This window comes from Aedes albopictus, chromosome 3 (assembly GCF_035046485.1).
Source record: "Aedes albopictus strain Foshan chromosome 3, AalbF5, whole genome shotgun sequence".
In the NCBI taxonomy this organism is placed as follows: Eukaryota; Metazoa; Arthropoda; class Insecta; order Diptera; family Culicidae; genus Aedes; species Aedes albopictus.
The window spans coordinates 338,366,375-338,420,482 of record NC_085138.1 but is presented as its reverse complement, the minus strand read 5'-3'; the positions used below and the strand labels follow the sequence as shown (position 1 = coordinate 338,420,482).

The following is a 54,108-nucleotide window of genomic DNA, read 5'->3' as shown; positions in this document are numbered from 1 at the left end:
AGTAAAATTAAAAAAATAACATCAAGTCAGATTGTCCCGTAGTTAAAAGTAATCGCTAGTTAGTCCCATCACCGATTTTTGATCAATATTTTTGCCAATTTAACATTTTTTACAGTTATGTGCTTCTTAACGTATGAAACAATTTGTGAAAGTTTCATGTAGAATGCAGAAATTTTAAAGTCATGGCAATTTTTGAAGTTTTATGCGAGGTATGCTGGTATGCACTTCAAACGGAATGGCTCAAGTAATTTTCGTTCGGTGCATTATTTTTCCGTCACTGGAATGGTCCAGAAATTTAACACAGCAAGCCCCATTTGATTTGACGTTTCGTTTCAGCTCCGTACTAGTAACCGGAATATAGTTTTTATATCCTTCAAAAGAAGAATATTTAAGATGTTGACAAGTCCAAGGATTGTGCAGTGTGGTCAATTGAAACACCCGCACACTGCTGTGTGGTCCAATGACCACCCGTATTTATACTACCTTAGGTAGACATAATGAATCATACCTAGACTTTTAGGTACTGTAATGAATAGTATTTCATGTAGGTAGACATCCTATGGACACAACCATTAGGTAGACACTACAATAGTGACGCTTTATTATTTCTTGAGCGATTCCTTGCCTGATTTTTCCACGCATCGAGATAGGCAAAGAAATTTCTTGCCATCTGCGTACTACCAATTACATATAAAACGATTTTCAGGGTCCATTTTCTCAATGCCTACTTTTTACAGATGAGACTGACTTGCGATTCACGGCACTGACACTGACTCACTAGTACAACGATGACGACCCACGCCTGAATTATGACGCTAATTACGGAGAACAACGAGAGTATCACAACAACCCGATAAAAAACACCCGCAACACTTACTGAAACTGTAAAGGAATATGCTTGGGAACCACACGCTTTTGTATATTCTTTTTTTTATCTGTATTAACGAGATTTTTAGCCCTGGGCTAGTTCATCTCGGGACCCACGCTTTACTTCCCTTCCGAAGGAAGAACTCACATTTTGTGAGTTTATCGGGAGTGGGATTCGATCCCAGGTCATCGGCGTGATAGTCACGTGTCTTAACCATCACACCAGATCCGCTCCCACATTGTATTTCTTGTATTTAATGTAATTTAACTTCTCTGTGATTTAACTGCCTAGGGAAGTCATTATAAACTCTCTTTTCTCAAAGAGATGAATCAGCCCAAGGCAGAAAGTCTCGAAAGCGAATTGAATTGAATTAAAAGACTTACTTACGTAGCGGCAAAATCGATGCACATCTCCACCGGCTCGGGGCGTTTCGGTAGGAAAACTGAAATACATATTCTTCCAAAATTAATTTCAAGACGAAATCCAACGCTTCATGCTAGTTCATGACCAGTTTGCATAACTGCAATGATCCAATCAATTGCAAAGTATCCTTTGGCTGCCGGATTGTGCTGTTGGTGAGAAGCCATCTGGTGTCGGCGGTTGTGTTGAAGTTAGAATTCCTAGTTATGGCGAACTTGTCGGGAATTGTACATAAAGCATAGGTGGTATTCGTGATCTTGAGCATGTAGCTTTGCTGGAAGCGATCAGATCTATTCCCGTGGATTCAGTTACGACTGGGTATCCACTTTTATCGGTGCACGATTTGAGAACATCTAATGGATGGATGGAGGAACGGTGATTACCGTGGCATTTTTCAGTGCTTGCTGGATAGCGATGACGAAGTTTTTCTGCAGTCGCTCCTCCTTGTAGGTCACCTGAAAAAGATCATCCAATTAGTTCAGTTCAATGATCACAGTTATAACACCTACCAATCCGTAGTTCTTCATTACCCCAGCAGAAAAATCTGGCACGGCTACCTGGTAGACCTCCGGTAGGATATAGTCCGTCTTTAGGTAGGACTCCAGCAGCCTGAAATTCGGATGGATACGCTCTGTCGGGAATATTGTGCGTAACCAGCGATGGGCCTGTGCAGTTGTAGATGTGGTTGCTTGGCATGTTTGACGTTCAAATAGATCGAGTAGATAACAGAGAAAATTCGGTTATAACCTGATACCTCAGGCGACATATGATCATATCGGCGGATTTGGATTTCCAGGGCCCAATTTCACATGTCTTTTGGCTGGGTGTAACGCACCCACTGAGGTAAAGCGTTTGTTCCAGTTTAATGTTATATTATGTATGAGCACTTCCATAGCTCTCAAAATCGAGCTTTCTTTGCCTATTGACAATTTTACATTCCGGTTCGATCATTGACAGCGTATCTAGTTTTTTTTCCCTTATGACCGTTTCCGTCGGCGGACTCACGGCATACCCCTGCACAATAATTGTCCTCCAGTGATTACCCCGCACAATGGCCAGATATTAAATGCACAATGCACAGATTTTAATGCTTCATTGCAACCGCTCGACCCGCTCACAAGTAGCTCGTTCGCCGCTGCTGCCATTCTTGCAACTGCAGCACCGGTGGAAAACAAATTGCCCCAGCAGGAAACACTTAATATTTTATTCGCGCTGCTGCTCTCCCGGCGACGTCGTAATTCGCATTGCCGCACCACACTCGTCGTGCGAACTATCGAATTTTCCGATGGATTTAGATCGTAAGAATCGGAATCCCGACGGAATTCACTTCCGAATCAACAAAAAAATCGTTCTTCACCGGACCGTGAACCGCGTGAAGCCAACAAAATACGTAAACAAAACAAGTTTTGGTGCGACGTCGCGACGCTGACTTTCGGAGATGAAACTGTCAGAAAATTGCGGGTAGGGGTAAGTCAATGTATAAAAATGACGAAAAAAATGGTAATCACTAGTCCCCTCGGTGAACTAGTAAAGAAGTAAAAAGAAGAAAACATGGTACCGAAAATTTTTAGTGGTTTGTACCGGACTCTTACGTCTGTATAAATTCGTCTGTGCTATCACCACAAACGAAGATACAGACGGAGCAGTAATCGTTTTTTTCGGTCGCACCTACTTTCGCAAGCCCCTCTTGTATTGTGTAATTGCGCTTTGGTGAACCCCTTGAACGGGCGAAAACTGAGCGAACTGTCATGCGACTTGTCAAAAACTTGTTTGTTGACTTTGCTCGCGTTTTGCTACCTCCCACCAGCAACACTTGATAGCAGACGATGGAAGAGGACCCAGATTTTTTCAACTTTTTCGCGATTCCAAGTGAGAACTTGACCTAAAGGGCTTGATCGACAAATCGACAACGTTCGAGGAAGCTTCGTTCATCAATCGGAAAACCGGACTGGATCAGGAATTGCTGTGGCGTCAGCGGAAGTTCGACCACAAATGCGTCTCGCGGATGGATTTACAAAATATGCACCGCTGAAAGCAAGACCAGCATCTAAATGTTTGGAACGACCGGAACGGCGCTACGTGTCAAGCAACCGCTAAATGAGTCGTTCTTGATTAAAAACGTTTGGTTCCTCTTGCTGGTGGATTTAATGGCCCATCAGGGTGAAAGTGTTTTCGGGCACGATCGGGACAAATTCGGTTGGACGCAAACTTCTAGGTGGTGCTATCGCCGCGAACAATTCCATTCGGAGAAATTGTTGAGGAAATATCAGCCAAGGTAAGTCATCGTTTCAGGGCAAGTTTTAATATCTTGTTTCTCCGTATCTTCCTAAACGAATTTCACATTAAATATTTCCCTAAAATTTCTCTGTTTCCGCATCCAGAATGAAAACAGTAAATCTTCCACGCGCTGCCACGAAACATCCTCTGCAGCAAGTCCGCCAAAGCTATTAATCGACCGCTGGTCCATCAAAATGCATTCGCTGTTCGGCTCCAGTGCAAGACTTTACTTCCGATGGAACTAGATGGCTTCTTCAGCATGTCTCGACCCACGATCTGATCCACGGCGCTAAAGTGCTCGGAAGCGACTTGGAGCGTTCCGACAAGATTGAAACTAAGCGGTTCTACATTTTCCAAGGGTCGTTCTCTGTGCTGAATGTGCAGACCGGTTCCAAGGGTTGCCGAGAAGCAACCTGAAGCAGGATTTTGGCAAGGGTCTCGGCAGCCGGCTTCTGTGGGCCTGGAGCAAGATCTACTCATCGTCGCAGTGGTTCGAGGTGTCCAAATTACCGAAAACTGGTCTTCCGGCAGAATTTCGTTGAGTTTACATATTGGGAAATACGCCGATAAGAAGTGAAGTGGCGCTAGTTGTATGAGATTGTAAGGTAGTTTCGGACGCAAACGCACTTCTTGAATTTCAATGTGTGTTATGAGTGTGCTATTCGATAAGTGTTCTCGATAATTTTGCTTTTAAATAAAGGCTTTGTGCTGTATGAGTGGAGCGACGTGACGCAGCTCGTTTTGAATATCAACTGTTTTAAAAGTAAGTTGCTTGCATCACCATGCAATTCTGGAGGACCTGGTGAACCTTATTAAATCAAATCTTCTAGAACCTCTGGAACAGCTTCAGAGGTGAACTGTTTTAAAAGTAAGTTTTTTGCATCACCATGCAATTCGGGAAGACTGATAGAACCTAGATAGAACTAATCTTTTTGGACCTTTGGTGCAGCTCCAGAAGTGAACTGTTTTAAAAGTAAGTTTCTTGCATCACCATGCAATTCGGGTGGACCTGGTGAACCTAGATAGAATCAATCTTCTGGGACCTTTAAAACAGCATCAGAAGCGAACTGTTTCAAAATTAAATTTCTTGCATCACCATGCAATTCGGGAGGACCTGGTGAACCTTAATAAATCAAATCTTCTGGGACCTCTGAAACAGCACCAGAAGCGAACTGTTTCAAAAGTAAGTTTCTTGCATCACCATGCAATTCGGGTGGACCTGGTGAACCTAGATAGAATCAATCTTCTGGGACCTTTAGAACAGTATCAGAAGCGAACTGTTTCAAAATTAAATTTCTTGCATAACCATGCAGTTCGGGTGGACCTGGTGAACCTCAATAAATCAAATCTTCTGGGACCTCTGGAACATGTAAGTAAAGTAGATTGAGAGGTTTGTGTTCAAAATTTCAGTCATTTTCTTTATCAAATTCAAAAGTTACAGCGCTGACAAGCTAAACCAGGGGCTGTACAAAATTCAATTGCTCGCATTATACTGTTTCATTGCTACAACAAAAGGTACTTCACTGATTCACATAAAATTTTGCAGGTGAAATGAATACATCTTAAGATATTATCAGACGAAATTTGAGCAATTTTAATGCATCTATTGCAGAGTTACAGCCATATTTCTGTGTCCCGATTATTGCGGATACAGGCTTTATCTGTGAAAACGAATTTTACATTCTTTTCCCATAAAATTGCTCTATTTCCACATCCAGGTGAAAAGCAGAAAATCGTCCACGCGTTGCACATCATCGATGCAATGCTCCTGGGTGATCTGGAAGTTTTTTCTCGATCCAGGAGCTGATCGACGGCGCCTGTGCTCGAAAACGACTTCGAGCGTTTTAATTAGGCGCAAACTTAGCGGTTTATTCCACAAGGATCGCTCTTCATGCGGAGTGTGCAGATCGATCTGAAGAGAGCCGAGAAGCAGCTGGATTTTTGGGAAGACTTTCGGCAGCCGGATCCGGTGGCTGGTGCAAAATCAGCAAGATCTACTCGTCGGCGCAGCGGTTCAATGCGCCCAAAGAACTGAACCTGGTGGGGGTGGTTTTGTAGGCCAAATTGCCTTTTTTTTTTTTTCTATCTGTATTAACGAGATTTTTAGCCCTAGGCTAGTTCATCTCGGGACCCACGCTTTACTTCCCTTCCGAAGGAAGAACTCACATTTTGCGAGTTTGTCGGGAGTGGGATTCGATCCCAGGTCCTCGGCGTGATAGTCAAGTGTTCTAACCATCACACCAGGTCCGCTCCCCCTGCCAAATTGCCTGAAATTTGGTCATATAACTCAGCTTGATTGGGTTTGAGGCCAACTCGGAGTTCAACAAATTAAAAAAAAACGAAGAGATCAAAACTGCCGAAAATACGTAAAGTTCCCCTAATTATGATATTATTTATTTGATTCGTGTTTTTGATTAATGTTGTAAACTTTACTTGGCTTGAAATAAAGGCTACTGTACCCAATGAATAAGTATGATCTACTCAGCGGTTGTCCATATACCACGTGGAATAAATTCTGACTTTTGATCCCTTTCCTTACCAAGTGAACAAGCGTGGGCTTTACTTTTGCAACAGCGTGAAATAAGAGAACACATCCTTCTGAACTTCTTGAACTGCAGTTTCTTGCATCATCATGCAATGCAATTCGGGACATCTCCAGAGGTGAACTGTTTCAAAAGCATACTTCTTGGACCTGGTGAACCTTGATTGATAAAAACTTCTGGGACATCTGAAACATCTCCGGAAGTGAACTGTTTCCAACGTAAGTTGCATGCATCACCATGCAAATCTGGAGGACCTGGTGAACCTTATTAGATTGATTAAATTTTCGGGGACATCTGGAACAGCCCCAGAAGTGAACTGTTTAAAAGTTAGTTGCTTGCTTCACCATGCAATTCGGGATGACCTGGTGAACCTAGATAAAATCAATCTTCTTGGACCATTGGAACAACTCTGGAATTGAACTGTTTGAAAACTAAGGTTCTTGCATCACCATGCGATTCTGGAGGACCTGATGAAGCTTCAGAAGTAAACTGTTTCCAACGTGGATGTCTTGCATCACCATGCATTTCAGGAGGACTTGGTGAACCAAATTAGAACAAAGCTTCTTTAAGTGGATCATGATATCTTGCATCACCATGCATTTTAGGGGGACTTGGTGAACCTAGCCAGGGATGGGAACACTCGCTTTCAACGAGTTACACTCACTTGTTATTTTCTCAGCTCAGAAGCGTGCAATCAAGAAACGATGTATGGACGACTTTTGCATTGTGGTTTTGTCTAAAAGTTTGCCGAATAGAGTAGGGGTCGCACACGAATACCAAAGTCGTGACAGCGCTGTGAAAGCGACTCTCCACGAGGTGAGTGTAATTTACATTCAGCTCGTGGAGAGTTGCCTTCGCAGCTCCCTCACGACTTCGGTATGCGTGTGCGACCCCTATTCTATTCGGAAAAGTTTTAAACAAAACCACAACGCAAAAGTCGTCCATACATCGTTTCTTGATTGCACGCTTCTGAGCTGAGAAAACAGCAAGTGAGTGTAACTCTTTGCAAGTGAGTGTTCCCATCCTTGAACCTAACTAGAACAAAGCTTCATTGAGTGGATCATGATGTCTTGCATCACCATGCATTTTAGGAGGACTTGGTGAACCAAATGAGAGCAAAGCTTCTTTGACTTAATCATGATGTCTTGCATCACCATGCATTTTAGGAGGACTTGGTGAACCTAGCTAGAACAAAGCTTCTTTGAGTGGAGCATGATGTCTTGCACCACCATGCATTTTAGGAGGACTTGGTGAACCTAGCTAGAACAAAGCTTCATTGAGTGGAGCATGATGTCTTGCATCACCATGCATTTTAGGAGGACTTGGTGGACCAAATTAGAACAAAGCTTCTTTGAGTGGAGCATGATGTCTTTCATCACCATGCATTTTAGGAGGACTTGGTGAACCTAGCTAGAACAAAGCTTCATTGAGTGGAGCATGATGTCTTGCATCACCATGCATTTTAGGAGGACTTGGTAAACCTAGCTAGAACAAAGCTTCATTGAGTGGAGCATGATGTCTTGCATCACCATGCATTTTAGGAGGACTTGGTGAACCAAATGAGAGCAAAGCTTCTTTGACTTAATCATGATGTCTTGCATCACCATGCATTTTAGGAGGACTTGGTGAACCAAATTAGAACAAAGCTTCTTTGAGTGGAGCATGATGTCTTGCATCACCATGCATTTTAGGAGGACTTGGTGAACCAAATGAGAGCAAAGCTTCTTTGACTTAATCATGATGTCTTGCATCACCATGCATTTTAGGAGGACTTGGTGAACCTAGCTAGAACAAAGCTTCATTGAGTGGATCATGATGTCTTGCATCACCATGCATTTTAGGAGGACTTGGTGAACCAAATTAGAACAAAGCTTCTTTGAGTGGAGCATGATGTCTTGCATCACCATGCATTTTAGGAGGACTTGGTGAACCAAATGAGAGCAAAGCTTCTTTGACTTAATCATGATGTCTTGCATCACCATGCATTTTAGGAGGACTTGGTGAACCAAATTAGAACAAAGCTTCTTTGAGTGGAGCATGATGTCTTGCATCACCATGCATTTTAGGAGGACTTGGTGAACCAAATGAGAGCAAAGCTTCTTTGACTTAATCATGATGTCTTGCATCACCATGCATTTTAGGAGGACTTGGTGAACCAAATTAGAACAAAGCTTCTTTGAGTGGAGCATGATGTCTTGCATCACCATGCATTTTAGGAGGACTTGGTGAACCAAATGAGAGCAAAGCTTCTTTGACTTAATCATGATGTCTTGCATCACCATGCATTTTAGGAGGACTTGGTGAACCTAGCTAGAACAAAGCTTCATTGAGTGGATCATGATGTCTTGCATCACCATGCATTTTAGGAGGACTTGGTGAACCAAATGAGAGCAAAGCTTCTTTGACTTAATCATGATGTCTTGCATCACCATGCATTTTAGGAGGACTTGGTGAACCAAATTAGAACAAAGCTTCTTTGAGTGGAGCATGATGTCTTGCATCACCATGCATTTTAGGAGGACTTGGTGGACCAAATTAGAACAAAGCTTCTTTGAGTGGAGCATGATGTCTTGCATCACCATGCATTTTAGGAGGACTTGGTGAACCTAGCTAGAACAAAGCTTCATTGAGTGGAGCATGATGTCTTGCATCACCATGCATTTTAGGAGGACTTGGTGAACCAAATGAGAGCAAAGCTTCTTTGACTTAATCATGATGTCTTGCATCACCATGCATTTTAGGAGGACTTGGTGAACCAAATTAGAACAAAGCTTCTTTGAGTGGAGCATGATGTCTTGCATCACCATGCATTTTAGGAGGACTTGGTGGACCAAATTAGAACAAAGCTTCTTTGAGTGGAGCATGATGTCTTGCATCACCATGCATTTTAGGAGGACTTGGTGAACCTAGCTAGAACAAAGCTTCATTGAGTGGAGCATGATGTCTTGCATCACCATGCATTTTAGGAGGACTTGGTGGACCAAATTAGAACAAAGCTTCTTTGAGTGGAGCATGATGTATTGCATCACCATGCATTTTAGGAGGACTTGGTGAACCTAGCTAGAACAAAGCTTCATTGAGTGGAGCATGATGTCTTGCATCACCATGCATTTTAGGAGGACTTGGTGAACCAAATGAGAGCAAAGCTTCTTTGACTTAATCATGATGTCTTGCATCACCATGCATTTTAGGAGGACTTGGTGAACCAAATTAGAACAAAGCTTCTTTGAGTGGAGCATGATGTCTTGCATCACCATGCATTTTAGGAGGACTTGGTGAACCAAATGAGAGCAAAGCTTCTTTGACTTAATCATGATGTCTTGCATCACCATGCATTTTAGGAGGACTTGGTGAACCAAATTAGAACAAAGCTTCTTTGAGTGGAGCATGATGTCTTGCATCACCATGCATTTTAGGAGGACTTGGTGAACCAAATGAGAGCAAAGCTTCTTTGACTTAATCATGATGTCTTGCATCACCATGCATTTTAGGAGGACTTGGTGAACCAAATTAGAACAAAGCTTCTTTGAGTGGAGCATGATGTCTTGCATCACCATGCATTTTAGGAGGACTTGGTGAACCAAATGAGAGCAAAGCTTCTTTGACTTAATCATGATGTCTTGCATCACCATGCATTTTAGGAGGACTTGGTGAACCTAGCTAGAACAAAGCTTCATTGAGTGGATCATGATGTCTTGCATCACCATGCATTTTAGGAGGACTTGGTGAACCAAATGAGAGCAAAGCTTCTTTGACTTAATCATGATGTCTTGCATCACCATGCATTTTAGGAGGACTTGGTGAACCAAATTAGAACAAAGCTTCTTTGAGTGGAGCATGATGTCTTGCATCACCATGCATTTTAGGAGGACTTGGTGGACCAAATTAGAACAAAGCTTCTTTGAGTGGAGCATGATGTCTTGCATCACCATGCATTTTAGGAGGACTTGGTGAACCTAGCTAGAACAAAGCTTCATTGAGTGGAGCATGATGTCTTGCATCACCATGCATTTTAGGAGGACTTGGTGAACCAAATGAGAGCAAAGCTTCTTTGACTTAATCATGATGTCTTGCATCACCATGCATTTTAGGAGGACTTGGTGAACCAAATTAGAACAAAGCTTCTTTGAGTGGAGCATGATGTCTTGCATCACCATGCATTTTAGGAGGACTTGGTGGACCAAATTAGAACAAAGCTTCTTTGAGTGGAGCATGATGTCTTGCATCACCATGCATTTTAGGAGGACTTGGTGAACCTAGCTAGAACAAAGCTTCATTGAGTGGAGCATGATGTCTTGCATCACCATGCATTTTAGGAGGACTTGGTGGACCAAATTAGAACAAAGCTTCTTTGAGTGGAGCATGATGTATTGCATCACCATGCATTTTAGGAGGACTTGGTGAACCTAGCTAGAACAAAGCTTCATTGAGTGGAGCATGATGTCTTGCATCACCATGCATTTTAGGAGGACTTGGTGAACCAAATGAGAGCAAAGCTTCTTTGACTTAATCATGATGTCTTGCATCACCATGCATTTTAGGAGGACTTGGTGAACCAAATTAGAACAAAGCTTCTTTGAGTGGAGCATGATGTCTTGCATCACCATGCATTTTAGGAGGACTTGGTGAACCAAATGAGAGCAAAGCTTCTTTGACTTAATCATGATGTCTTGCATCACCATGCATTTTAGGAGGACTTGGTGAACCTAGCTAGAACAAAGCTTCATTGAGTGGATCATGATGTCTTGCATCACCATGCATTTTAGGAGGACTTGGTGAACCAAATGAGAGCAAAGCTTCTTTGACTTAATCATGATGTCTTGCATCACCATGCATTTTAGGAGGACTTGGTGAACCTAGCTAGAACAAAGCTTCATTGAGTGGAGCATGATGTCTTGCATCACCATGCATTTTAGGAGGACTTGGTGGACCAAATTAGAACAAAGCTTCTTTGAGTGGAGCATGATGTCTTGCATCACCATGCATTTTAGGAGGACTTGGTGAACCAAATTAGAACAAAGCTTCTTTGAGTGGAGCATGATGTCTTGCATCACCATGCATTTTAGGAGGACTTGGTGAACCAAATGAGAGCAAAGCTTCTTTGACTTAATCATGATGTCTTGCATCACCATGCATTTTAGGAGGACTTGGTGAACCAAATTAGAACAAAGCTTCTTTGAGTGGAGCATGATGTCTTGCATCACCATGCATTTTAGGAGGACTTGGTGAACCAAATGAGAGCAAAGCTTCTTTGACTTAATCATGATGTCTTGCATCACCATGCATTTTAGGAGGACTTGGTGAACCAAATTAGAACAAAGCTTCTTTGAGTGGAGCATGATGTCTTGCATCACCATGCATTTTAGGAGGACTTGGTGAACCTAGCTAGAACAAAGCTTCATTGAGTGGAGCATGATGTCTTGCATCACCATGCATTTCAGGAGTACTTGGTGAACCTAGCTGAAACAAAGCTTCTTTGAGTGGAGCATGATGTCTTGCATCACCATGCATTTTAGGAGGACTTGGTGAACCAAATGAGAACAAAGCTTCTTTAAGTGGATCATGATGTCTTGCATCACCATGCATTTTAGGAGGACTTGGTAAACCAAATGAGAACAAAGCTTCTTTGAGTGGAGCATGATGTCTTGCATCACCATGCATTTTAGGAGGACTTGGTGAACCAAATGAGAACACAGCTTCTTTGAGTGGGGCATGATGTCTTGCATCACCATGCAATTTGGGAGGAAGTGGTGAACCTTCTGAGTCAAATAAAAATCTAGTGGAAGGCTGATTCAAGGACCACTGGAGTAACTCCATAAGTTTCAAGCGTTCTGCGTCGCATTCTGAGAGAACATGGTGACACTTATTAGCAACAAATTCAGATCACTATTGTAGAACCCTTAGATGTTTCGGTTGTATTGTTCAGAATCCTGGAGACTTTTCGGATGGATTATAGAGACCACAGAAACGCCCCACCCACCTAAGTATTTTTATTTAGATATATGTATTTACTATCACAAGGCATTGACATCGAATCGGCAAGGATCCTCTAGATAGGGCTGCTGGCAAACGATGGTCGACGGAAGTACCTAGAACGGGTTTAAAAATTAATTAACGGATAAACATGACGTCTTCTATAAGAGAAAACTTTGTGATAAACTCGAGGATAAACTAGTCCTTTTTTCCTTTGAACCATGGGCGGATCTCCTCAACGGACACCCGGATAGAAGTGTGGGATTAAGGACCGTCTTCTACCAAAAAAATAAAAAAGTAGGGTAATTTTCCAATTGTTGCACGGCTAAAAATTCGCCAATTGTTGCACACCTCATAAGAATAACATGGAGTGTGCAACAATAGGCGAGTTTTTAGCCGTGCAACAATTGGAAAATTACCCTAGTGTATGTGATGTGCATACACTACAGAAGCCAGGACTACTCTTTGGACCCACTAAACAACATTCCCATGGTCGCCAAACCCTTCGTCTCTCCGGAACCACCAAGAAGGCATTGCTTCAGAGAAAAGGCTAAACTAGGCCTTGGATAGGAAAGAACGTAATCCTTCTGAAGCAATTTAATAGACGTGCACGGATGAGGTGGCATCCAAGAAGATAGGGTAGGACGGGGCAAGATGGCCACCCGGGGCAAGATGAGCACCCCTCCGTTTCACTACTTTTATGATGAATTTTGTCCAAACAACATCATAATCCGTTAGAATAAAGTTCATCCTGTTTGTAAACCTGAAAAAAGGTTCTTCATAATGAACGAATTGAAAAATATCGTCAAATAAGTCAATAGCATGGATTTTTTGCATTTTCTTATAAGAAATCATCAAAATAAAATAAGGTTTTTACATCAGAATCAAATTTTTACCATAATTCTGGTTATCAGCCAACATTACTAGCATACAACAAAGCATTTTATGTTATATTAGAAAATATTTTCTAACAACAAACATTAAAATTTATTCATGTTTAGGTATTTCTCTATATTGGGGCAATATGAGCACCCCTGATGGGAGTATAGAAAATATTTTGAAATTATTGTAATCCACTCAATAGTGCCAAACATAGGTTTCCGTATCCTCTGTAACTATTTGGTTGCGAAAATTTCTAAAAATAAGCCACTTAATAATCGTTCATTGTTTTTCGAATCATTTCGTATAAAGTATTATAAAACCGCATTTTTTTAATAATCTAAAAAGAAACTGATAATTTTGGAACGTGATACCATAGCTATAAACAAGATTTGCTATATCAATCACTGTTTGGCCAATTTATAGTTAAAATATTAGGTTTTTAATGAAGTGCTCTTCTTACCCCGTAGGGGTGCTCGTCTTGCCCCGCAGCATGTTCGAACTGACCATAAAACATCTTTTTTGTTTAGTCAAATAAATCATTCTTATTGTGAATTTTGAACCCTGCCATGTTTATGGGTGGTAGAAAACATGATATAGATAAGAACTACTGAGAGGTACCTTGAAAAAATGTGTTCACTTTCAATAAACTCAACGTGATCCTTAGGGTGCTCATCTTGCCCCACCCTACCCTACTGCAAATTGACCCGGAAGGATACGGTAGAAAACGTTAAGATTTGAGTTTGTAGCAGGGTCTTGTCAAGTCTTGTTTTTGTAGTAAGGTGACCTAACTGACTAAGTTCTCGTCAATTTGTTAGTTACTTGCCGTAGTTTCCAAACTTAGATTGCTTTAGTGCTTTGCGATTTGTCTTGTCAAACGAATTATTGTAGTCTCTACTTTATTAAAGTGATATGTCAAAATGTTATTTTCATTATGTTGGGAATTGCTGATCAATATGCTTATGCGCCATTTATTGTTGACCGACTCATTTACTTCAACTGATAATACACTAACTTCAAAACTGATGAACTATTACATTAAACACGTTTTGCTCCCAGCGAGGCTCCCAGATCCTGGTAATGCACCGCAATATCATCAATTTGTCCTATCAATCCTACCTGTACAAAACATGTCATACTCTCTCGCTCTTCATATAAATACTAACTATAAATACTAACAATACTAACGTAAAAATATCTGTTCAGTTAGTAAAAGAAGTAATCGTCCAAAATGGCCAAATCGTCCTAAATTGGGCACTTGCTACTATAATTCATTCAATTTCAATTCGATTGACTTGAATTTTTGATCATGGCTAGATACTGTACCTTGTACGCATCTGACCGTGTCCCAAAAATCAAGTCAATCGGTTGAAAATCGACTGAGTTATGGCAGCAAGTGTGAAAAATAGGTTCCTCTGCCCAAATGGTCCTAGACCCTATTATTATTTTCAAATGAGTACAATAAAAAAAATCTGCATAATTTTTACATACCTTCGCCGTCACTGTTGTAGCCTTGGTTGTAGCTCATCTGATAGCTTGGTCGGCTATGCTGTGGTTTGGGTGAGCTCTGTCTTCCCCCACTGGTTGGATCACTATTGTCCCGGATCGGTGCTGTTGGTTTTGCATCCGCTGTGGCATATATCCCTGACTCATGCTGCTGCTGTGGTGATTTTTGCTGTTGGACACAATCTTACTTGCCACCAAGCCCACCACCAGTAGAAGATACGGTATTGATGGATCCGCCGCTGTTGGAACTGGAGCTTTGCAGCGAAGACGACGGCGAAGGGGACATCATGAAAGGACGCCCGGCTGTCACGTTGCTGTATCCTTGCGACTAGTGGTGGGATTGGGTGGTGATGATAGGATGAAACGAAAGCGAAGCTGAACTGTGCGGTATTATCGCAAAAACCTCCGGATTTGACCAGGTTGGCGTACGTTTTCGGTTAGATAGCGGTTGCTGCTAAGGCCTTTCGTTCATGGAAATCGCTAGCTTCCGCTGGAGTAGGATCGTTCATGGAGACAGTTCAGTTCGTCACAGAAGAGCTTGGAATAGGTTCCTGTTCAGCGATTGGTGTTGTATGAGGTTGCTGGAAAACAGTCTGTTGCGGAATGGTGGAGGGTTGTTGCATTTGCTGGGACCGCTGAACAGTTTGTTGAGGGGCTAACTGCTGAGGTTGGAGCACTTGTTGTTGCTAGGTGGTATGTAGGACCGGAACAGTTGTTGGCATACCGGTAGCGATGTTTAGAACCTGCTTAATAACGGTGATCAGATTTTGCGGAGGAACCGAGAGCTGAGGAGTCGTTTGAGTCGGAACGGTTTCCAGCAGATAATCATGAACTCCATTTAGTTGTTGTTGCTCTGGTTGCTGCGATTGTTCAGCCTGCTGGGGTTGGCCGTAGCTGGGGATGATTCTGGTCGGAGCAGCACTCAAAACTTCCGCGGGATAGTACAGCACAGCTGCTACGAGGTTGTTGGTCTGTCCCACATCCGGAGCTGCGCCATTAGAATTAGAAGCAACAGCGTTCGCCTGCACCGACTGCAGAACGATCATTCTTATTAAGCTCGTCGTCGCAGTAAATGTCCTGATAGAGGAAGATATCATCATGGACGTGATACTTTTTCGGCGATTGGGCGGCGAACACGAATGTTTGCGTGATACGGTGCATCGCCATCGTTGGACAGCTCGCCTGGGAAACCACGTCGTTACCGATGGCAGCCTGCGAATTCATCTGGCTAATCTTGAAATGACAAACGCGAAAGTTGCTGGATCTTGTTGGGGATCTACTTCTGGCCGATCACCTTCGTGTCCAAACCACCATAACGAAGCTCGACAAGTTTAAGAATCTGTTGGGATACAAAGAGGGTATATTAATTTTGTTTTTGTAGTTACTAAATGTACTTACTTTATTTGCTTATTTTGTATTCCTCCCCAAGGCTCACGTGCAGCTTGCCATCTTCTCAACTGCAGCATACTCCTTGGTGGCATTCAGCTGCAGGTCGGACCACTAGAATGTCGAAAGTAATCGCAGAGCACTCCAGTCGCCATCCTAGGCACCCCTTTCCCCATGTGCTGATCCATCATGGTTCACCTGGTTTACCCGCTTTGCTGTTTTTCCTCACGGCAAAATCGTTTCGCTTTTTGCAGACGATCCTAGGTGCGGCTCTTCCGTCGCCTAGGCATCTCCGTAAGCTTCCTAAATAAAATCAAAATCAAATCAACTTCACCATGCTTGGCAATTGACATACCTGTGATTTATGAATTTTTAACGTGTTCTCTCTTGTTTCCTCCACCCCAACGTCGGCCTTTTCGAAGTTCCCGACGATATTTCCGAAGTGCCTCTCCAGACCTCATAGCGACCGCATCCTCACGGATCTCGTAGAATTTGCCTTCCCTGGCAGAATGTTCTTGCTGTGGTGTGGCTCACACATGTCAGGTGTTGCGGTTACCCGGGAGAGCAACAACGATCAAGGATTTGATCCAATCTACGGCAGGGATGTGGAGATGATGTGGCATGCCGCACGGTTTCGGCTGGAACTTACTGACGCTGCGACGTCTGCTGTGAATACGCGAGCTATTGGCACTCCAGAACCGCTTAACCTGGCGCTTTTGTACGCTAGCATTACCTGAATTATAAAAACAACAATTAATAGTAGAAATAATGATGATAAGTATAAAATACTTACGAAAACAAGAGCAATAATACCAAAAAACTCCAGCAATCGAATCTTACGAAAAGCTAAAATGGGAGCACAACAACAACAAACTTTTGACGCGGCGGTGGTGACGGAGTCGGCGGAGCCAAACAGGCGAAACGGGCGAAACTGTCAAAATTTTGTCAGGAGGGGTAAACCGATGCGTAAAAAACAACCGAAAAATGGTAATAACTAGCCCCCTCGTTAAACTTCTGCCCAACAAAGAAGAAGAAAACATGGTACCGAAAATTTTTAGTGGTTTGTACCGCACTCTTACGTCTGTATAAATTCGTCTGTGCTATCACCACTAGGTGGATTAATCTGGGTTTTTTTAATTTCTTTTTATTTGTGAATTTTAACTTAGAGTCTGTGTCAATTGGCGAATTAAAATTAATTTTTACTTAAATTTGACAGTTCCACACTTAAACTTGACAGTTTTCTTAAGGAAATAATTATCGAACTGTCAAGTTTAAGTGAAAATTAATTTTAATTCGCCAATTGACACAGACCCTTAAGCTAATTCTTCACACCATAACAAAACACCCTTGGTGGCGTCCATAAATGACGTAGCTTTTTAAGGTGTCATGATGCATCACTAAACTTTCAAACGAATCATTGACTTTTTCCTTTTCAATGATTGTTTGCCTCACGTTTTTGAAGTAATAAAAAACTGTCAATTCTGCAACCACGCAGCAGAAAAAGTATCATCGTAATCACTGCGAGTGAGCATATAGGATGATACATTTTCATACGAATATTCGTTTTGGCGGCAGAGAATTATCACTTTGAAATTTTGAGCCACATATCCAACATGGCTACCGATGCTGATGATGCCGTAAAAAGCCTTAAGGCGATTTTTAATACCCCCTCCCCCCTGATGATGATTATGATGATGATGATGATGATGATGATGATGATGATGATGATGATGATGATGATGATAATGATGATAATGATGATGATGATGATGATGATGATGATGATGATGATGATGATGATGATGATTGCAATTGCGCACTTTTATTTACGTTTTCGCACTCTTGAAAGCTTGTGCTATAGTCAGGCCCCTGGCATGAATGAAATATATCGTAGCCAACATCTAACTGCCTTATACTCATATTCGTGCAAATTGAAACGAGCGTGTAATCAACAAACGCAGCTTTTGTTTGATGTTGTGACCCGAATAAAAAATACAGCAGAAAAACCGAATGTTGTATTGTTACAGTACTATTTAGAACCATATTGTTACAATAAACACCACTGTAAAAATAAAAAATACAAAAACAATAAGATGTAATGTAGACACCCATACAGTGAATTGTAAATAAGATTTTTACAATATACTATACGGGTTGTTAAGTATCGTAACAATATAAAAAAATATTTTTCTCCATATATATTTTTTCACAAAACCATATATTTTATTGTAAATGAATTGTTCGAAATACTGATACGTGGGCTTTAATATACCGTACATTGTATGGTACACGTATGGTTTCAAACAATAAAATGTACCGTAAATATATTGTTATTAATTGTAATTTCACTACTGGTTATAAATTTAATCATGGTTTTGGAATGGTTCTCTTTTGTTATGTTGTATTGTTTTACATTAGATAAACCATATAATGTTATATTATCTCGTCATGTTCCTTCGATAATGGCAGTTCTAGCCAAACTAACCTAAACTCGTCTAAGTCTGAGTAGTCTCTGATTGCATTAACAGTTGAAGCAAATATACTATATTAACAATATAGGTCACTCTTACGATTTTTTGGCGACACCTTTCTAGTGAATGTGGCGCCACCAAGCGTCAGAAGAGGTACTACTACACACTAAATGCACGCGCTATCCGAATGACGTTTATTCTGTCGAACTGTCATTGCAAGGTGGGGATGTCCATTTCTTCTGAAATAATCGATTAATCGATTTTTTTTCAACTACTCCAAATTTGAGTACAAATTTAATTAGAACAAATTTAATTCTTTCTTCTTATTGCTTGCTGCGGAGAAGAGATTCGCGCAGGAGTCTAAACAGGTGGATTCTCCAAAATAAACAATTTTTGGCGTATATTATCGTCGCAGCACCAAATCGAAGTCGCGACACGCGTGACATGCGAGGTAAATTTGAACTGATAAACGTTCATAACAGACTAAAACACAGACGATTCCGTTAGCGAGTTATGAACGGTATTTTCTCCGGAAATTACACAAGAATTTCCTTGTGGGATCCGTTTCAGAATTGCACCCTGGATTTTTTTTTTCTTCAAGATTCCTTCACAAGCTCTTGGGGGATTCCTCCTAGAAATAATTCTGGAATTATTTTAGGAACTCCTTTCGGGATTGTTTAGGGAAAGCGTTCCTCCTCCATTCTCCAACATTTTTTTATCAAATTTTTCCAGCAGTTTTGTAAAAATTCCTCCAGATGTTCGTTCTGTTTTTTTTTCAAAAGTTTCTTCTGGGATTACATATCTCCATGAATAAAACGCAATCTGTGAAGTACTAGTTTTGTAGTAATAAGCTGATTTTTTGTATAATGAGAAAGTAAATAATATCTTATTAATAATAATTAATGATAATTATTGCAATAAAATGATAACTGCAATAATGGTAACAACAAAGCAAGAGTTTTATGACTGCTTGTCTGATTTGATGCTGTTTGAGCGAAACTTTGGCTAACTGTGTTGTTGTATTCTCATTTATTGCAACTTCAACAACATAGTTCCCAAAGTTTTGCTCAAGCAGCATCAACTAGGCTAGGAATCATAAAACTTATGATTTGCACCCAGGGCCGGATTTAAGGGGGGGGCAGGGGGGCCATGGCCCCGGGCCCCCACATTTTAGGGGCCCCCACAAAATCTAACTTCAAATGGGAATCGAAAAAAAGTAGTGCTAGAAACATCTTGATTTAATTTTTATCACAAGTACTTCTACTCTCAAGATGTGTAAAATATTGTTCTTCAAATGAAAAAGAAGCAGATATCTGTCTTTTTATAAAATTTCAAACTTCCTCTGAAAGTTGTTAAGATTTTTATGATTCGGAATGATCATCTTCACCTGAATTCTGGATGAAATCTTAAACTCTATGGAATAGAGAGTCAAAATTTTCTGCTGAAAATTCGTGTTTATTTCTGTCGAAAACTATTGGTATGAGTTCTTTGAAGATTTGCAAGTGTTTCTATCAGAGTAAAGATTTTTTTTAAGTTGTAGAGTTTGATTCCGCTTACCAAACTAATAAATTATTCAAATCGAATCCCAGAATTATTGAAAGAACTAGCAAGAATTTCACGCGGATTTTTTTGCAAAGATCTGGTCCGGTTTTCTTCAATATGATTAAATTCATGACGAATTTTTCTTACTGGCTTAAATGTGTAATTCAGGTCCAACTCTTAACAAATTCATAGGCTCCTTATTTTCCAATTTTCCAATTTTTGTTTAAATTAACTAAAAATTCGTCCGCAAAAGATTTTTACGAAATTTTACTTTTAATTATATTCAAAAAAAAACAGAAATTCCATCAGGAACTCATTATCTATTTCCGATGAAATTTCTTCAACAGCTTTTATAGAATTTCCGCTAAAAACACCACTATGAGTTTTTTGCCTCTTGAAGTTTCACAAAGAGTTCTCAACAATTATTTTGCGCGATCATCAGAAACCCCTCTTAAAGTCGCGTTAGAAATGTTTATGCTTAAGATCCACAAAAAAAGAAACCTAGTAATCGGTTAGCAACACTATAGATTTCATCAATGATTCCGCAAGAAATTCCATTTGAAGCTTTTGCAATACCGACCCCAAAGATAGCGCTATAAATTTTATTTGAAATTTATCGAAAATGTCTCCTATGAAATTTGTTTTTAAATTTCTTAAAGGACTTTCTCATGAATTCCGACTTGATCAATGGAATCTAGTACTATGAACACTCTCGCTTTCGGATAAAGCGTTATTTATTTGATATGTTTTTTACAATCTTCTTCAGGCTAGATTTTCATATCTGGATCTCTGTTATGTTTGGATTGCCCTTTTTATAGTTACGCTAATTTAGCTACATTAATTTCTCCAATAACAACCCTAATTTTTGGAAGAATTTTTCATATTTTCAGGACTTTTCTACAATGAAAGAAATATCCTCTAAAAAGAGGGCCCCCACAACACTGTGGCCCCAGGCCCCCACATTTGTTAATCCGGCCCTGTTTGCACCGTTTCAATGCAGAAACGGAGAGTTTAGCATCTCACCACACAAAAAACCAACTCATTATTACAAATCTAGTATTCACTTATTCCTTCTAGGAATCCCGGAAAAAGTACTTCTGAAGACATTCCAAATTTATAGAAATCTTGGGAGGAATCACAAAAATAATTCCTGGAGGATTTTTGATACTTAAAGGATGGAGTGAATCCCAGAAGGAACTTTTGGAGGAATACTGGTATAAATCCCTGTTGAAATTCCCAGAAGGAGGAGTTTTTGAACTCTTGGATAAATTTATGAAACAACTCCTGGTCGTTGATTTTGGAGGAATTCCAGGAGGAACTCCGGGAGGTATTCGTTAAAAAAAACTCCTGAGGGAATCGTTGAAGGAGCTTCTGCAGGAATCCAAGAAAGACTCCAAGAAACTCCTATAAAGAAATCCTATAAGGAACTTCTTGACGAATCCTAAAAGAGAATTCTTGAGGATTCCTAGAATTAATTCTTGAAGGAACATCAGAAGAAATTGCTGGAGTAATTTTAGTAGGAACTCCTGGGGGTCCCTCGAAGGAACCTCTGGAGAAATTTTAGAAAAAAAAAACTTTTAATCAATCTCTGAAGGCACTCCTGGATGAATTTAAAAAAGAGCTTCTGCATAAATCTCTAAAAACTCTAGGAGGAAACCAAGGGGAATGACATATCCTTTTCTAATCGGAAAATCCGCATTTATTCGTTCCTAACCGTCGCTAACCGCTGTTAGCGCCACAGGCGCAGTTAAACGCGGTTGACGACGGTTAGCAACGGATATATGCGGATTTTCCCGGTTAGTAAAGGAAATGAAATTCCCCCTGGAGGAAACTGAGAAGGAACTTTAAAGAGATGAACCAGCCTAGGACTGGAAATCTCTATAATAAAGTAATAATAATAATAATAATAATAATAATGAGAAAGAACTTCCGTTCGAGAATCAGAAGGAATTCAGAAGGAACATCTGAAGGAATGCCTGACTAAATTTATGGAGGATTATCACTCTGCAGCAGGCGAATTTACTAGAATATTTTTACTAACTGAAGTTCACCCAGAAGCCTATGACTGTATATTTATAAAATATTGAGCTTTGTAAGGATTTCGCTACGATCGTGTAAATATGCAATCTTTGACAGCACAATGTTCACACATCCAACAACAAAGGAAACCGATTAGTCCGGAATAAAACAATCAGTATTCGAATAAACTCACAGTTCACTTCGGAAGAACAACGAAATTAATCGAAATTAAATTTGACGGGTTCCATTCTCAGGTCCGGTCCCAGAGCTCATTTTTTGTAAGAACGGGACGCTCAAACGTTAAAATTATTAAGTTCGTGCATCGATCCAATAGCTTGTACACCCTTGGATGCAATGTCTTGCACCCTGCCACAAGAAATTTGACGTGCACTTGGTTGGTGATCTTCCGGATTTTTTGTAAGCTATCCAATCCGATGTATGTACAGTATGACCCATAAAAAAATGCGACAGTTTTCAAAGCCATCGTTCCCCTACTTCGAACCGATTAACCTTGCATGTATTTATTGGATAGTATAGTAGAGCCACTAATCTGATAATGGCATAGGAACATAGACCGATTTCATTCACATACCTTTGGAAATATAACGTTAAACATATGGATGTCGAAATCGTCCACGCGCCAGAGGCCGTTTTTTAAGAATATAATTTTCTTTCAATTGCTTTCCGTCACATTCAGTCAAATTTTATTTTCAAAATAGTACTATCATGGCTGGACAAGGTCTTCAGGAGTTCGTCGGTTCGTCGGACAAGGACGAAAAAAATATTGTATTATAAATTATGAGATATTTGCTGAAAATAGAATTACTTGACAAATGATAATTTTTGGAAAATATTATGTTTTAAGCATGAAATTGTTTTTAAGTACTTAGTATTTGTACCTATTATAAAGGTAGGTTTATTAGCCTTCATCGACAAAAAATTGTTTTGAAAAATGTTCAAACAGTGTTAAGTTTTTAATTAATTTATCTTAAATACGGGTTTAATATATAGCACCTTTTTTTTAGTTTTGGGTTCCTAAACATTCGAAATTTGTTTAAAAATATTTTTCAAACGCGGGCGTATTTAAGAGTACATATTTCTTCATGGTTTACATGTGTTTAAAAGTTTTTATCTTAATTCATTTTGCTCTAAAAATTAGAGGAAAACTTGATTTTTTTTAGAAATTGTTAACAATTATAAGGTACCCCATATACGTAACCAATGAATATTTTGACAAAAAATTTAGGGATCCTGTATGACAATGACCTCCTTATTGTATCCTTATCCAAAAAGTTGAATTCATTAGAATTATTCCATTAAAAATCAGCAAAGATCGCAAAAAAATGAAGTGTCGCATTTTTTTATGGGTCATACTGTATGTCAGCGTGAACATTAACCTTCCAGGACGCGCGCCATCAAGCAACCGAAACTGCACCGCGCTCGCGCTGTATACGAAAAGCGAGGTTTTTTGGTAGTGTTGTACTTTTTACAACAGCGCGCGCGCAGAAGGGTTAAGAAAGATCATATAAAAAGCCATTGTCAAAGGAAAATAGCAATCGCCAGGGCAAAGTATAAGTAAATTTTGAGGGTGAAAATTTTAAAATTCGAAGTTAAACGATTTCGGTGACGTTATTCTCAATCTAGTTGAAAATCGGAGTTTTCGACTAGCGAAGTTGGGGTTTTCTCCAAATCCGTGCGTCGGACCTAGCTTCGGAAGTGGTGCTCTGTCTATAAACCTGGGTCGCTATACAGCGCATCACTTCCGAAGTTAGGTCCGATGCACGGATTTGGAGAAAAATCCAACTTCGCTAGTCGAAAATTCCGGGTTTCAACTGCACGGAGAATGCAATGAGGGAGCATGGATGTTATCTTATGAAATATTATTTTGTTTGTGTACCTATATGGTAAATCGTTTATTTATTAATCGATTATTTGGGAACAAAAAACTTCGACACCCCTAACATCTTTTTCCGAGGAATGTCACCTTGCACGGTTAACTAAAATTGATCAAAAAACAATTATTGACTTTTTTTGACAACAGGGTGTGCTGTAATCATTCGTAAACGGCGTCTCCATGCCGTTGTATGTGAAAACATGAAGTGACTTATATTGTTAATATAGTATATTTGGTTGAAGCTTAGGCTCCCATGTTCCACCAGCCAGATAACTGGGTTTTGCAAACTAAGCATTATTTGTAGCAACACTTTGAGCGGCATGATGGAACTATGCCTAGCGCGCTAAGTGTTATTAGACCACTAATGTAGTTGCATGAAGTGGGTGACGAGGTACATAAGTATCATTGCAGCGTGCTTAACCGTTATTGCAATATTGAGGCTCCAGTTTGACTGAACTATGAAACATGTACATAACAACTCATGAGAAAACTGTCAAGTTCGATTCAACTATAAGTTAGGTTGAAAAGCGAAGACGAACTTATATCAGAAGTCGTTTCACCTGGATGTCATAATTCAATGTCAAACTGAAAATGACAACCAATGTGTAATTCCGAGGGGCGACCAAATGAGTTTTTTGGTTTCTTAAACATTACTGATAATCGAGAAGAATTTCTCATTCATTTTTCTTGGATGAAGATAATTAATTCTCGTATTGGTCATATATGTATCTTCCATAACGTATCAGTTTGGCTCTAAATGTGAAAATAATTGAAAAATTTACAAAATTTTACGTTTTACTTCCAACCTAAACATGATAAAAAAAAACAATGCGCACGCCCCTTGTGCTGCCGTCACTTCACCCAACTAACGAATCGAATTCGTTGGTTGGGTGGAGCTTGTGGCTCAACGAACGAATTCCGACTGAGAGAATGGTTCAAACGTAAGAGAAACAGTATAATATATTGTTACATAAGATCGGATGTAAATGTATAGTAGCTACCAACGAGGGGCGAATCACTAGCGCATTTTCGATTCAGTCTTGCGTATTGACATACGCATTGGCGCATTTTGTTACGCATTGGTGTATTAAGGTACGCATTTCTAAAATTGAACAACACCTGTCAAAATTTTACAGCATGCACTTTTCAACGCATTGATAAAATTGTTCGTATTTTTATACGCATTGACAAAAAAAACTTGCATTTTTCTACGCATTGATAGAAAACACGCATTTTTCAACGCATTGATAGAAAACACGCATTTTTATGCGCATTGGTGGAATGCTCGCATATTTATACGCATTGATAAATAACACGCATTTTCCTACGCATTAGCGTATTTTTCAACAAATTATGTATTAAAACTCCAAAAAATATTTTGGCGCATTTTTCAACGCATTACATTTTCAAATGCATTTTTCAACGCATTGGAGCATTTTGTAACGCATTTTCATTAAAACGCATTTTCGATTCAGTTGTTTTGGAAGTGATCCGCCCCTCGGCTACCAATGTGCAAAGCTTTTAGCGAACCATTCCATTACAATACACTATATTGTAGCTGGTACACTGTATGGTACAGGAATGGTTTTCACCAAATACCCTATGGTTAGTTTTTATCCGGGGAGCCATACACGAAATCACATTCACAATTGCATTAATGCATGTTTGTTGGGTTGCTTTATTCAACTAATCACATGCTCCTCTTACCGTACATTGATATTAAAGCGAGTTTGAATTGTTTTGTGATCATAACAGGTGGAAAAAATGATACCAAAAACTGATCAACAAACCAAAATAAACGTTAAACAAAAAATTGTTGATGTTTTTGCATTTGACAGTGGGCGCTATTTATTAGCGCCCAGGACATCCTGTCTACCATGATTCCAATGCATTGATAAAGGCCGTGTCAGGGGCCTGGCTATAGTCCAGTGGTGAATTAAATAAAATGCTCTATAATGTTGACGAGTTTCAACCCCACCAAAAAAACTACTTATTGCTGTGTGCGTTCAAGATGCAAACAGTGCCCAAATGCGCTTCAAACGCGGTAACACATGTTACCAAAGGCAACGTAGCAAGCATAGCCAATATCACCGCCACCCTAGGATTCGAAAGCTCCTACTGACAGAAAATCTTACCGCATTTGGTGCTCCCGCATTTGATATTTGCATTTTGAATGCACACATCAATACTCAATCAATATTCAATCAATTGGCTTCTTAAACGGTGTTGAGATATTTGCATTTTCTAAATCTGCATTCCAAACTGAGCCGAAATCAAAATTTTCATGATTTTCGGCACCCGGGAACCTTTAAAAATCAATTTGAAGTTTGTATGGGAGCTTTTTATCGAATCACCCCTTGTCGCATTTTGTATTCTCGGATACTTATTCAAAACGTCATATCAACATAGGATTTGCGTGTATTATACGTCGTTTTGAAAAAGTATCCGAGAGTCTATGCGGTTGGAATCAAGACCGACATTCAATCAAAAATTGTAATTTTCTTGGTCCACAAGTGTCGCAACTGTTTCGTATCTATAGTGCGCTGTGTTGCTGACAACAACGGGATGGATGCGCACTACTTTTGACATGATTATATAATTATATATAAACGTCGCGAGTTGGGTCGCGTCGCGACTTGATTGTGCGAAGTCCGGTTTGATGGCGGCCCGACAATACTGGGCGCAGCTGTCAAGCAGTTGCCCAGCTGTCAAAAGGTGATTTCAAAAAATCTCTTTGAAATTGATTTTAGGTATCAAAACAAAGTTCTAAAAATCTGAAAAAAAGCATAGTGGCTCAGAAAAAGGTGCTTTTTCGTATGAAATAAAAAAAAACAATACATTTTTTTAAATTAAAAAACCCAAAAACAGATGATCAATTTCGATCAGTGTAGGAAGTACCGCGCGCAGCAAAGCTCTACCCAGAAACTCTCCACAACTGTCGCGACGCTATCTTGGTAGCAAGACGTCAGAGCGAGCGGGCGCCGGTGGAAGAAAACAAAATTGCTACCAAGAATCTTCAGCGAAAAACGACGTGTGTTTGCAAGCAGCCGTCGCTTGGTCCTGCGGCAGTGTTTTAAATTTTAAATTTTTGCTGATAAAACTCAAAAATCGCCTTCAATTTGTGTTCAACCGGATCAGAAACCACTGCCCTCAAATGGATAAGCAAGCGGATAGTGAAAATACTGCCCCTGCCGGTGGAAAACCAACGAAAAATGGCAACGGCAAGGACAAAGGTAAAGCAAATCAGCAGCAGCAGCAACAACAACAGCAACAGCAGCCTTCGGTCTCAGCAGCGCCGAAGCCGGTCGTGAAGCGTAAGCGTAAGCGCGTCAAGGATGCAAATGCGCCTAAACATCCCCTCACCGGTAAGTAGATGTATCCAATTCGTTAAATTTTCCGATTATTGTCATATTTTTGCCTTTGAATACTTGAATATTAACTTTCTTCCTAACCACAGGATACGTTCGTTACATGAACGAGAAGCGTGATGCCTTCCGGTTGAAACATCCCAACCTATCCGTGATGGAAATCACCAAAATACTCGCCGAAGAGTGGGGAACTCTGTCGGAAGAGGTGAAGAAGCCATTCCTGGAAGCGGCGGAAGCCGACCGGGAACGTTACCACCGCGAGGTCACCGAGTACAAGCAAAACAGCGAAGCGAGCAAAAAGCCCAAGACCAACGGAGGAAGCGACTCGGATCTCAGCAAGGAAGTTCCCTACTTTAACGGAAGGGAGGAGAAACAGCGGGTTGAGATGCGCGTCGGAGACTATGAGATTCCGATCTTTACCGATGATTTCCTGGAGCACAACAAGGTCATCGACTCGGAGCTGAGGATGCTTCGGAAGTCGAACATTGACTACGAGCAGCAGAATTCCGTTCTGGAGAAACACGTCGAGAATATGGACAATGGCATCCAGAAGTTGGAGAACGAAACAAACGGTCTGAAGACTCGGAATGCGGTTCTTCAGAGTTACCTGCAAAAGCTGAGAACGGTGCTGGCCGGGGCGTTGGCCGGGTTGCCCATTGGGTCAGGGAAGGAGGGAGCCACGGTGGACAACATCGATCGGTATATGGGCGAGTTGCATCAGATGGCCAAATCGAACAGCCATGGACACGCGTTGAACAAGGCCAAGGACATCATCCGGAAGTTGGACCTGCAGAGCTTGGCCACCTAAGAGTGAGTGTTCCAAGTGCGCAGGTAAGTTTATGTTCGTAAGTCATTCGGATTTTAGTTTGTTGTATTATTTCTTCGTCATATTGGCTTTCGCCGATTGGTCACGTGGTCGAACTGTATCGAATATATTATCCTAAGAGTAAGCGTCAAGTTACGAGATGGTGTAATGACTGATCCGAAACGTCCGTTTAGAAGCTATAACATCATTTACGATTACAATTTCTTTAGATGTCTTCTCTTTAGCACACCGATAAATGCAGGTAGCCTGCTGGACATGAAAGATAACGATAATTATGGTATAGAGATTGTTATGAACCCCAAGAATCTTTAGCAAAAGATCCAAAAACAACAAGGGTTTTACGAATGTCAAGGGTGCTCCGAGCAAGAAAATCCCCACACTCACGCTTACAAAGGAATGGTTCATTCAAATATTACGTAACGCAAAATTTGACGATTTCAGACCCAAGTAACAAGTTCTGTATGAAGCGTTACACAGCGCTAGACCCCCTCCCTCCCCCTTAGCGTTACGTAACATTTGAACGAACCCGAAGCAGCTTAGAATTTTTCGAGAGAAGGGAAAAGACGGAAAGAGGCATTATCCATAATCCTTAATAAGGAGAGCAAACCCACTTCCAAGCAAGACAAATTTGCTACAGAGGACTCCAAACATAAAAGGATGAAGCACCATCTGAAACCGAAAGAGCGCGCCCAACAGTCGTCAAATCGCGTGCCTCAGTAAAACGTTTCTGGACAACAAAATCCACCCTAGAGGGAAAAAGCTGGTGTTAGCTACAGTGATATGGCCAAAAGCATGAAGGTCGGGGTAATACCCAAAGACTTCCCCACCTTCCAACTCACTACAGCCCAGCTAGACCTTCTACAAGAAGCACTTCTGCTCAGAGCAGTTCAACAGCGAAACGAGCCAATAAAACTCAAATTCAACAACCACATCTACAGGCCCGGTTACATGGTTCTAATCTGTAAGGACAATAGACTGCTGAATAGTTGAAGAGAACATCCCCATCCATGAATCCCTGGAAAGGTGCAGAGCTGATAACAATGGACGAAGTGGAGATCCCACGTCCAGACATGATCTGAGCATTCTTCCCGCAAAGCTTCAGCTATGACGACGACCGAATAAAGTCTCACAGAAAGCCAAAATGATATTACAACAACTAATCGGCGTATTGTGAAACGATCATTTCTGAAAGAAACTCATGTCCAATGGATCTTTACAGTAGAGGGTGCGTCGATGGAATAGTTGAAAAGTCCGAATACACCCTTAACTACCGATTTGATGACATCCAACAAGGAAGATTACAGATCAACCGACTTCACCAAACCGACTGGAAGGCCGACCCAAGATTAATCTGAGAAAGCCTCCTGTTCGGGCGAGGTCAGTAAATCTCACCCCAAAGGCACCATAAAGGCTAGCCTGTCCGCCTCTAATGGAAAAGCTCGAAGTTTACATGCGACCCCTTGCTCTAGTGGTACCAAATCAAAGGTATCTAAACAGGGGGTGCAAAAAGCGACAGCTTGACCACAGAAGCGAGACTCGCTACAAGGGAGAGAAACGACCCTAATTGTAACACCAAACGACATCCTCATGATCCGCAACATTCAAAGTCGGACAGTCGTCGTCTGGAAAAAAAACGGGAACCCCGAAAAATCCAGAATACAAGATATTCCACAACACTCACGTAAGTTGGTATATGATGACAGCCAGCTGTCTCCTAGAGAAGCTATTTTATTACATAACAACTGTCTCCAATTTCAGAATCCATAAAAAGGGGCATCGGGAGTAGAGATAGTTTGGTGGTCTCAGCATACTTCCCAGGCGACGTGGGCGAAATCCTCCCTCCAGAGATAGCTGCACCCGTAGCCTACAGCCACCGCCACAACATCCCTTTCGTCATAGGGTGCTACGCAAATGCACATCACACCGCATGGGAAAGTACTAATATAAACACCAGAGGTGAGTACCTGTTAAAGTTTCTCTCTTCTAAGAACATTGACATTTGTAATGTCTATGACAAGCACACGTTTGAAAACTGCACTTGTCAGGAAGTTTTGGACTTGACGGTCTATTTATGATAAGTCTAGTCTAGTCTAGTCTACACATACACAGCCATTCATTGAAAGAATCCTGTAAAATGAAAAGATCGACTACTCCTATCATTTTTCTTGTCATTATTAATGATTGCAGTGCATCAGAAATGCATTACAAGCATTAAAGCGGCCAGGCCTACTGTGCAGCGTTGTTATTGTTATTAAAATCAGAAAACGGGGACATCTCGTACCAACCGTTCCTTAAAAAGTGATAATAATGTACCGCATCGTTGGGAGTGATTATGCCAAGAATGTTAATGTCACTCCATGTCCTTTGGAATCCAGGGATGGGACAACGGTATTTACCCCGTATGCCCTGGCTTTTAAGCCTAGGCTTAAGCGCCTTTACTCGTTCTCTGAAACGAGATCAAAAGTTATGGCACAGACAAACAGACGTAACACTTGCGAAATTTCCATCGACCACGCTTTTAACGATCATTTTAAATTTTCATAGGCTTTCACAACCAGAGGCGCGCGCATCGTTTTTCTATGCGTTTGACGTTTCACACTAGCGCCTTCTGTTGACGATATGGCACAACACAGTGATTCGTGCAACTTTTCCACCAGGTGATGGTAGTGTGAGCTGGGCGATGGATTTCCATGAAAATCGTTCAAGGTGTTACGTCTGTGGTTATGGTATCCAACCCTCCCCTAATAAACATTTATCTCTAATACTTGAATGTTACTGATATGGGTATAAATAAAAAAAAAACAGAAAGATCTCACCATATTGATTCTTATTGGAGCCCTGAGCATTGTCCTTTTATCACGGACAGTCAGTGGGTTTATTTTCGGCAATACGGCAACATTTTTTCAAGCTGCTTCAGATAGGATCAGCATCAGTAACACACTTTAGCAATTTCACCTTATTCAAACTCATTCAAAATACTTTTGCGGATTTCAGATTCCTCTCATCAACCAAAAAGATCACTTCGAAGTCCCCATGCACTAAAACTTTCATCATTATTCAGTTTATAGGGATCCGGTAAAACTATCACAAATTGCGATAGACCCATCTTCACCACAAAATAATACACGGAGCAGGATCACTTTTGTACGGGGAAAAAATATAAGCTTGGCATCAAACCGTAGCACCACCAGCCAAATTACAAAGAAAAAAAACACTTCATACCACTGCCGCATAAACTCTTCTCAAAATCCACCGGGCAGAATCACTTCTTGGAGTAACAATTTTTTCTCTGCCGGATGGCGTAGCACCACCACAAATTTTTCTCATCTTTACTTCTTCATGGTTTAGCTTAGCTTAGCTTAGCTTAGACTGACTGCACACATCTATGGTTGCTATTCCGTGATTGACCCGAACCAATGACAGTTGCACAATGAATCAACTGAATAATTGACTGGGAGTGGTCAATATTTTCACTGTGCACGCTTCAGAGACTCTCTTTAACGGTACAATAACGGCGCCGGCCACGTCCTTGCAGTCAGGTTGGAAGAGGGAAGGAATATTAGTAACAACCTTTGTTAAGTGAAGGCCCGCGTTTACCGCTGCGACTCCACCAAAGGCTGCAGGAAGGAGTGTTTGTTAGTGGGAAAGGTATCGTTGGGTCTGGATTCACTTTGATAAGTAATATGACCTTCGTGTCATGCTGGTTGCCGCGCTATTGTTTGCTTTACGCGGAAAACAAACAATCGCCCCCCGCGTCAGGTAGTCGCTTAATATTTACTGCGAACGACGTGACAAAATATGCAATCTAACACATTATTATTCACTTCACACGGAAAGTAAACAATCGATCACCCACGTCAGGTGGTCACTTAATATTTCGAATCGAACCGCGGAAGCTAGTCGCCAAATATTTAACTGCAAATGACACGACCGAACATGCAAGCTGACGCACTATTGTTCACTTCATGTGAGAAGCAAATAACTGATCACCCACGTCAGGTGATAGTTCAGTGTTGCTACAAAAAACGCGACACAACGAAATGCTCATTTTCGAATTGAGTTGTCCAAAAAAAGTCTCACGAAACCTACTGCAAGCCTATCCATATACATACGTGAGAACGAAAGATGTTTACAAAGTTCTTACAGATAGATTAACACGGGAAATCTGAACACAAACCACTACCACACAGGAATTTGGATTGGTCAATAGGGAAAAAGAAAAATCGAACGACCGAAGCAAAAGCACGCGACACCGGCATCCGGACGAAATCCCATTTACACACTCCATCTTTACTTCTTCATGGTTTGGTCAAAAACTTGAATCAGAAAACCACACGCACTATTGAGTCCTCCAATCATTTCAAATGTGATTCGCGAGTCTTTTTTTCTTTTCGGTATTCACAAACGCACTCGACATCACATAAATCTTTCGAATTCCAGCACAACTTTTCGTCTCCAAAACACGTTTTGTTTCCAGCGCACACAACAGTCCATATCTCAAGAATATTATTTAGTTCACTTTAACTCCTCTTTCCCGCAGGAGAATCTATCCGCTTTCTGATTGAATGCATCCCCAAAAGGACAACGGCACTGACCACAGCGAAATTATTGGTGAATTATATTTCACACCAGCCATTTCGTCGGCCGAATCACCCGCGGATACGAAGTAAAACTTGACAAGCATTTTCAAAACACATCCAACCGGACTTGACGGTCTATTTATGATGAACTAAAAAACTGTCTCGATGGAAAACAACGTTTAAAGAAAACTGATCGGGAATCCTACTCAGCTATCTTACAACTTAAAGAGTGCATCCTAGAAAGTCACAAGAGAGCTGTCCAAGTAAATCAACTTGTTCGAGCAGAGACGTACCTTGGTGGAATAAAGAACTCCTGAGAAGCTTCGGAAAACTACGCGTAGGGAATTCAACGGCGCCAAGCGTACCGCTGATTGGTGCCTATACAGAAAGGCCCTGACGAACTACAACAAAGTAATAATGTCAGCCAAGCGAAAATCGTGCATTCTCATGTGTGAAAGCATAGAGAGTATACCCGTAGTGGACAGACTAAAAAAACTCTTTCAAAAGACGGATGCTTCGCTCACTGTAGAGCGACATTTGGCATAAGGTCACTTGGCATAAGGTCACTTGGCATAAAGACATTTGGCATAACGGTCATTTGGCAAAATGAACATTTGGCATAATCGAAATGCACCCTTCTTTATTATGCCAAGTGTCCATTATGCCAAATGTCTTTATGCCAAGTGACCTTATGCCAAACGGCCTTATGCCATATGATTTTATGCCAAATGACACAGACCCTGATAAAATCAGGACATTGGTGTATTGACGGAAATGTTATATGAAAATACCAGACAATTTCTGATGAAAATACTTTCAGTTATTTTTCGCTGATAACCTGGAAATGTCAATGGTTTAGGTTTAATAATAATTTAGCCAAAGCACATTCGACCGGATGGCATTTGGACAAATGGCATTCGGCCAAACACGTGCCGAACATCAATCGGTATAAACATGTCTCCACAATGGCCGGCTTGAACCCCTACTGACGTTTTCATGAGCTCTAATCTTGAAAATTCGTAAACAAATGCGTCTGACTTGGATTGTCTGCCTGCCTATTTTTACAATAGAGTTAATAAACTATAGAGGACGAATGTCGCTGGCGTCGCCGCCGCAACATCTCTTGCTGGCGGAGATAGGGAAGGATATAAGTGTCAAAGCGAAAAAGTATGCAGTTTGACAGATAGATACCCGGCATGTTTGCGAACGAGAACAAAAGGAACAGCAGCGACATTCGTCCTCTATAGTTTAGGGTAACCAATATAATTTGGACCCCCATATATTTTGGACCCCCTGGGTTGTATTATCACATCTTACACAGATTTAATGAAGAGATAACGAAATTTTTTAGAATCATTCTCTAAATAAGATTGCTCTGCACGGACAGCAATCTTTTCCTCACTGGAAATATCCATATTTGCCTTGAAATTAATTTTCTTCAATCTCGTCATCCGTGCGAGTGTCGCAACATGTTTACAACAAGACATTGGAGTGTCCAAAACAGTGAAAACTGATGCTTCAAAAATCGATTATTTTCATCAAATTTTCAGCCAGAAATGACCTTGTGGGTATTTTTAACGGACAGTGGAGGCTTATACGATCATACTAACATCATCATAATGTGTAAATACCCTCTGAATCTGTTTGATTTTGACTTAAATTCAAACTAATGTCCTCTAGGGGTCCAAAATTCAACCGTTACCCTATTAACTCTATTCTTTTAACAATTGGGCATAGCCAGGATAAACACATGCAGTGTGACTCGATTCTTCGTTCATCTGATTTGTGCCTTCAAAATTTGTATGCAAAATTAAAGTAAGACTGTTCCATGTTTCTCCTTAACTGATTTCAGAAAGGCGTTTCCAAGATTATTATAGTGCTTGAAGGCATTTAATACATTTTTGAGAATGTTACATTGGGGCGAATGTCTTTCGGGCGTTAATTTCAGGCATTTGTCATTCGGGCGTTTGGAACTCGGGAGAAAGTGAAATAACCAATTGGTGAAGCACCAGAATGTTCTTGTCCTTCTGAATAACCTTCTCGAAGACGAAACATTTCTATTTGCTTTTGATGCCGTTATAAAATATATATATTTTACTTGAAAACTAGCACCACCTCGCGGTGAAATCACCAACTAATTGGTGAATCACTAGAATGTTCTTGTCCTTCTGAACAACCTTGTCGAAGACGACACATTTCTATCTACTTTCGATTCCGAGATAGAGAAACTGAAATTTTACTTGATAACTAGCAACACTCCCAGTTAAGGCGAAATTGGAAGCATTTTTTTGGTTTTTGATTTTTTATTAAATAACGAAGCAATATTTTCAAAAACTGTTCTCGTACACATGTAGAGTATGGATCAGGGTGTCTTCTGATTTTTTTTTTGTGGTGGAAAATGTTTTCCATTTTTGCAAAAAACCATTTTTTGTAAAATTTTGTTCAAAAATGGTTTCTGTAAAAACGAAAAACATTTTCCACAACAAGAAAAATTTAGAAGATACGCTGATCCATACTGTACATGTACACGAAAACCGATTTTGAAAATATTGCTTCGTTATTTAATAAAAAATCAAAAACCAAAAAGTGAGGAAATGCTTCCAGTTTCGCCTTAATGGACGGTCTTGTGTAAATCGACCAGTGTTACCATTTGAGGTCATAATTCCAAGTAGTGAATGACCACACGTGATAGCCCTCGGTCAGTACTCAAACTTTGCCGAACACATGGAGAAGGTAAACTGGCATGCTCTGATTTTCTTATGACTAATTTGGTTTACGATAGACAACCCCATCCCCCTACAGTGGACGTAAATCAAGGTCGGAATATATCTAAAGGAACTTAATTTACTTCTTGCAGCATAATTTCCTAACTCAGACCAGTTTTGATCTGAAAGCGTAGTGATTCTGAAGTGCACGCACAAGCTTTACTAGGTTTCCGATAATATTTTTACAGGAATTAAAATAGTAATGAAATTTGACATAAAGATTGTTATCTATGGGTAATTCTCGCTGAGACCGGCCCACTATTTACACCTTGTCTTCAAAAATGCCAAAAAGGTGCCAATTTTCTGAAAGTCCTCGTTAAAAAATTAAGGAAAATGCATTTGGTTACTCAAATTGATGGACCCCCCGTTAGTTAGAGCCACAACAATTTTTGCAGACCCCTCGATTTTGGTCAAATGGTGGTTCATTTAAACCTATGACTTGAAAGTTTCTCCAAAAACCACCTCAAAACGAATTGTTGTTGAAAAGAGGGAAGGATAGAGCTACTATTTACAATAATAAAAAGTTGGGTCGGCCATATTGATTTTTATACCAAAATATTTTTTCCACCATGAGGGCAACCACCGATTTTCAAAATTTTTGCATAAATTGAAAGCTGGGACATTTATACATGACATATAAAAAAAAATAGAGTGTCTTTTTCTTCTTTCAAAAATTATCTGCCGTTTTGTAAACCATGCCACTTTTGCGCACTGGACCCGGTGCCGGCCGTTTAAATAAATGCAGCGTTATTTTGCAGTGTTTACGAACACGAATTTAAAATATGAACCCACTAATGGAAAGCTGAAAGTTTAAGCTTTTCAAAACTCTAAAAAAGTTATGAAAGCAATGCCCGCATCATTGAGAAACAGTCAAAAACGGAAACGAACTTCCGACTTGCGCAAATTTAGCGGCAGGTGCCTTTGTGTATACATGCAGGCGTAAACTCGGATGCTGTTGCATGTCGTTGCCGGTGCGCATGGAAATGTATGGAGAAAACGTGGCTTAATTTACAAAACTACAGATAAATTTTGATAGGAAAAAAAGACATATCTAATTTTTTTATATGTTATGTATAAATGTCTCAGCTTTCAATTGATGCAAAAATTTTGAAAATCGGTGGTTGCCCTCATGGTGAAAAAAATGTTTTGGTATAAAAATCCAAGATTGTGGCCAAAATCAATATGGCCGACCCAACTTTTTATTATTGTAAATAGTAGCTCTATCTTTCCTCTTTTCAACTACAATTCGTTTTGAGGTGGTTTTTGGAGAAACTTACCAGTTATAACGGTTTAAATGAGCCACCATTTGATCAAAATCAAGGGGTCTGCAAAAAATGTTGTGGCTCTAACTAACGGGGGGTCCATCAATTTGAGTAACCAAATGCATTTTCCTTATTTTTTTAGCAAGGATTTTTAGAAAATCGGCACCTTAAACATTTTTGAAGACAAGGTATAAATAGTGGGCCGATCTCAGCGAGAATTGCCCATATATGAAGTATAACTTTTCGTCCCAACGTTACTCGTGAAAGTAAATAAGTTCTGTAACATCAGATTCCGCTCATCTAAGGCATGGTTTACAATTTACTAACTGTAATACTTTTGCATTCGAAGTTGGCCCAAGTACAATCAGATATAATTTAAGACCGAAGCAAAACTTATCATAAAAAATTTATCACAGTTGGTGTTACAGTTCTAAACTGTTCCTAATTTCGCTAATGAACAAATTTATGACATCTTGTATGTAGACGTTTCCGGAAAAGAGTATATTTTTTGCAACTCTGTGTATTTGCAATTAATTTTTGTTGTTCATTGTAATTGGGTTCGTTAGGGGTATCCGGATTATTTTATAATCGGATTCTCCACCCAAAAATTAGTCGAAATCCAAAATTTCATAATTTTTGGAGTGCGGGAACTATTTTTAAAATGCATTTAAAGTTTATGGGAATTTTTTTTTTGTTCGGGCGAACTGTCATTTTATCGATTGAACTGCCATTATATCCACGAAAATAAAAACTGTTTTGTTATTTTAAGCATCAAAACAAAGCTATTGGAATCCAATAAAATCGCGTTATACTCCGAAAATTGAGCTCTATCGATTACGCTATAGAAAATAGCAATATTTTATTCACTAAACAACCCAATTGTACAACAGTGGCTAAATTCATTAGACCGCCAGATTTAACGAATTTCATTTTACAACTTTGCACGGCAATTGGAACACACGATCAACTGCCGCTTATTTGAGCCCAAGAAGCACTCAAAAATAGGAATGTTTTGCTTTTAAAATTTATGTTATTCAGTAAATGTGCCATAAAAAGGATTTGCTCTCATCTAATCTATTCATGTTGTCCAATAATATCCGCTTCGGAGAGAGGGTTACTTCGCGTGTAAACTTGATTTTTACAATATTGAGCGGTTATTGAGTCTTGAACGGCTACTGCTACGCTGACAGTACAAATTGTGAATAAATTTCGCAATATCACCGGTGCTGTGTATAATCAAGTAATTTCTTGAGACTTCTCCACTTCCCTCCAATGACATTCAATAGCTTGGGTTCCAATTTACACCAGCACACGGTACACACAGCTTCTAAACGATTTTATCTAATTCTTTTTTGTTAGTGCACTACTGCTTAGTTTTTTAGTTGAATACATAAATTACATCAGTGCACCAACTTCTCTGGGGATTTTTCTTCACATTTTCCAACTTAAACCACTTTTCGATCGACTTTTAGCGCTGTTGCATAATATATATTTTTCACTGTTTCCCGACTCTAAAGCGACAAGATGTACTTTATCCTTATCCTAACAAAGTTGGACTACATCATTCACTTCTTCGACGGTTTCAGGGAAAAGTACAGGATTAGTAGTCCGAGACCGGCGTAGGTGGCCTTCGCAACCTGAAATTTAAGGAAAATAAATAAATCTCCAGAATTCGACCGAAAGTACCGAATGCGATGGCTTACATTGGCTCGTCCCTTGATGGTTTCGCCATTGAAGTAGCGGGACAATCCCTTTAGCTTAGTTTCGTCAACGTGATCTCCGCCGGCCATTCTGCAATTAGGGGAACAATTAGTGAAATTATCATGCTTATTTTAGCTATTTTTCGCTTACTTTAGATGAAAATTTACGGACTGTTTTTGAAGAACCAACAGAAGGGATCGTACGTCTTCAGCGAATTGAAAGCAAAATGTCAAGAGTTCCAGGCAGTTTGAGGTTAGGTTACATAACACTCAATCCATTTGCGGTGACAGGAGAAATTTATCGGATACAATCCGATTTCAAGCGAGAATTCGAACATTGAAGGGTGCCATCTTGCGGCGAGCGCCGATGTGCTAATGTCAGGTAGTTTCTAGTCGGGTCATTGTTGACCGATGCACCAATGTGAATAATGCTCGTAGATAGTATCCCAATTTAAAAGTAAGTGCTTACCAAACATCGCGTCGTGTTGTTGCGATTCGGGTAGATGGAGCTATTGATTACATTACCACTCCAAATACCGTGATAAGAAACTTTTCGCGGAATTTCGTGGTCAGAAAAAAGTGGGAACTTTTACTTTGAGCAAGCAGCTCGTTCTTGTAGTGGCCTTGCCCACTCGGTAAAACCGCCGAACCCTTACGATGGGTTCTCATGTGACTCAGTTGATTTAAAGTAAAAGAAATAATAAAGTCAGTTCTGATTTACCTATGAACGTACTCGGTCGTTTGTATTATTTGCATTTGAGGAATGCTTCCTTTTTATCTTTCTTTACCGGTTATAACAGTGTCGACGAGGAGAAATGTTAATTGGGATTTGTACAACGCTTTTTACGGCCATTGGCTTTTTAACTTTGGCGTATATTTTTCAGTGCAAAATTCCTTTTGGTGACAAGCGTGCTATGTGTAATAATTTTTTCTATCCGTGCATTCACGACCGCCGGTAAATGTGTAGTTTTTTCGTGAATTATTTTATTTTTCCGCCCATAGATCGGGTCAATAATTCACTTTTGTATGCTGATGTATTTTTTTAAATTGTATTTTGTCAGTGTTTTTTTTTCGGTAAACGAGATTTTGTTGTGAAACGTTGGTTGCTGTAAAATGGTGCATAAAAACACTTCCAGCAGTGCGTGTAGTAATTTTTGTCCTTTTTTTTGGTACAGCATGGTGCAAAATATCACCTTTTGTTAATCTCGTTACCATTTTGTTTATTTTGTGAAAGACAAGACTCCTTTGAATGTTTTAACTTTTGTATTATTTGCATTTGTTTGACGACGGCATTTTGTTTTTGGCTTTTTTCACAATCTTTGATATGTATCAATTTCTTGACCATTTTTATTTAATCTGCGTGCGGCACACACACAAGAATCAGTCAGTGGAAGAGTGGTAAAATCGGCAATGAATTCACTCATCATTTTCCGTTTAATATGGCTTACAGTACTCGCGATGAAGTAAGTGAACATAGCCGATTTGCAATACAGTTGCAGTGTTTACCATCTGACTAATTAGACATTTCCGGAGTAATTCGCGATTAGGGCGAAAGTAATAAAATGTAAACATGGTCATTTGATCAGTTGAAGATAAGCAAGCACTATTTCAAATCCTAATTTCAAACGAAGCAATAAAACGTTAACACAAGTTAGCAAATAATTGCAAAATAAACATATTTTCCAATTAATCGAGGCTTTCTTTAATTTTTTTTCGTTTTTCTATCATAAATTGGCTGTTTTTCAATTACGTCTATTTTTCCGTGTGCTCTAAATACGCCTTTTCCAAATTAGCCCCAACATTACCTGACACAACATTTTCGCCCAATACTATTCGCTCTATTTTGACATTTCCATCAATTTCGCCTCTCGCTATTCGCCTGTGTTTTGTTTGGAAAACAGTTTCGCCATCTACTATTCGTCTTGTTTACGTTTTAGTTACGATTACGCCTTCTACTTTCATCAGCATTATCCTTAATTACTATAGAAAGTTCTAGTAAAATAGTTGGATTTTTTCGTTAAATCTTGTGTTGTATTGCCGTACCGTACTGCCGTACTGCAAGGGCTACCACCTGAAGCGGGAATATAAGCTTGCACCAGCTGCAGAAAATGATTCACACCAACCGGATTGATTCGAGGAAACCGGTCGATTTGAGAACGATTCGCAACACGGGACCGTTTCAGATCCGACCGAATCAGCTGCATCACGGCGTTCAGATCACGGACGAAGGCGCTGACGAGTTCCTGATGAATCTGGAGGTGCAGATGCTTCGGAGCTGGCGACTGCGGCAATCGAGCGGAACGGAGGAGTCTTCCAGACGGCCTGTTGCGATTTGCCGAAATTTATGTGGAAAAAGTGTTTGTTGCATAACAGCTGACGCAGGTAATCAGAAAGACGGTCAGGACAAGTAGCAATACTCGATCAGGATCATCGTAAGAATCCGTAGTGAGATTATAACATCAGTAATGATGAACGACGCTACACTAATTTTGGAGCAAAAAAGTTTATACATCATCAGTTACCGGAGGTGTTAAATATACTGATGAAAGGTAATGAGTCAAACTCTGGCTAAACGATCGTCAGGTCACAGAAGTTTAATTATAGGTAAATAAAACATTTCAGTAAGTTTAATTTGTTTCGGTGACTTTTCGAAGCTGAAAGAATTGCAAGGACCTTTTTGTCCTTCGGAAGAGCATTCCTGAACTCCACTACCAAAAAGAGCAACGGAGATTTGTTAATGCATTCTTAAAACCTTCTGCCCGGTGAAATTATTTTGTTTTTCTAGTATTTACGAGTTTTATATTAATAAGTTTTAATCTTATTCACTTATTTGCGTAGTTCACTGCTCTTTTGAGTCGCGTGTTTACAGATGTCAACCCTTTCGATTAAAAATGATTAAGAGGCCGTTAATAAACCACGTAAACTTTTATGGGGGAAGGGGGGGGGGGGGGGGGTGTGGTTTAGCTAAGTCTAGGCTCCACACAAATTTTTAATTTTTTGTATGGACAAAAGTCTACGAGGGGGATCTGAGATGACCCAAATTTGGTCTACGTGGTTTATGAACGGCCGCTGATTGGGAATTCCTCCCAAGGTTTCTTCGAGCATTGATCAAGGAAGAATTCCCGAAGGAGTTCAGGTATTTTTTTTTGGAGAACAATTAAAGTATCCGTTTTTTTTTTTCAAAATTCTAGGATTTTTTTCAGGAGCTCCTCTACGAGTTCTTACAGAGGTTTCCCTTAGGGCCTTAAGGAACGTTCAGGAATTCCTTCAACTATTTTCCCAGGGTTTCCTCGTGGTATTTCTTCTGCAATTCCTGTTTGGGGGTTTCCTGCAGGGATTCGACAAGAAGTTCTTCAGGGGTTCCTAATGGAATTACCCCAGAGATTTCTTAGGGATTTCCTCTAGGGATGGAAACCCCAGCAGAGAAATTCAGAGACGCATTGTGGCAGGAACTAGAGCTTACTTTTGACTCCACAGAACTCTACAATCGAACAAACTTCGCTGTCACACAAAGTTAACAATCTATACAAAACGCTGATTAGACCGGTAGCCCTCTATGGGCACGAAACATGGACTATACGTGTAGAGGCCCTGACTAAAATGGTTCTCGAGAGCCATCCGACCGATACAATAAGACGTAGTGTGCACCGAGGTGGGTCGAGCAAGTGGAGAACGATCTGCGGACGCTTCGCAGAGTGCGGGACTGGAGACGCACAGCCATGGAACGAGTTGAATGGAGGCGACTCTTAAGTACAGCAGAGGACACTTAGGACTTAGTCTGACCAGTAAGCCCTACCTAGTACCCTTGCCCCCTAATCTTTTGCCCCCTAATCTTTTGTGATTTTTTCCCTATTTGATTATTAGTAATATGTTAGATGTTTTCAAATATTTATTACAGTAAAACAACTTTTAGCTTGTCAATTTTACAACTTTCAACCTGTAAAATAATTTAACAATTTTCAACCTGTCAAGGCTTTAATTCAACCTGTTCACTATTACTGTTCATCAGTTTCAGAATCTAAATCTCCCTCAAAATCATCTTCTATTCCTTTTTGAGAGCGCCTACCTCTTTTTTTGGGAACGAGAGATTTGAGAAATGTTTCGTAGTACTGTTTGTTAGTTACGAAGACGATTAATTTTTGCAAATCTCGCAACTTTTCCGGCGCCAGCGGAAGCGGTTCCGTCGAAATTGGTTTTAGCTCTGGCTTCTCTCCCTTGGTTTCAACATAAAACGAAAGATAATCTGCATCTGCTATGTCATATTTATAGTACACTGTCTTTGGATCATCTGATTTGTATTCGAAGAAGCTGATTTCTCTGAATTTAATCTTTTCTCCAGTTGTGTTGACTGATGGTCGTTTAAAATAGTTTCCTAGATCTTTTAAAGCAACAAAATCTTTTTGTTCCATCGAATGAACCCTGAACGGAACTTTTCTCTGTATCGATCCAATCAGAATCTCCCAATCGCTGGGAATATGAATGTTAGAAGTAGTCCGGTTTTTTGCTTTTTCAATCGAGGCATGGACAGAATCAACCTCCATGTGACTGTGCCCTGAGACCATTAGTTTGTGGCGAATTGTTATCTGTCGGCCTAGTTTATGTGCTTCTTCGATGAATTTAAGAAAAGTCATGCACACCACGAAGTTTAGATTTTGGCCAGAACAACGATCCGAATAAAAATTTATTAATTTGGTTTTTGGGCCAATTCTTCCCAACTCTTGCAGTATACATGACCCTATCTCTTGTGCTCCTCTTTTAGCTTTAGTTTCATCCCATAGATAACAATCCGCCACGTTCACCTTCCCATCAGTGCTGAAGAATGTGAAATTATACGTGTACAGCTGTCTGCAATAATATGCTGCTCCGCACTGAAGATGAGGAGTGGCCAGGCACTTTTGCAAGTCAAACGATACGGTTTTGACACAGTCCGAGGTTTTGGCAGCTTGTACATCCGATCTTTTCTCATAATAAACGCGTTTTGCTTTAGCTTGGTGTTGATCGCGAAGGTTTTGAATTTTTGATTTGTCTTGTGCGTTTGATTCCGATTTTAACTGAGCAGAAAACTTTTCGCATTCGTTGCAGATGTCTTTACTAGGCCTCCTAAAAGCTAGTTTGAAAGTCCTAAAACATAGTCTGTAGGAGTTATACTCCACAGAGTCTCTTTCATCCTCAATGCATTTTTGTTTATATAATCTGAACATTTTGGCAATACTGAGATCGCTACTCAAGTATAGTTTTGATGATTTTTCCCGACTGTAATGCGATGAATAGGCGGGGAACGACCTGATGTGATCTTCCATGAACTTGACGTTTTCCTCCGGAATACGGTTCTGGCCGCCATTATGCTTCCGTTGATCGTCGTAACATATACCGTCATTCTTAATGATCTTCGCGGCAAGTGAACGGGTCTTCTTGTCTGTAATGTTCAATCATGTGTTCAATGTTGCGAGGAACATTTCCTTACAAACCCGAACCCGGCCGTTCGTAGCAGGTAGGTAATATTTACGTGTATATGCTCTTCGAGAATTTAGCACCTGTAAATTTATTATACAATTGTTAATAAAATTTGTTTTTAATAGATTTTGGAAGAATCAAATATAAGACCAAATAAAATTAATTAAAAACTGACTGGTTTCTTCCAGCATGCATTTTATTGATCAATTTTTCAGCTCAAAATGTTTGCAAATTGTCACCTCGGCGAATTATCTATAACAATTATCTATATTTACCGTTGGTCTTGCTGTCACACAGATGCTCATGTGGTTGCTAATGAATTGGTTCTGGCCAGACGAAGTGAGTTGAAGAAGGTTGCGTAAGATGTGCTCCCGAATCGTATGGTCGTACTTTTCGTGACACTTTAGATAATTACAGCGACAGGGATCTTGTAACCTTCGCGCAGGTACAACTGTCCCGTCAGGTTTGGTATACTCCATACCGCGTTCCCTAGCTGCTTTATTGATTCGCCACAATGGTGTCTTCTTCTTTTTAGTTCTAATATCATCTTTTTCTAGCTCTTCAAATCCGAGATGGCCGAATGCTGTGAATATTTAAAAATACGCTTTAAGTATTTTTTAAAGTTATTTTAAACTGTGTGAAACAAAATTATAATTGAGAAAATTTACCTTCATTTTCCTTGTTTTCTTCATAATCCATCTCATCATCGCTGATTATTGTTTGATTTTTGTACTTTTCAAAGTATTCGTTGATTGTGAAATCCGTCAGTGCGTTTGCATCACCGATTAGTATTTCATCATCGTTGACGTCTTCATCGTTGTCACCTTCATCTTCATCGGAATCAAACACTTTATCATAAGCACACGGGAGTTCTATAATCCGCGGTTGATCAGATGGATTGGATTGTTTGATATTGTCCTTGGAGCGTTCAACATCGGACTCGGCATTTTGAAATTCAGTATTTGACAAGGAAATATTCTCGTGTACCTTCTTGCGCTTTGGCGTGCTACTAAGAACATTTTCAAACGACAAATCGTTGAGGTGTTGCATACTCAAGGACGCTGACTCGTTTTGGACATCAGGAGTATAGCAACACGACGATTGTGGCTTCTCCCCTACGTTTGAATTGCAGGTATCACCGGTTGCGATCAATGCTAGAGTCATATCTGTCCTTTTGTTTAGTCCTAGACTACGGTGCGGTATTTTGAACAGTAGATTGCCACCCGAATAGTTCGCCGGTCTAGTTATCGGCAGCGACTTGCTGAGCCTAGCTATTGTTTTGCTTGAACTACCATTTTCACTGGGCTTCTTCGAACGTGCATTCTTTTTGAAGAAGCTTACTTCTCCTGGTTTTCTCGTCAAAAGCAGATTACCACCTGAATAATTCATCCGACACGGGAGTGACGTATTTGAATTTCCATTTGTCATATCCATGTGACTGGAGTTCTTAACAGGTGTATCATTTCGTTTTTCTGAGGAATGCGGTGGATAGCCAGATGTTCGGGGAAATCGATGATCTAATGCCAATCCTGAACTGTCCAAATAACATGGCATCGAGTCATTCAGAGAACCTGGTAAATGATAATATTATTTTTAAAGTTTAAGATTTAGTTAAAATAAGCTGTGTAAAACTCTCACTTTTTGAACGAACAACTAGCTCGTTTTTGTCAGACTTTGAACTGAATATTTGAACAGCTGCATGTTCAGCGGTCAGAGCGGGAATTTGTTCCAGAAGGCCTGTGTCGGCACAACAGCTGCGATTAGACATTGTTTGGGAGTTAAGACGTCTTTCAACAGAGGCGATCAGTGTGCGATCTACAGACGGATCGTGTGAGCTCTTTTTATTGTCTGGATTCGCTGGGTCAGCTGAAAAATAAAATCATTTGAATATGTAAAGTTAATTGCCAAAAGAACCGGTTCTACTTTGAGTATTATCGGCTGGTTTGTTCTCATCATCATGAGGGGGTTTTTGTCGGCTTGAAATTTGGTCGTTTGATTACCCTTCTTCGGGCATTAAAAAAAGTTACGAATAATGCATTGGGGTCATTATGACCCAGAAATGCAAACTCTTATAGAATGATGATTTTTTCACCAATTCAAGTGACCAATGTCTTATTTGATAAATAATTTCTTCAAGAATGTGTTGATGTTGAAACAGTGGTTCCGGGAACTTTGGCCACCGGGAATCTGCTATACAGGGCACCATGTCGGACATGTAGGATAGCACTACTTTTTCCAGTAGTTGTAGAATATCTTGCGTTCTGGAGCACTTAGAAGGATACTGTCTTCGGCAAAGTTGCTCAGAAGACTAAGAGCTTTCACATAGGAAACAATTTAGTTCGAGAATCACTCACTGTGTGGCCCTGGCGTTCTTATGATCTTCCAATTCAGTCTAAACGTCGTACACCTCGCGTTCTGAACATCTTAATAGGACACCACAGACAAACAGACATAACACTCTGATAGCTCCCATCGTACATTGATTTAACGGTCTTTTTCAAAATTGAATATGTGGCCAACTGCCCACCCGTGGCGCTCGCATCGTTTTTGTTCGAGTTTGACGTTTGCTCACTACCGCCACCTAGTTGATGGTCGGCCAAACTTAGTCTTTTTAGCATTGGGCGAATATGTTTCCGTGACTATGATTTGAATCATAAATTTTTCGAAGTGTTACGTCTGTTTGTCTGTGAGGACACTATCTTGGGAAAAGTTAGTCAGCAAACTGAGAGCGTTCACATAGAATACACTTTAGTTCGTGAATCACTCACTATGTAGCGCTAGTGCTCTTGGGAGCTTCCAGTTCAGTCTGAACGTCATATATCTCGCGTTCTAGACCACTTAGAAGGAACTGCCTTCGGCAAAGTTACACAGAAGACTAAGACCTTTTACATAGAAAACAATTTAGTTCAAGAAACACTCAGTACGTCACGCTAGTGTTCTTGGGAGCTTCCAGTCTAGTCTTAACGTCGTATATTTTGCGTTCAGGACCAATTAGAAAGATACTGTCTCAGCTTTATGTTTAATCTAAACATTCTGGAAGAGGGTCTTGTTTCCCGGACTGAAAAAAATCTCGGGATTCGGGATTTTTATTTTCGGAATCCCGTGATTTCCCGGGATCCCGAAAAAAAAAAACAATGTTTTTCAAATAAAATAAAAAATACTAAGGGAGCGATTTCTAAAACATTTTCAAATTCGATCGACTTATCAATATATTTGAAATAAAATACATACATGCTTTAAAGACAATTGATTGTGTAAGGTAAGTTCTAAATATTCAAAGATATTTGAAAGTTTTCAAATAAAGTACTCATATTCTTCAGGAATAGTTTAACTTGGGTTATTCTGCCATATATATCAACTCGAAGTTTTTGACAGAACTTGTAAAAAATGTGATATTTCCAAAGAAATCCCATGAAATTTACCCTGAGAAATAAATCAGTTCTGAGTGGAATTCCAAGAAAAGTTTTCAACTTAAATGTTCAACTCGTTTCCTACAATATTTACATTTAAAGAGGCGCATTATTTATTAAATGAGCCCATGGGGTTACTTTTCATGTTATTTCAAGGGAAGAAAGATTAGATCAGTGATTTGAAAAGTTCAAATGCCAATTTCTTAAGAGTTTGATCAGCATTTTTTTTTATGAAAATGATAAAATTTTGGAATTTCGATGGTGAAATATATAAAGGAAACTGTGATAAAACATCTAGAGAAATTAAAATCAGGCCTCCTCCTCGGCCTCCTCAACAACCTTCTTGTGGAATTATTATAGATATATTTAAAAAAAAAAACCTCTTAAATCTATATAATATATATGTGATTTTCTGTCTGTCTGTCTGTCCGTTTGATCGTTATGGATTCGAAAACTTCTGGACCGATTGGTGTGAAATTTTGTATGTTCATAGGGGAAGGTTCTTAGCTTGGTGCTGGTCTCTGGAACGGCCTGACTTTGCGGGGGACGTCCCTATGGACTGCCCATAATCGCATAGTTGACGTAAGCGCCACTGTAGTTTTCAGCACACTTTTGAAATTTCAACAATAATTAATGAAAAGTTAATGATTTTTTTCACGTTGATATCTAGCTATTGATTAGATCTAGTGCTCTATTGAATAAAACTGATCACAATTATGCACATTTGATAGATATTAGCTTGTGAGTGCTGACATTGTCAATGGTGGTTACGTCAACTATGCGATTTTGGGCAGTGGAGCTGTACGCTGTATTTCACGCACGCTCTGGACCGCTTTGTAGGATACTGTCTTCGGCAAAAATTCTCAGAAAAACAATCCAGCTTTTTACGCTATGATGAGGGGTGATTCAACTTTAACAATTCTTGCCGACAGTCCTTGCAGCATCAGAACTCATCAAAGTAGTCAAACATTTCAGTTCAACTCTAGCAAAGTGTCAAAAATTTTCACCTTTGCGGAAGGCAGTATCCTTTTAAGTAGTCCAGAACACGAGATATGCGACGTTCAGACTGAGCTAGAAGCTTCTAAGAACACTAGCGCCACGCTGTGAATGATTCTCGAACTAAATTGTTTTCTATGCGAAAGCTCTTACTCTTCTGAGCGACTTTACCAAAGACAGAATCCTTCTAAGTGGTCCAGAACACGAGATATACGACGTTCAGACTGAACTGAAGGCTCAAAAGAGCACTAGCGCCACGCAGTGAGTGATTTTCGAACTAAATTGTTTCCTATGTGAAAGCTGTTAGTCTTCTGAGCAACTTTGCCGAAGACGGTATTCTTCTAAGTGGTCCAGAACGCGAGATATACAACGTTTAGACTGAACTGGAAGCTCCTAAGAACACTAGCGCCTCGCAGTGAGTGATTTTCGAACTAAATTGTTTCCTATGTGAAAGCTTTTAGTCTTCTGAGCAACTTTGCCGAAGACGATATCCTTCTAAGTGGTACAGAACCCGAGATATACAACGTTTAGACTGAACTGGAAGCTCCTAAGAACACTAGCGCCTCGCAGTGAGTGATTCTCGAACTAAATTGTTTCCTATGTGAAAGCTTTTAGTGTTCTAAGCAACTTTACCGAAGACAGTATTCTTCTAAGTGGTCCAGAACGCGAGATACTAGGCGAGATATTCCACAACTACTGGCAAAATGTAGTGCTATCCCACATGTCCGACATGGTGCCCTGTGTAGCAGATTCCTGGTGGCCAAAGTTCCCGGAACCACTGTTTCAACATATCAACACATTCTTGACATAATTATCTATCAAATAAGACATTGGTCATTTGAATTGGTGAAAAAATCTTCATTCTATAAGAGTTTGCATTTCTGGGTCATGAAGACCCCAATGCATTATTCGTAACTTTTTTTGTGGCGCCATTATGGTTTCACCTTAAGATTTTTTTTTAAATCCTCGTTGCTGCAAAATATTTAAAGTCAAGAAGTTTCATTACGATAAGTTAATTAACAAAAGAGATATTAATGCTTGATATCGCGTTTGGGGTCATAATGACCCTAATGCACGACGAAGGTTAAACTTGGTTGGGAAAGATTTGAGACCAGCTTTGAGCACAACAGGTTTCAAAAAACCCTTCATGACGATGAAGAGAACAAAACGGCCGAGAATACGTAAGTTTCCCTAATTAAACCTGAAAATATAAAACTGTCACCTTTTGACCAAACGACCGGCTTGTTATGTTGATGCGTTGAGATCGACTCGACGGCGGACACTGTTGTTCCAGTGCATTCAGCCATTGATTCATCCGGAAATATGATGGAACTTTCCGAAGATGAACTGAATGTTTGGAGGGATGGATGTGTTGGAGAAAAATAGTGACAGCCCCCTGCTAACGACGACGATCGTGGATGTGTGACAGGTCCCCGGTCGATGATGACAGTAATGACGACGACTTGTGTTGAGTTTGTGTGTATTGTGTAAGGAAAACCGAACGAAGCATAATTGCTGATGTATTGTGCACTATATTGTTTGTTATGATTTAGTCCGTACTAGTCCGTTGCGAAGTAAAGTTGTTTGTTGACAAACGTATTCCGCGTACTTAATCTTTCTTCGTATCACGCGAACCCCGGGACGGGTATTGTCCGGTCGAACGGTAGTATAACCGTATCCACTGTGCCTGGGTTTCCATCAGGTAATGGGCTCAGATTGCGCGAAGAAAGTAGAATGAAAAAGTGTGTGGATTGAGAGACACTTTGTAGTGCGTTCTATATGAACGATCTGTGTAATTGTTGTTATACCCCGGAGGCTGCGACGGTTTGTTTGCCGACGAAGAAAGTGTGGGAAGTGTCGTCGGCGAGATAATAGAGCTGATCGCGAGAAGAACTAGCTACGGACAATTGTTGTGAGTTTTGTTTGAGGAGGAGCAGAATTGGCTAATGCGCCGAAAGTTGTTCGGAATCATTCTGCAACGGACCCATTTTGTTGTGCGATTCGTTTTGTTATGGACGTTAAGGGGACGTAGCTCAGTGTGGCGTTGAAACGAGTGAATGAAATAGTGTTGAGTCTGTAGTGGTTGAGTTGGAAAATAAAACGGTTCACAGTGGTCCAGAAAGAAGATTTTGTGAGACGAAAATAAAAAGGCAATAGTTGAAAATATTAAGAAAATGACGGACACAAACATTGTTTTTGATCGACTTAACGAGTCCAACTGGGGAACCTGGAGATTCCGGATGGAGCTAATGCTTATGAGAGAGGATCTATGGTCCACAGTTAAAGATCCCAAGCCTGAGTCAGCAAATGTTACATCAGTATGGACGAGGAAGGATGAGAAAGCGCGAGCAATGATCGGATTGGCTTTGGAAGATAGTCAGTTGACCCATATTCTTGATGCTGTAAGTGCCAACGAAATGTGGGAGATGCTCAAAGGCTATCATGAGCGAGGTTCGTTGTCGAACAAGGTCCATGCCCTACGGAGACTTTGTTCGATGCGTTTAGGTGAAGGAGAGAATATGTCAAAGCACCTTGTTGAAGCTGCAGAATTGGTTCACCGTTTGGCAAGAATGGGGGAGTCGTTAAAAGAACATTTGGTTGTGGCGATTCTTCTGTCAAGCTTGCCAGAATCCTACAATCCACTTGTCACCGCTCTTGAAAGCCGCCCGGAAGAGGACGTTAAACTAGAGTACGTGAAGGGAAAGCTTTTGGATGAATGGCGGAGAAGATCTGAGAAGCGGAAACAGGAGAATGCTCAAGAGGAAGTGAAGAAGTGCTCAGTACTGCCAGAAAAACGAAGTATTCGGAAGTGCTACTATTGTGGAAAAGACGGCCATATCCAGTGTTATTGCCCGAATTTACTGAGAAAAATAGCAGAAGTGAAAAAGAAAGAAGATGAGGCGAAATCATTGGCGGTACAGCATCCAGAAGCAGGAAGTAGCAGTCGGGGAGCGTGTTTCACGGTGAAGACAGCAAGTGATGTGCCTGTGAATCAAAAATGGATTATTGACTCTGGTAGTTCAAGGCACATGACGAATACAACAGCGTGCTTGAGTTGGTGGAATCCCTGTGTGGAAAATATAGCGCTTGCAGACGGAAGAACATTAACGGCCAGAGGAAGCGGACAGGGAAGAATCGTCGGACGCGGACTAGAAGCAGAATCCGTTGAAATCAAACTGAAGGAGTTGCTGTTTGTTCCTGGGTTGTCTGTTAATGTGCTATCGGTGAGCCGAATGACTGATGCGGGCTACTATGTGCAGTTTGGACCTAAGGATTGTCGCATTATGAATGCTGAAACTGTGATTGCTGTTGGTGTTAAAAAGGAAGGCCTGTACTATCTTGTGTAGAAAATGTAACTTTGTTGGTCTCGGTATTGATCCAGGAGGAGTTCGAGAAGGATCAGTGGGCTGCACTAAGGAGGAGTGTTGGAGAAAAATAGTGACAGCCCCCTGCTAACGACGACGATCGTGGATGTGTGACAGGTCCCCGGTCGATGATGACAGTAATGACGACGACTTGTGTTGAGTTTGTGTGTATTGTGTAAGGAAAACCGAACGAAGCATAATTGCTGATGTATTGTGCACTATATTGTTTGTTATGATTTAGTCCGTACTAGTCCGTTGCGAAGTAAAGTTGTTTGTTGACAAACGTATTCCGCGTACTTAATCTTTCTTCGTATCACGCGAACCCCGGGACGGGTATTGTCCGGTCGAACGGTAGTATAACCGTATCCACTGTGCCTGGGTTTCCATCAGGATGTTCAGCGGTTAGTGTGGTATGCGTTTGCGAGTGCGTTTGCTCTTGAAGGCTACATCCTGGATCGACAGGGAGGCTCCGCTTAGAGACTGACAGGAAGGAAAGACGTCTTCCGCCAGATGCCGTTCGTTCTACCGACGGATCGCCTAAACGCTTCAGACGATTTATGTCCACGTTCAGTGTTGGGCCAGCTGAAACCTCGGCTGAAACAAAGTAGATTTTTATTATTAAACTAAATAAATTTAATTAAGTGTAATATAAACTCACCTTTTGCTCGGTCGTCAGTACGGAGTTGCTCAAATTTTATGATCGACTCAATGGCGGACAGTGTTGATCCAGTGCATTCAGCGACCATTGATTCATCCGGACATAGGATGGAACTTTCCGACGATGAGCTGAATGTTTGGAGGGATGGATGTTCAGCGGTTAGTGTGGTATGCGTTTGCTCCTGAAGGCTACAACCTGGATCGTCAGGGAGGCTTTGTCTAGAGGCTGACAGGAAGGGAAGACGTCTTCCGGCAGATGTTGTCTTTGTTCGTTCGCCTGAACGCTTTAGATGATTCATTTCGGCGGGGATGAACCAGCCTCGGGCTGAAAATCCCCATAATAAAGAGCCAATAATAATAATAATTCATTTCGGCGTCCAGTATTGAGCCAGCTGAAATGAGTATTTTCAATAGTTTTTAATTAATAATTTCAAATTGAAAGTCCTATAATATCTCACTTTTTGTCTTTCCGACTGAGTGGAATTCCTCTAATCTTGAGATCGATGCATCGTCGGACTGCGTTGTTCCGGTGCAGTCGATGTCGTTCGGAGCCCGAGTATCGTTCAACCAAGCAGCTGCGTCTGGAAAGAAACAAAAAAAAACTTTTTATATAGGGCTATTGGGTTAACGTAATAATAAAGCATTACCGAGCAGCATTTGAAGATTTGAAGATTCCATAGTTCGCAGCCTGGACGAATGACTTCCTACTGGAGGTGCTAATCACTTTCATATTCGCTTTCAACAATTTTTACACGAAACTTTTTCACAAGAATGCCAAAACGCGCACGAGGTTTGACTCATTTCAATGACTGAAGGGTAAATAAACATAAACAAAGTAGCTTTCGCCCGCTTGTTCGTGAAAATGGCGATTTCGCCCGTTACTGGAGTAAATAAAGTAAAGGGCGAATTTCGATTGCAATTTTTGTTTTTAAAAAAGTGTAGTTTCGCCGTTTACTAAAATCAGTTTTTTCAATAGTGGAATGACAGCAGCAAGAAAAGACTGATGTGTAATGATTGTTACATGCTCAATAAGGTGAAAGGAGTAAAAAAACATTTGTTTACATTTTGTTGGTTTCGCCCTAATCGCGAATCACTCCGGATTTGCATTTATTGTTTGGAGTGTGAATGCTGTTGTTTTTTGTCGTTTTGCAGTGAGTTTGTTTTGAAGAAACATTAAGTTTAGCCGTTTTTTTATGCCTTTGTCATAGACTAATTTCAAGACCTCGATGTACCAAAGAAAACGATCAAAATTTTGTGTGTCCAGTCCGGTACCCAATAATATTCATAACCGTGTATTTTTTTCCGTGTAAATTGCCTTTTGTGTAAATTATATTTAGCGTGTTACACTGATCTGACAGCTCTGACAGTAAGGGACTAAACATAAATTACGCAAAGTGGGTACCCGAGGATTGTTCACAATCTGCGAACTTGACTGCGGAAAAAATCGCAACCATGACGCCGTTGCCTTTGTCCCGTCAAACATGTTTTTATATGCTGGGAGGATTCGTTTCTGTATTTTTGTTTTGGCACCAAATGTTGATAGCTTTTGATAGTGTTCGTATAGTTCAACCTGATAACATGTCGAACAGCTATTTTTGTGCATCAATTATTTACATTGAGTCGAGTGCATGTGAATGCATCAGTTTTGCCGACTATTTTTGACGTAGGACTACGTTTGCCTTTTTGAGCATATATTTGTTTGCTGTTGTTTTATTTCATTTTTTCGGTGCTGTCCCTTTGAGACCATTAGGTTGCTGGAGAAATTGCTTCCGGTTAGGGGCTGTTCAGAAACCACGTAGACCTAATTTTGGCCATCTCAGAACCCCCCTCCCCCCTCGTAGACTTTCGTCCATACAAAAAATTTGAAATTTGTATGGAGCGTAGACTTTGACCAGACCCCCCCCCCTCCCTAAAAGTCTACGTGGTTTATGAATGGTCCCTTATGCG

At 40.3% G+C, this 54,108-nt stretch overlaps 3 protein-coding genes, 1 long non-coding RNA gene and 1 pseudogene across 5 annotated transcripts in view; 1 reads left to right on the top strand and 4 right to left on the bottom strand.

The window, feature by feature from the left end:
- LOC115262660 (uncharacterized) overlaps positions 1–2,748 on the bottom strand; it is a 4,868-nt gene extending 2,120 nt beyond the window's left edge. Inside the window, exons 1-2 of one of the 2 annotated variants that reach the window (XR_003895394.2) lie at positions 1,798–2,748; positions 1,252–1,743 (exon numbers count right to left, since the gene is read on the bottom strand). This is a non-coding gene — a long non-coding RNA (uncharacterized LOC115262660). The remainder of the gene's footprint in view (positions 1–1,251; positions 1,744–1,797) is intronic. The other variant, XR_003895395.2, reaches the window with a different exon arrangement.
- Positions 2,749–11,681: 8,933 nt separating this feature from the next.
- LOC109413205 (uncharacterized) lies at positions 11,682–16,043 on the bottom strand (annotated as a pseudogene).
- A 10,741-nt stretch (positions 16,044–26,784) lies between these two features.
- LOC109424734 (high mobility group protein 20A) lies at positions 26,785–28,107 on the top strand. Its single transcript, XM_019699920.3, has 2 exons — positions 26,785–27,143; positions 27,236–28,107. Exons 1-2 carry the CDS (start codon positions 26,933–26,935, stop codon positions 27,952–27,954), a joined length of 930 nt encoding a protein of 309 aa, XP_019555465.3. The 5' UTR covers positions 26,785–26,932; the 3' UTR covers positions 27,955–28,107.
- Positions 28,108–38,040: 9,933 nt separating this feature from the next.
- LOC109424729 (ATP synthase membrane subunit K, mitochondrial-like) lies at positions 38,041–38,562 on the bottom strand. Its single transcript, XM_019699915.3, has 3 exons — positions 38,431–38,562; positions 38,283–38,370; positions 38,041–38,216 (listed from the first exon to the last, which is right to left on the bottom strand). The coding sequence occupies exons 2-3, from the start codon at positions 38,367–38,369 to the stop codon at positions 38,145–38,147; spliced, it is 159 nt and encodes a 52-aa protein (XP_019555460.1). The 5' UTR covers position 38,370; positions 38,431–38,562; the 3' UTR covers positions 38,041–38,144.
- Positions 38,563–43,708: 5,146 nt separating this feature from the next.
- On the bottom strand, positions 43,709–49,476 carry LOC115267430 (uncharacterized). The gene is made up of 5 exons (XM_062843061.1): positions 49,362–49,476; positions 45,372–45,599; positions 44,402–45,304; positions 44,009–44,316; positions 43,709–43,813 (listed from the first exon to the last, which is right to left on the bottom strand). The coding sequence occupies exons 1-5, from the start codon at positions 49,444–49,446 to the stop codon at positions 43,709–43,711; spliced, it is 1,629 nt and encodes a 542-aa protein (XP_062699045.1). The 5' UTR covers positions 49,447–49,476.
- Positions 49,477–54,108: the final 4,632 nt, after the last annotated feature.

Bases quoted from the DNA above. Each gene is read 5' to 3' on its own strand.
- LOC109424734 (XM_019699920.3), top strand. From the start codon at position 26,933: ATGGATAAGCAAGCGGATAGTGAAAATACTGCCCCTGCCGGTGGAAAA. The intron at 27,144-27,235 runs GTAAGTAGATGT...TCCTAACCACAG, and splicing joins GCCTAAACATCCCCTCACCG to GATACGTTCGTTACATGAAC.
- LOC109424729 (XM_019699915.3), bottom strand. From the start codon at position 38,369: ATGGCCGGCGGAGATCACGTTGACGAAACTAAGCTAAAGGGATTGTCC. The intron at 38,217-38,282 runs GTAAGCCATCGC...CTTAAATTTCAG, and splicing joins CCATCAAGGGACGAGCCAAT to GTTGCGAAGGCCACCTACGC.
- LOC115267430 (XM_062843061.1), bottom strand. From the start codon at position 49,446: ATGGCTGAATGCACTGGAACAACAGTGTCCGCCGTCGAGTCGATCTCA. The intron at 45,600-49,361 runs GTGACAGTTTTA...TTTATTTTTCAG, and splicing joins GCCGGTCGTTTGGTCAAAAG to CTGACCCAGCGAATCCAGAC. The intron at 44,317-44,401 runs GTAAATTTTCTC...AAATATTCACAG, and splicing joins AGAAAACAAGGAAAATGAAG to CATTCGGCCATCTCGGATTT.